General features: G+C 42.5%; 1 protein-coding gene across 1 annotated transcript; it reads right to left on the minus strand.

Moving 5' to 3' along the window:
• Positions 1-4427: 4427 nt before the first annotated feature.
• Positions 4428-32674, minus strand: LOC139571173 (protein FAM83B-like). The gene is made up of 5 exons (XM_071393790.1): positions 32553-32674; positions 25940-26442; positions 14360-14524; positions 8863-8987; positions 4428-8204 (listed from the first exon to the last, which is right to left on the minus strand). The coding sequence occupies exons 2-5, from the start codon at positions 26402-26404 to the stop codon at positions 6071-6073; spliced, it is 2889 nt and encodes a 962-aa protein (XP_071249891.1). The 5' UTR covers positions 26405-26442; positions 32553-32674; the 3' UTR covers positions 4428-6070.
• Between the last annotated feature and the right edge of the window lie 39415 nt (positions 32675-72089).

Here is a 72089-nt window from a genome sequence, read left to right on the forward strand (position 1 = left end):
TTCTATGTTTGGTGTTCTATGTTGTCCTTGTGTTGTATTTATATGTGTGTTGGCCTGGTATGTTTCCCAATCAGAGGCAGCTGTCTATCGTTGTCTCTGATTGAGAACCATACTTAGGTAGCCTGTTCCCACCTGTGTTGGTGGGTGGTTGTTTTCTGTTTTGTGTGTCGTCACCTTACAGAACTGTTCGTTTGTCGTTTTTTGTTGTTTTGTTCAGTGTTCAGTTGATTGATTAAAATATGAACACTTACCACGCTGCTCCTTGGTCCTATTCTCGTTCTCCCGACGACGTTCGTTACAAGGTGGGGCTTAGCACCACATTTTTTGGAAAAAAAACAAAACAAAAAAACATATTTTGGGGGGGCTTGCTTGTTTTGCATGTTATTTTGGCATTAGTACATGTCACATATCAGTTTGCAAACAATGTAAAAAAAGAGATATATATCATTGTGTTAATAAAGTTGCATACAAACATGGTCTCTTTTTTGTTTCCTTGAGTAAGGCATCTCCAAAATGCAGGTGTTTCAGCCTAGTTTAGTGCTATTTGTGGTGGTGGGGCAAGCCAGCAGAAAATACAGAGCGTTGCGCCGTGATAGGCTCAGTGTTCTGTCACTCATGGAGACACTACGTCCCCGCAAAGTCTAAGGGTAGACCTCGAAAATTGTAGCCCCTTGGGTGCTTCCATAGAGTTAGATTATAAGTGCCCATCCAAGAAGGCTCAAGGTCATTGGCCACAGATAAAATTATGTCATATCACGTAATATGTACAGTAGCTTTGATTAGACTGATCATGTCAACATCATTGAGTTTTTGTAATAAAATTGTAATACAAATCCTGACAGGAAGCGTTATGATTGGATATAGGCCTATAACAGTCATTGATGAATATCGAATGTACATACATGTATTGGTTTGAATTATTCTTGGATACCATTTATGTTTCCATATAGTATATGAGGTATCTGTGTGTATTATTTAATCATTAAGGGTGGGGTGTGTTGATGGAATTTATAGGTTTAAATGAATGATTAGAATACTCCACCCTGAAACCATATAATTATATGAAATTGATTATAATCATAATTAATTAATGATGGGTGTGGTTTTAGTCAGTAGAATTATATATCCGTGAGTGTAGTTTTTAGTCAGAATTAGGGTATAACAATATATCTGTACAATATGTCTATTATAGTATCTTAAAAACAGACTGTCTGAGCAAGATTCGGTGCCGACCTTGGCTGGGGGCCACTGAGAGTACTTCCCAGGTTCTCCCTATCTTGAGGGAGGACGGGTAGTGATTCTCACGAACTCCCCTAATCTTTGTCGGCAGGGTAGCAGGACAGTGTGTGCGTAGGATACCTAATGTTTGTGTGCAAATGTATGTGCGTATGAATTCTGTTTGTGTGTGTAAGTATGTGCGTAAGGAGTCTGTTTGTGTGTGAAAGTATGTGCGTAAGAAGCCAGTATAAAATGAATGGTTTTGTACAACTAACCAGCGCTCTCGTAAATAAACTTTCTGACTATCGTAGCTGGGCCTCTGTCTGTTCTCATTTCAACCAGTATCTTACAGATTCTAGGTTACAGACTGAGTATTATAAATTCTGGGGTGCAGACTGAGTATTATAAATTCTGGGGTGCAGACTGAGTATTATAAATTCTGGGGTGCAGACTGAGTATTATAAATTCTGGGGTGCAGACTGAGTATTATAAATGAATTGGGTTATGAACCTTGAGAACATAATTCTCGTGACAATCATACTTTCAAAATCTTAGCTAGTAGTCATCATCATGAATCAGGTCGACAATCTACTGGCAAATCCTTTTTAATCCTTGTTGTATGAAGATAAATAATGAAGAGAAATTCATAAACATTACACAACAAGATGGAAATCGCAAATTCAACAATGGGTGGTTTGGAATCAGTGACAGTGGCTGTGTGGTCCCAAATTTGTGATTAAGGGGTTCTTTTCCTAGTTTAAAATGATAAACATTCAACATTGGCCATGCTGTCAATGAAGCATGATTTGTGCCGTGCTCAAAACAACTAACTCGGAACAGCGGAAACTTGACTTCAGTGAGTTCAAGACAACTGGGAAGTCGGGAATAAACACGCTCCGACTGGGAAAATACGTTTTGAATGGTCATCCAACTCGGAATTGTAAATCGGGCCTTTTTCTAGAGCTCCTACCTGAAGATCAATGACGTCATCATGATTTGATAATGCTGCCTACATACAGACTCAAAATCATTGGCCACTTTAATAAATGGATCACTAGTCAACTTAATAATGTTTACATATCTTACATTACTCATCTCATATGTATATACTGTGTTTTATACCATCTATTGCATCTTGCCTATGACGCTCGGTCATTGCTCATTCATATATTAATATGTACATATTCTTATCCCATCCCTTTAGATTTGTGTGTATTAGGTAGTTGTTGTGGAATTGTTATATTACTTGTTAGATATTATTGCACTGTCAGGACTAGAAGCACAAGCATTTTGCGACACTCACATTAACATCTGCTAACCATGTGTATGTGACCAATAAAATGTGATTTGATTTGAAATTTGATTTGATTCGAGGTGTGCGTAATAATGAGCAGCCTGGTGACCTTGAGCGCCAGAGAGGGAGTATACGTGACAACGTCAGTGAACTTCAGGTTGGAAAGTCGGAGCTCTCGATTTGGAGGTGCAGGGTCCGTCATGGTCTGGGGCGGTGTGTCACAGCATCATCGGACTGAGCTTGTCAGTGCAGGCAATCTCAATGCTGTGTGTTACAGGGAAGACATCCTCCTCCCTCATGTGGTACCCTTCCTGCAGGCTCATCCTGACATGACCCTCTAGCATGACAATGCCACCAGCCATACTGCTCGTTCTGTGCATGATTTCATGCAAGACAGGAATGTCAGTGTTCTGCCATGGCCAGCGAAGAGCCCGAATCTCAATCTCATTGAGCACGTCTGGGACCTGTTGGATCGGAGGGTTAGGGCTAGGGCCATTCCCCCCAGAAATGTCTGGGAACCTGCAGGTGCCATGGTGGAAGAGTGGGGTAACATCTCACAGCAAGAACCGGCAAATCTGGTGCAGTCCATGAGGAGGAGATGCACTGCAGTACTTAATGCAACTTGTGGCCATACCAGATATTGACTGTTACTTTTGATTTTGACCCAACCTTTGTTCAGGAACACATTATTCCATTTCTGTTAGTCACATGTCTGTGGAACTTGTACAGTTTATGTCTCAGTTGTTGAATCTTGTTATGTTCATACAAATATTTACACACGTTAAGTTTGCTGAAAATAAATGCAGTTGACAGTGAGAGGATGTTTTTTTGTTGTTGCTGAGTTTATGTACATATTCTCATTCACCCCTTTAGATTTGTGTGTATTAGGGAGTTGTTGGGGAATTGTTAGAATCCTTGTTATATATTACTGCACTGTCGGAACTAGAAGCACAAGCATTTCGCTACACTCGCATTAACATCTGCTAACGATGTGTATGTGACCAATAACATTTGATTTGATTTGACATGAACACACACAAAAATAGCAGCTCTTTGCTGTATTCTTTGACAGTCTCTCTCTGGTCATGGTTTTAAAAGTTATTAAATCTCACGCAGGCTAGTATCAAACTTTGCTGTGGCTGGGGTCATGGCAGCTGTAGGGAGGCACAGTGATTTGAGCTATCCGATTGGCCAGGGCAGTAGGCACACTCATTTAGCCACAGATCTCCCAGTCTGCCGGGTAAGCAGTTTGTCTTTTCAGACAAATTAAGTGGTTAAAAATGGGATCTCTTTGCCTACCCGGTGCGCAGGGCTTCTGAATCAAATGTGCCTACCGCCAAAAGCGCAACACAAGGGGAAAAAAGGAACGCAATCCTGTATGTCTTTATCATTGGCTTTTCTACAGAAATGTTTGGTGATCGACTAGGAATGCCTTGAAGATCGCGATCGACCGGTTGGTGACCACTGATCTACCTCATCTCACTTAGTTTACCTTTAAACCTAACTTAACCTATGACCTGACCCATCACCTTATGCATTACTACCCCACAGTGGCAAGAAGAGACAAAAACACAAAAACTAAACAACACAAATGTCTCCCAGCCTCCCACACATAGGTTACTTTCTGTCCCTAACACTAAAACTTCAACTTAAGCTTATAAAAATTATATTTAAATGTTTTGATGAAACTTAAACTCAATAAAAACTAGTAAAGATGATCTGTAAGCAGAATTTCTAATAAAAATCTTAAAACTACTAGAAGTAAAACCTAATATAAAAAAACAATAATAATAATAATAATAATAATAATAATAATATAATAATAATAATAATAATAATAATAATAATATAATAACCTTGCTGCCCAGTAGGTCTATATCACATACAGCAACAGATCAAAGGAAACACAATGACATTTGTTTGGAAAAAGCAACTATATTTACAAAGACATACAATGTACATTTCCCTAAAATTGTCCCATCATAATACCATTGCATTTCCCACAACACCTGTATCCACAACACGTGCAGCCACAGTAGAACAAAATAGAACTTCATTTTCAAGCATATTTGCCAAAGCATTTTACCAAGAAAGATATTCATCAAAACACTCCAGACGCTGCGATCGTGCCAAAAACTGCAAGCAGGTTTTGACAAATGAACTCATTCACCCAATCATGCAATGGACGCACTGTAAATCCTATACCCTGGATATGTTTGTCTAATATTGTGACAAAATATTTTCCGCTGTCTGTGATCACAGCTTTATTGTGATCTTTTAAAATTGAATGATGACATTTAATGTGTTTCATATGGAAATTAAGCTACTGTAACATAAATCCTAATAGATGAATCGATCCTATCTAACACAGTTAACTTTTAGTCTCTCATCACAGCCATCGAGTAGCTGATTTAGTTTTGGGTTTGAAAAAATAAATATCTGATAACACTTTCTATGAGGCTCATTCATTTGATGTAACAGATTAAATGCATGAGCTTCATAGAAAATAATGGACTCGAGGAGCAAATAAGATTTAACAAATTGTGTTCAGTGTTTTCCTCACTGCAGTGTACACACACACACACACACACACACACACACACACACACACACACACACACACACACACACACACACACACACACACACACACACACACACACACACACACACACACACACACACACACACACACACACACACACTCTTTTAGCTTTTCTCTTTTAGTCTTAGACTGAAAACTGGTTGAATCAATCTTGTTTCCACGTCATAAAATATATATATATATATACTGTATGTGATGATGTTGAATCAACGTGGAAAACTGATTGGATTTGAAAAAAGTCATCAACGTAATGGATTTCGTATTTTATTCACCCAACTTTTCACCTAAATCCAATGACACGGTGAAATGTTTTGTTGATTTCACGTTAGTTGACAACTCAACCAAATGTAAATTAAAGCTAGACATTGAACTGACGTCTGTGCCCAGTGGGTTATCTCTTCAGTCAGTCCTATGATTGAGCGTAGTCTGGCAGTGGCACCGCTTGTGGTCTCTGCTTGGTCGGCTCCCCACTCGGATTCCCTGCATCTGACCTCTTATTGACCTCTATTTCTCTCGCTATGTCTCACCTACCACAGGACCGGAGCCCTATGACTGTGCCTCAGGACAACCTGGTCTGACAATACCTGGCTGTCCCTGTCACCTGTTCACCTGACTGTGCTGCTGACCCAGTTCTGCTGGTCTGACCTCAGCTGCGGTCCTCTGACTTGAGTTCACTGTCCGTGATACCTTGTCCCGAACCCTGCTTGTATGTTTGTGCCTCGTAGAAAGTGTTACTAATAATCAAAACATTGATATTTAATTGAAGTAATGATCAGTTTTCCATTGCTCTAAATAGACCTGAAAGGATGTCAGCTCTTCATGTGAACAGTTTTCAAGTTAAATGGTGCAGTACACTGTTTCCAATCTGACAACAATTTGATTGCTTTTTTGAATGTCATCATTCAACCAGTAATCCATGTTGGATTGGTTCCCTATGCTAACTTTCTTTTCTACTACTTATTTTTGTGAATGAAATTCCCTACTCTTTGTATAAATTTTCCCAGTTTGTTTTCATGGTGGCTAGTTGTCTGCTGGCCAGTGTGGTTGTGTTGTTCATTGTTGGAGTTACTTTTAGCAGAGTGCATGCTCTTGGTTTTCTCTGGGGCATGTATGGGTGCAGGGCCTGTTGCAGATTGTAAGGAGTGGGGTTGATTCTTCTCAAATGAGCAGAAAGGCTCAAATCTGCTATACAAACGACTACTGCCCCCCTGATCGCTACGCCAGTTTCCTGATGCAAGGCTTGCCCTTTCATGTCTTTCATCAATGGCAGTAGGCTGCCCCTGTGTCCTAATGGATGTAGCTCTGGCAGGAGGGTTTTGCTGCAGCTCGTCAGTGCTGAAACGAGGGGCTGATGATTTTCCTATATCATCTGCAAAGTGGTTCTTGTCCATCTTTAGCCTGGTAGGGGATCTGGTTGGATTTGCGGTGCCACTCTGCGATGCAACCTTCCTCTCTCTGTTTGGTCTTTGTTCTTCTTCCTCAGTCACTATGGTGTCTGAGCTACCACCCCTTTTTGGAATTACATTTTCCTTGGTTAGAGGGGAACCCTCTTTTTTCTCTGGTATGTTGAGCAATGATCTGATTTTCTTGGAGCTCTTCTTGAGGAAACGAGGTGAGCCCATTGCTGTACTGGTGGACTTGTAAGTGGGCTCTTTGCTGTTCATATCAAGGGCTGCTGCAGACACAGTTCTGGAGGGAGGCTCTTTCCAAATGGAAACAGGGGGTCTCTTTATGTCCACTGTGTTTTTGACATCATATTGAGAGACAGATCTCTGATCCTCATTCAGATTTGAAGAATATCCTCCATTCTGTGCACCCACTCTTATTCCACCACCATCTGCCTGTTTCCTCACAAAGGCCCCACCATACATGTGACTGGAGGACTCTTTATTGTCTCTGTAGTCTATGTTGGACTTTGGGTCTGCCACACTGTGCCTTTTGTGCCAGTTGTCTTGGAGGAGCTCAGGGTTTTTGATTACCAGTCCCCCTTTGGTTCTGCCCAGGCTGGCATAGACAGACTGATGTGGGTCTCTTCCTGGGCCATAGCCAATGTTATTCCTAGGATCATCCAAAATCTGCAGACCTTGCTTCTTCATTATAAACTCATCCTGTCTCATTCTGTTTTCCATTGATGTTGCTGGATTCCATTGCATTGATGAGTAATACGGTGCATTGTTTTGCCTTGCAGAGGGATCAACCTGACGTATGGAAGAGTTTTTTGAGTAACTGTTTGTCTCCGGTTGCTCTGGAATAGTGGACTTGAAAACAAGGGATGACCTAACTCTGGAGGGAATGAATGAGCTAGATTTGTTTTCCAGAGCTTCATACTGGTCCAGATAATCACATGGTTCCCCAATAGGAGTGTCAGTGTTATTGAGGTAAGACTCTATCCTATATGTGCGCAAGAAGGACTTAGCGGTGTACTCCAAAGTTGGTATGTTCTGCTGCATGGAGCGGGTGTGTTTGTCATTCCCGTGGTAGGACTGCCGAATATTGTGACCTCTGTACATCTGTGCCCCCTGAGAATTGTCGTCCATAGCATTGGAAAAGTGGCTTCTTCCAGGGGCGCAGTGATAACCTCCATCTCCAGCCACATTCCAATTGCTTGCCCCATACCTTGTGTTGTGTGGAACATGCAAGACTTCTTGTCTCTCCCCAGCATAACTGTGTCTTTTCAGGAAGTTTGCAGTCTCTGCAGACTGGAACTGATGGATGTGTTTTTGAACACTCACACCATGATTGATCATGGGTCTGTGTTGAAATGGCTCCTCCTCATAAAGTCTCTCCTCCATCTCTCTGATAGGGCTCGTCATGCCCATCTGTCTTTCACAGGCTTTCCTGTACACTGTGTCGAGGGTATGTCTCAACTGGTCCTTCCTCTCAAAGGCTTGGCTGGATTGAGAAGCATACTTTGCCAGAGCATGCCTTCCATTCCTTTCTAGTAGCACACCCTCAGGAGGGGCGAGAACTGCTGGCATGGAGGAGCGAGCGAAGAGCGTTCGAAACTCCTCGTCATAGGACTCCACCAGCTGGCCTGTTATGACCTGCACCATACTCAGGTTGATTTTCTCATAGGACCACATGAAGCTGGGTGGAGAACAAGAAACGTAGAGCAGCAATTACTTCAGTGTCAAATGTCAACTCTAACAGACATGTTCAGCTCAGTCTATGCACGAGGTCAACTAAGGTAAACAGTTTTGCATTATCAATAAATTGTCTGCTGTCAACCCTTAGCATCTCTAATTCATCTCTAAGTTATGGCAAATTTTTCTATCAAAGATAAGCCTTTGGCTGTCTAAAGTAAAATATTAATATTTCTTTATCTGTTATTCTTTTTGAAAAGTCAACCCTTTCAGACACAAATCCCCAATCTTAAATGTTTTCATATCTCAAGAGAAGTTCCGTGTTCTACTTAGAAATCAAATACAGTCTCTACAGAAAGCCCTGTAAAGTAACATTGAACAGAATGTTTTTATACTTATATAATACTTATATACTTTTATACTTATATTCCATGCATTATTTATATCACAGAGGTAAAAAAAAAAAAAAACACATGAGATTGGGGTCAAAAGCCAGAAAATGTTCTCTTTAAGCCTTAGCCTGTTCAAATAGTCACAATTGCAATACAAAGAAAGAACATCATAATGACTCAATACAGTAGATTGTATTTATAGCCAAAGAACAGTTGAATCAATATTGAGAAATCCTTATTCTGAACCACTGGCCTCCTAGTTCCATTTACCTGTATGATCCGTACACCACTGTCTGGCAGTCCACCAATAGAAACTTCTGCTCCATTGCTCCATGAAATGTAGCTCCTGAACGACAGAGGTAATCCTGACCCTTCACTGTGCGTACCCTCATGTTCTGTAGACCAAGACAGTCAAAGTGGCATCTTAGCAAGACCATTTTACGGTAATACACCGCTTTATGCAAAGCCTGATTATTATCAGTATCCTCGCATGAAAGATATATTGACTCTCTGAAATAGCGAGAGAGCTTTATTGCAGCCTTGTAAAATGCTATGACAAGAAAGCATAACTCTTTTGGCTGTGTCCTAAATACCTCTGGTAATAACCACCTCAACCTGTAAACTACCTCGCCCTGTAAGATAGAGTGAGAACTAAGTTTTCAGTGGTTCAGGTTAATTCTGAAATCCATCTACAGTATATAACACAAGACACTGCAATAACCTTCACCCTCCCCACTGCTGCACCTCACATATTCAATTCAATTCAATTTTATTTTATATAGCCCTTCGTACATCAGCTAATATCTCGAAGTGCTGTACAGACACCCAGCCTAAAACCCCAAACAGCTAGTAATGCAGGTGTAGAAGCACGGTGGCTAGGAAAAACTCCCTAGAAAGGCCAAAACCTAGGAAGAAACCTAGAGAGGAACCAGGCTATGAGGGGTGGCCAGTCCTCTTCTGGCTGTGCCGGGTGGAGATTATAACAGAACTATGCCAAGATGTTCAAAAATGTTCATAAGTGACAAGCATGGTCAAATAATAATCATGAATAATTTTCAGTTGGCTTTTCATAGCCGATCATCAAGAGTTGAAAAACAACAGGTCTGGGACAGGTGGCGGTTCCATAACCGCAGGCAGAACAGCTGAAACTGGAATAGCAGCAAGGCCAGGCGGACTGGGGACAGCAAGGAGTCACCACGGGCGGCAGTCCCGACGCATGGTCCTAGGGCCCAGGTCCTCCGAGAGAAAGAAAGAGAGAAGGAGAAAATTAGAGAGAGCCAAGATTTTCAAAATGTTCATAAATGACAAGCATGGTCAAATAATAATCAGGAATAAATCTCAGTTGGCTTTTCATAGCCGATCATTAAGAGTTGAAAACAGCAGGTCTGGGACAGGTAGGGGTTCCATAACCGCAGGCAGAACAGTTGAAACTGGAATAGCAGCAAGGCCAGGCGGACTGGGGACAGCAAGGAGTCACCACGGCCGGTAGTCCCGACGTATGGTCCTAGGGCTCAGGTCCTCCGAGAGAAAGAAAGAGAGAAGGAGAAAATTAGAGAGCGCCAAGATTTTCAAAATGTTCATAAATGACAAGCATGGTCAAATAATAATCAGGAATAAATCTCAGTTGGCTTTTCATAGCCGATCATTAAGAGTTGAAAACAGCAGGTCTGGGACAGGTAGGGGTTCCGTAACCGCAGGCAGAACAGTTGAAACTGGAATAGCAGCAAGGCCAGGCGGACTGGGGACAGCAAGGTGTCATCATGCCCGGTAGTCCTGACATATGGTCCTAGGGCTCAGGTTCTCAGAGAGAAAGAGAGAACGAAAGAATTAGAGAGAGCATACTTAAATTCACACAGGACACTGGATAAGACAGGAGAAGTACTCCAGGTAACCAACTGACCCTAGCCCCCCGACACATAAACTACTGCAGCATAAATACTGGAGGCTGAGACAGGAGCGGTCAGGAGACACTGTGGCCCCATCCGAAGAAACCCCCGGACAGGGCCAAACAGGAAGGATATAACCCCACCCACTTTGCCAAAGCACAGCCCCCGCACCACTAGAGGGAAATCCTCAACCACCAACATTACAATCCGGAGACAAGGCCGAGTATAACCCACAAAGGTCTCCACCACAGCACAAACCAAGGGGGGGGCGCCAACCCAGACAGGAAGATCACGTCAGTAACTCAACCCACTCAAGTGACGCACCCCTCCTAGGGACGGCATGAAAGAGCACCAGCAAGCCAGTGACTCAGCCCCTGTAACAGGGTTAGAGGCAGAGAATCCCAGTGGAGAGAGGGGAACCGGCCTGGCAGAGACAGCAAGGGCGGTTCGTTGCTCCAGAGCCTTTCCGTTCACCTTCACACTCCTGGGCCAGACTACACTCAACCATATGACCTACTGAAGAGATAAGTCTTCAGTAAAGACTTAAAGGTTGAGACCGAGTCTGCGTCTCTCACATGGGTAGGCAGACTGTTCCATAAAAATGGAGATCTATAGGAGAAAGCCCTGCCTCCCGCTGTTTGCTTAGAAATTCTAGGGACAATTAGGAGGCCTGCGTCTTGTGACCGTAGCGTACGTATTGGTATGTACGGCAGGACCAACTCGGAAAGATAGGTAGGAGCAAGCCCATGTAACGCTTTATAGGTTAACAGTAAAACCTTGAAATCAGCCCTTGCCTTAACAGGAAGCCAGTGTAGGGAAGCTAGCACTGGAGTAATGTGATCAAATTTCTTGGTTCTAGTCAGGATTCTAGCAGCCGTATTTAGCACTAACTGAAGTTTATTTAGTGCTTTATCCGGGTAGCCGGAAAGTAGAGGATTGCAGTAGTCTAACCTAGAAGTAACAAATGCATGGATTAATTTTTCTGCATCATTTTTGGACAGAAAATTTCTGATTTTTGCAATGTTACGTAGATGGAAAAAAGCTGTCCTTGAAACAGTCTTGATGTGTTCGTCAAAAGAGAGATCAGGGTCAAGAGTAACGCCGAGGTCCTTCACAGTTTTATTTGAGACGACTTTACAACCATCAAGATGAATTGTCAGATTTAACAGAAGATCTCTTTGTTTCTTGGGACCTAGAACAAGCATCTCTGTTTTGTCCGAGTTTAAAAGTAGAAAGTTGTCAGCCATCCACTTCCTTATGTCTGAAACACAGGCTTCTAGCGAGGGCAATTTTGGGGCTTCACCATGTTTCATTGAAATGTACAGCTATGTGTCATCCGCATAGCAGTGAAAGTTAACATTATGTTTTCGAATAACATCCCCAAGAGGTAAAATATATAGTGAAAACAATAGTGGTCCTAAAACGGAACCTTGAGGAACACCGAAATGTACAGTTGATTTGTCAGAGGACAGACCATTCACAGAGACAAACTGATATCTTTCCGACAGGTAAGATCTAAACCAGGCCAGAACTTGTCCGTGTAGACCAATTTGGGTTTCCAGTCTCTCCAAAAGAATATGGTGATCGATGGTGTCAAAGGCAGCACTAAGGTCTAGTAGCACGAGGACAGATGCAGAGCCTCGGTCTGACGCCATTAAAAGGTCATTTACCACCTTCACAAGTGCAGTCTCAGTGCTATGATGGGGTCTAAAACCAGACTGAAGCATTTCGTATACATTGTTTGTCTTCAGAAAGGCAGTGAGTTGCTGCGCAACAGCTTTTTCTAAAATTTTTGAGAGGAATGGAAGATTCGATATAGGCCGATAGTTTTTTATATTTTCCGGGTCAAGGTTTGGCTTTTTCAAGAGAGGCTTTATCACTGCCACTTTTAGTGAGTCTGGTACACATCCGGTGGATAGAGAGCTGTTTATTATGTTCAACATAGGAGGGCCAAGCACAGGAAGCAGCTCCTTCAGCAGTTTAGTAGGAATAGGATCCAGTATGCAGCTTGAAGGTTTAGAGGCCATGATTATTTTCATCATTGTGTCAAGAGATATAGTACTAAAACACTTAAGTGTCTCTCCCGATCCCAGGCCCTCGCAGAGCTGTGCGGATCCAGGACAGCTAAGCCCTGGAGGAATACGCAGATTCAAAGAGGAGTCCGTAATTTGCTTTCTAATGGTCATGATCTTTTCCTCAAAGAAGTTCATGAATTTATTACTGCTGAAGTGAAAGCCATCCTCTCTTGGGGAATGCTGCTTTTTAGTTAGTTTCGCAACAGTATCAAAAAGAAATTTTGGATTGTTCTTATTTTCCTCGATTAAGTTGGAAAAGTAGGATGATCGAGCAGCAGTGAGGGCTCTTCGGTACTGCACGGTACTGTCTTTCCAAGCTAGTCGGAAGACTTCCAGTTTGGTGTGGCGCCATTTCCGTTCCAATTTCCTGGAAGCTTGCTTCAAAGCTCGGGTATTTTCTGTATACCAGGGAGCTAGTTTCTTATGACAAATGTTTTTCGTTTTTAGGGGTGCAACTGCATCTAGGGTATTGCGCAAGGTTAAATTGAGTTCCTCAGTTAGGTGGTTAACTGATTTTTGTCCTCTGATGTCCTTGGGTAGGCAGAAGGAGTCTGGAAGGGCATCAAGGAATTTTTGTGTTGTCTGAGAATTTATAGCACGACTTTTGATGCTCCTTGGTTGGGGTCTGAGCAGATTATTTGTTGCGATTGCAAACGTAATAAAATGGTGGTCCGATAGTCCAGGATTATGTGGAAAAACATTAAGATCTACAACATTTATTCCATGGGACAAAACTAGGTCCAGAGTATGACTGTGGCAGTGAGTAGGTCCAGAGACATGTTGGACAAAACCCACTGAGTCGATGATGGCTCCGAAAGACTTTTGGAGTGGGTCTGTGGACTTCTCCATGTGAATATTAAAATCACCAAAAATTAGAATATGATCTGCTATGACTACAAGGTCTGATAGGAATTCAGGAAACTCAGAGAGGAACGCTGTATATGGCCCAGGAGGCCTGTAAACAGTAGCTATAAAAAGTGATTGAGTAGGCTGCATAGATTTCATGACTAGAAGCTCAAAAGACGAAAACGCCATTTTTTTTTTTGTAAATTGAAATTTGCTATCGTAAATGTTAGCAACACCTCCGCCTTTGCGGGATGCACGGGGGATATGGTCACTAGTGTAACCAGGAGGTGAGGCCTCATTTAACACAGTAAATTCATCAGGCTTAAGCCATGTTTCAGTCAGGCCAATCACATCAAGATTATGATCAGTGATTAGTTCATTGACTATGACTGCCTTTGAAGTGAGGGATCTAACATTAAGTAACCCTATTTTGAGATGTGAGGTATCACGATCTCTTTCAATAATGGCAGGAATGGAGGAGGTCTTTATCCTAATAAGATTGCTAAGGCGAACACCGCCATGTTTAGTTTTGCCCAACCTAGGTCGAGGCACAGACACAGTCTCAATGGGTATGGCTGAGCTGACTACACTGACTGTGCTATTGGCAGACTCCACTAAGCTGGCAGGTTGGCTAACAGCCTGCTGCCTGGCCTGCACCCTATTTCATTGTGGGGCTAGAGGAGTTAGAGCCCTATCTATGTTGGTAGATAAGATGAGAGCACCCATAGTAAATGATTTATCAGATAGAGAGGTACAATACGCTGGAATTCTTATTTTCACATTGCCGAAACATCATCATCCCTCAATAACTTCAAGATAGTCACTTGTTTTCTTTGGTGAAGATAAACTAAAAATGACAAATCAATACTGTATATACGATGAGAGGAGGATCAGTCAATACTTTTGATTATCAACCTCTAAGTAGATTAATCAACGTTGTAACAGAGTATGTGAACGTACCCTAAGTTTTGGGATTTGGATGTCTTGATTCTCAGCCATTGAGAGAAAGCTTTGCAGATGAAATTCATCCAGAAGCACATAAACTGGAGTTCCTCTGATGGAGGCATCAACCGCTTCTTTGAATATATCCACATCTGTAAAAATGTCCATTACAATTGCAATAACCTATAAGGAAAGAAGGGAAAATAACAAAAAAGGTTATGGTTAACATGATGATTTATTAAAAATAATTAGCATACCATTGTAACACCTTAGTGTTGATGGCTCCACCTTTTGGATCTTTTGGGAATTAAAGTATGAAGGATTGTGTAGAGCTGTGGTGCAGTGGTAACACTCCCAAGCACATGTCACTTATGACACCCCAACTGTTGCTCCCACCTACATTACCGGTCAAAAGTATTAGAACATCTACTCATTCAAGGGTTTTTCTTTATTTTTACTATTTTCTACATTGTAGAATAATAGTGAAGACATCAAAACTATGAAATAACACATATGGAATCATGTAGTAACCAAAAAAGTGTTAAACAAATCTAAATATATTTTATATTTGAGATTCTTCAAATAGCCACCTTTTGCCCTGATGACAGCTTGGCACATTCTTGGCATTCTCTCAAACAACTTCACCTGGAATGCTTTTCCAACAGTCTTGAAGGAGTTCCCACATATACTGAGCACTTGTTGGCTGCTTTTCCTTCACTCTGCAGTCCGACTCATCCCAAACCATCTCAATTTAGTTGAGGTTGGGGAATTGTGGATGCCAGGTCATCTGATGCAGCATTCCATCACTCTCCTTCTTGGTAAAATAGCCCTTACATAGCCTGGAGGTGTGTTGGGTCATTGTCCTGTTGAAAACGAAATTATACTGCAGTCCCACTAAGCACAAACCAGATGGGATGGCATATTGCTGCAGAATGCTGTGGTAGCCATGCTGGTTAAGTGTGCCTTGAATTCTAAATAAATCAGAGACAGTGTCACCAGCAAAGCACCCCCACACCATAACACCTCCTCCTCCTTGCTTTACGGTGGGAAATACAGATGCGGAGATCCTCCATTCACCCACAACGCGTATCACAAAGACACGGCAGTTAGAACCAAAAATCTCCAATTTGGACTCCAGACCAAAGGACACATTTCCACCGGTCTAATGTCCATTGCTCGTGTTTCTTGGCCCAAGCAAGTGTCTTCTTCTTATTGATGTCCTTTAGTAGTGGTTTCTTTGCAGAAATTCGACCATGAAGGCCTGATTCATAGAGTCTCCTCTGAGCAGTTGATGTTGAGATGTGTCTGTTACTTGAACTCCGTAAAGCATTTATTTGGGCTGCAATTTCTGAGGCTGGTAACTCTAATGAACTCATCCTCTGCAGCAGAGGTAACTCTGGGTCTTCCATTCCTGTGGCTGTCCTCATGAAAGCCAGTTTCATCATAGCTCTTGATGGTTTTTGCGACTGCACTTGAAGAAACTTTCAAAGTTCTTAAAATGTTCCGTATTGACTGACCTTCATGTCTTAAAGTAATGATGGACTGTCGTTTCTCTTTGCTTATTTGACCTGTTCTTGCCATAATATGAACTTGGTATTTTACCAAATAGGATTATCTTCTGTATACCCCATCTACCAGGTCAAAACACAACTGATTCGCTCAAATGCATTAAGAAGGAATGAAATGCCATTAATTAACTTTTAAGAAGGCAAACCTGTTAATTGAAATGCATTCCAGGTGACTACCCCATGAAGCTGGTTGAGAGAATGCCATGAGTGTGCCAAAGCTGTCATCAAGGCAAAGGGTGGCTATTTGAAGAATCTCAAATATAAAATAAATTTTGATTTGTTTAACACTTTTTTGGTTACTACATGATTCTATATGTGTTATGTCATAGTTTTGATGTCTTCACTATTGCTCTACAATGTAGAAAATAGTAAAAAAATAAAGAAAAACCCTTGAATGAGTAGGTGTTCTAAAACTTTTGACCAGTAGTGTACCTGTATCCCCCTCTCAATAAAAGTGTCAAATAAAATGTCAAAATATTTTTGTGAGACATTACTGTAAGCTCAGGAACTCCATGTGATTACTGTGACTGTGATTACCATGACCCTGCATGCTCTTATAAAGTGTAAAAATGTTTATTAATTGTTGTTTTAGAGTTCAAATAATTTTCATGTTATACCCCTATGGTACATATTATACCCTGGCCATCAGATGCACAGTACCATGACATAGACCCACCAGGTAAATCCAGGTGAAAGCTTGGATCCCTTTTTGGTGTCACTTGTTAAATTACTCAGTATATCAAAGTAAATGTCCACCAGAAAAAAACACACAGAACATTACAATATATGTGCCCGAGTCCTATCATTATTAGACCTGGTTGAAAGATTTTCATAATATACACAATATGTCGCATTGTGCTGACTCTTCCTTTTTTTAAATAAAATCTATACTGTATAGTATCTCAAGGAGTGACTTAGTGTGTGATCACAAGGCTATGGCCACTCTGTGTTTACCATATTCCCTGTGACAGGTTTGACTTGGTTTGACATATGGATGGGAGTATTACCTATATACAGTACACACCCACCTCATCTGGCTAATACTTGGAATACTTGTAACTAGTACTGTCTAGACAATGTAGACTAAATCACGTGAGAAACCACAGTAAAGCTATAGCTTATGCCTGCACATGTACATATCCATTTTGCTGACCTCATTTCTCAATAAAATCAGACTGATCTGTAGACTTCCTAAATTCTAGGACAGTGAGCTAACCACACCAGCACTACTACCTGCAATCACAGTACTAGTATTGCTAGTACTTTTCTCTCATCTGGTTCAAACCTGCATTTACTCGTTCATGTTAACTAGACCGACTGGTTAGCCTCACAGCTCTACGGTCGTGGGAGAATATTTACCCGAAGTCTAACTGGCCACACGCGGTTTCCTCCGGCCAGCACTGTGCTAGCTACAGCGCACCTTAGCAAAGGTAGCTGTTAGCTAGCGAACGCAACACTAACCTCGCGGCTGTAGTGTGCCCACGTTGCACAACCTAGGTAGTATTAGCCGCAAGGCTTCTACTAGCTAGCTTACGGCTACTAAAGCCGAAGAGCTTACACGTTGTTTTTACAACAGGAATCTTAGCATAGCCCTGTTCTGCATAATGGCCACTGCTTCTCCATCCCAAAATTAGCCTAGAAAAGCACTCAAACCCCATGTTCTTGTGCTTGCGGCTCCATGATTGCAGGGAAGGATTTTCACCTTCAATGCATACATTGCCTGGGAAGGTAACATGCTCAGGAAGAACTCGAGAACCACAACTCCTGTAAGCATTGTAAATTTCTCTAGAGTGGGTTTGAGAAGGAGGTTAAAATGCTTTGCTGTCTCTAACCCCTCCCCTTTCAGCCACCGGCCGAGGTGGAGGCTCAACCCCTCCATAACCTTGCCCAGCTGGGGCGAGGCTATGGAGAGCCTCGATTCCCTCCCCTCACTGTCTGACGACATAGTGTTGGGGGAAGGTGAGCTAGGGGATGATGAGGAGGACGAGCCTGAATCCAGATGCTTGGGATTACGTATCAAAACCTCTGTGCCTCCTGTAATGCCATCCAAGGCTGTGGTCATACCATGAGTCTGGCGGTGGTGGGAGAAAGGGCTCTTAGCAGACAAAGAAAAAGTGAACCTCCTGGATGACCCTGTGACACCCAAGGAGTTGTTTAACCCCGCTGTCGACACCAAGCGGCAGAAGTGTGACATGCGTAAGAAAGAAATCAAAGCCTTCAACTTCTGCCTGCCCCACAAACCCAGGCCCTGTGGCAGCCCGTTGGTCACTGCAACTCACCCCAGCCTCACAGCATGGCGGGGGCACCAAGTTGGCCCAAGACCCCCGGCAACACAGCAGACTGACAATACCCAGGCTAAGCTCTTAAACCAGGGCAACCTGGCCGCAGCAAAGTTCCACTCTCTTAACCACCCTAAGGGGGGCAGGATGGGTCAGCCAACCTAGGGCACAGCCCTAATCAGCAGAGGAGGATAGTTTGCAAAGCCTACGGCTTCCTTGCCCTACCCGTCTCTCTCGGGTTTAACGTAAGCCACCCGTCCCCATCTCTGCCTCGCCCGACAGTGGGGTGGAACATCTGCATTGGGTAAAAAACAACATTCCCTTTGTAACAGCACACTTGCATGACATTGCTCACATGGGATGATGGAGGATGTGCATTCTTACCCCCAAGTGCTCTTACCCCCCTTGGACTTTCCCCTCAGCACCTTCTCAGGTTCTAGCCAGGGACGGAAGTCAGCATGTCCACTCTCCCTCGGGTCTCTTCAGACATACAAGCTGGATGACAGATTGCCATTTGCCCTTTTACTATGGCCAACCATTTCCTTTGCCTTATGGCATTTTCACCTCTAACCGTCTAGTGCACGAACAACACAGTAACGCACCTTCTCTTTACTACCAGGTGCCATTACTCTAAGTGAGCGAGGCAGGGAAGAGACCTAACACAGGCCCTGGTTAGCAGAGATCACTCTCCTGCTTTATAAGCAGTCCTGATAGCCACTGTTACGCAGGGATCTGCAGACCCAAACATACGTAAAGACTTGCCACCCTCACCCAGTAGCCATGGTACTCTGGGGATGGCCAGTGGGAGGATAAATCTGAATGCGACAAGCCGGCAACTCAAAATCTTTCACGATCTAGAGTTCCAGTGCCCCTCCTATACGTCCACTTTTTGGAAAAAGAGACAATGCATTTTTTGGAGAAATGGTGTAACGTACACAGATCATTCATAAGGCATATGGCCAACACCCGTAATGCAGACATGCTCTCCAGGGTAGTTCCAATAGCATCACCCCTCAGAGGCTTCGACACTGAGGGAGAATGCCCCAGGAAGATGCAATGACATCCAGTCGGTAAAGACTTCAGAAACGTATGAGGGCTGGCTCAACATGCAAATCTCCCATAAGGAGATGTTTTACAACATTGCCTAAGAGGTAGCCATACCTCTGGTGGAACGACCCATTCTGGGCTGTTACCCTTGCTACTATATTTTCCAATGGAATAGCCTCCACTATCTCAAGATAGCTGTTGGAGGTGCCCAAAAAACACAGAAGTCATTGTCACTCTAGAGCAATACTCTCGCTTTAATCCAATCAAATGCACCAGGCACATTCTGGACACAAACGGTGGAGAAGCTCTACTTCCGTAAACTGGGTGAGAGGTGGGTGTAACCACAAGCTCCAGGGCACGACAACACAGTTGTCACTCACCCAAGGCCTGCAGGTGGGATTTTGGGTACCAAAATCCAGGAGGACCCCGGGCAAACTGAAGGCATGAACGGTGGGTTGACAGTGATTGCAGCCCACTCACTCGCTTTGCAGGCACAGGGCAGACAGTAAAGGGGGTTAGAAAGAGAAGTATTACATCTCCCCGCTTTCCAGCGCCTCAAGAGGCCTCAAGCACAATAGAAGGGTCCCAGTGACGGAGCTAAAAGCTTGGAGACTGGTTTTGTGTTAGCGACACACACCCAAAAAATGACATAACAGAGGCTGTTTGTCATGTTTTGTCTTTGATCATGTCTTGTCCCTGTGCTTCCCTCTGCTGGTCTTATTAGGTTCTTTCTCTTTCTCTCTCTCTATCGTTCCGTTCATGCTCCCAGCTGTTTCTCATTCTCCCTACGACCTCATTTACTCTTTCACACCTGTCCCCTATTTTGCCCTCTGATTAGAGTCCCTATTTCTCCCTCTGTTTTCCGCTCCTGTCCTTGTCGGATTCTTGTTTGATGTTTGCAGTTCCTGTGTCTTGTTCCGCCCTGTCGTGTTCTTTTGCCTTCTTCAGATGCTGCGTGTGAGCAGGTGTCTATGTCAGCTACGGCCTGTGCCTTCCTGTAGCGACCTGCAGTCTGTGGTCGCGTCTCCAGTCGTTCCTCTCTATTGACGAGAGGATTTCAGTTTCCTGTTTTGGATTTCCATTGATTTATATCCAGGAGTATCATTATTTGTTTTATACTGGAATAAAGACTCTGTTACTATTACGTCGCTTTTGGGTCCTCATTCATCTGCATAACAGAAGAATCCGACCAAGAATGGACCCAGCGACTACGGATTCTCTCAACACTGCCGTCGAGTTCCAGGGAGCTATGCTCGGCAGACACGAGCAGGAATTGTTTGCTGCTCGTCATGCCGTTGAGACCCTGGCCGCTCAGGTCTCCGATCTCTCTGGACAGTTTCAGAGTCTTCGTCTCGTGCCACCAGCTACTTCCTGGTCTTCCGAGTCTCCGGAACCTAGGGTTAATAACCCACCATGTTACTCTGGGCAGCCCACTGAGTGTCGCTCCTTTCTCACCCAGTGTGATATTGTGTTCTCTCTCCAGCCCAACACGTACTCAAGAGAGAGAGCTCGGATCGCTTACGTCATATCACTCCTTACTGGTCGGGCTCGGGAGTGGGGCACAGCTATCTGGGAGGCAAGGGCTGAGTGTTCTAACGATTATCAGAACTTTAAAGAGGAGATGATACGGGTTTTTGATCGTTCAGTTTTTGGGAAGGAGGCTTCCAGGGCCCTGGCTTCCCTATGTCAAGGTGATCGATCCATAACGGATTACTCTATAGAGTTTCGCACTCTTGCTGCCTCCAGTGACTGGAACGAGCCGGCGTTGCTCGCTCGTTTTCTGGAGGGACTTCACGCTGAGGTTAAGGATGAGATTCTCTCCCGGGAGGTTCCTTCCAGCGTGGACTCTTTGATTGCACTCGCCATCCGCATAGAACGACGGATAGATCTTCGTCATCGAGCTCGTGGAAGAGAGCTCGCGTTAACGGTGCTTCCCCTCTCCGCATCTCAACCATCTCCTCCCACCGGCTCAGAGACTGAGCCCATGCAGCTGGGAGGTATTCGCATCTCGACTAAGGAGAGGGAACGGAGAATCACCAACCGCCTTTGCCTCTATTGCGGTTCTGCTGGACATTTTGTCATGTCATGTCCAGTAAAAGCCAGAGCTCATCAGTAAGCGGAGGGCTACTGGTGAGCGCTACTACTCAGGTCTCTCCATCAAGATCCTGTACTACCTTGTCGGTCCATCTACGCTGGACCGGTTCGGCTGCTTCCTGCAGTGCCCTGATAGACTCAGGGGCTGAGGGTTGTTTTATGGACGAAGCATGGGCTCGGAAACATGACATTCCTCTCAGACAGTTAGGGAAGCCCACGCCCATGTTCGCCTTAGATGGTAGTCTTCTCCCCAGTATCAGATGTGAGACACTACCTTTAACCCTCACAGTATCTGGTAACCACAGTGAGACCATTTCCTTTTTGATTTTTCGTTCACCTTTTACACCTGTTGTTTTGGGTCATCCCTGGCTAGTATGTCATAATCCTTCTATTAATTGGTCTAGTAATTCTATTCTATCCTGGAACGTTTCTTGTCATGTGAAGTGTTTAATGTCTGCTATCCCTCCTGTGTCTTCTGTCCCCTCTACTCAGGAGGAACCTGGTGATTTGACAGGAGTGCCGGAGGAATATCATGATCTGCGCACGGTCTTCAGTCGGTCCAGAGCCAGCTCCCTTCCTCCTCACCGGTCGTATGATTGTTGTATTGATCTCCTTCCGGGGACCACTCCCCCTCGGGGTAGACTATACTCTCTGTCGGCTCCCGAACGTAAGGCTCTCGAGGATTATCTGTCTGTTTCTCTCGACGCCGGTACCGTGGTGCCTTCTTCCTCTCCCGCCGGAGCGGGATTTTTCTTTGTTAAGAAGAAGGACGGTTCTCTGCGCCCTTGCGTGGATTATCGAGGGCTGAATGACATAACGGTTAAGAATCGTTATCCGCTTCCCCTTATGTCGTCAGCCTTCGAGATTTTGCAGGGAGCCAGGTGCTTTACTAAGTTGGACCTTCGTAACGCTTACCATCTCGTACGCATCAGAGAGGGGGACGAGTGGAAAACGGCGTTTAACACTCCGTTAGGGCATTTTGAATACCGGGTTCTGCCGTTCGGTCTCGCTAATGCTCCAGCTGTCTTTCAGGCATTAGTTAATGATGTACTGAGAGACATGCTGAACATTTTTGTTTTCGTTTACCTTGACGATATCCTGATTTTTTCACCGTCACTCGAGATTCATGTTCAGCACGTTCGACGTGTACTCCAGCGCCTTTTAGAGAATTGTCTCTACGTGAAGGCTGAGAAGTGCGCCTTTCATGTCTCCTCTGTCACTTTTCTCGGTTCTGTTATTTCCGCTGAAGGCATTCAGATGGATCCCGCTAAGGTCCAGGCTGTCAGCGATTGGCCCGTCCCTAAGTCACGTGTCGAGTTGCAGCGTTTTCTCGGTTTCGCTAATTTCTATCGGCGTTTCATTCGTAATTTCGGTCAAGTGGCTGCCCCTCTCACCGCTCTGACTTCTGTCAAGACTTGCTTTAAGTGGTCCGGTTCCGCCCAGGGAGCTTTTGATCTCCTCAAGAAGCGTTTTACATCCGCTCCTATCCTTGTTACTCCTGACGTCACTAAACAATTCATTGTCGAGGTTGACGCTTCAGAGGTGGGCGTGGGAGCCATTCTGTCTCAGCGCTTCCAGTCTGACGATAAGGTCCATCCTTGCGCTTACTTTTCTCATCGCCTGTCGCCATCGGAACGCAACTATGATGTGGGTAACCGCGAACTGCTCGCCATCCGCTTAGCCATAGGCGAATGGCGACAGTGGTTGGAGGGGGCGACCGTCCCTTTTGTCGTTTGGACTGACCATAAGAACCTTGAGTACATCCGTTCGGCCAAACGACTTAATGCACGTCAAGCTCGTTGGGCGTTGTTTTTCGCTCGTTTCGAGTTCGTGATTTCCTATCGTCCGGGAAATAAGAACACCAAGCCTGATGCCTTATCCCGTCTCTTTAGTTCTTCTGTGGCTTCTACCGACCCCGAGGGGATTCTCCCTGAAGGGCGTGTTGTCGGGTTGACTGTCTGGGGAATTGAGAGACAGGTAAAGCAAGCACTCACTCACACTGCGTCGCCGCGCGCTTGTCCTAGTAACCTTCTGTTCGTTCCTGTCTCTACTCGTCTGGCTGTTCTTCAGTGGGCTCACTCTGCCAAGTTAGCTGGCCACCCCGGCGTTCGGGGTACGCTTGCTTCTATTCGCCAGCGGTTTTGGTGGCCTACTCAGGAGCGGGACACGCGTCGTTTCGTGGCTGCTTGTTCGGACTGCGCGCAGACTAAGTCAGGTAACTCTCCTCCTGCCGGTCGTCTCAGACCGCTTCCCATTCCTTCTCGACCATGGTCTCACATCGCCTTAGACTTTATTACCGGTCTGCCTTCGTCTGCGGGGAAGACTGTGATTCTTACGGTTATCGATAGGTTCTCTAAGGCGGCACATTTCATTCCCCTCGCTAAGCTTCCTTCCGCTAAGGAGACGGCACAAATCATCATTGAGAATGTGTTCAGAATTCATGGCCTCCCGTTAGACGCCGTTTCAGACAGAGGTCCGCAATTCACGTCACAGTTTTGGAGGGAGTTCTGTCGTTTGATTGGTGCTTCCGTCAGTCTCTCTTCCGGGTTTCATCCCCAGTCTAACGGTCAAGCAGAAAGGGCCAATCAGTCGATTGGTCGCATTTTACGCAGCCTTTCGTTTCGAAACCCTGCGTCTTGGGCAGAACAGCTCCCCTGGGCTGAGTACGCTCACAACTCGCTTCCTTCGTCTGCTACCGGGCTGTCCCCGTTTCAGAGTAGTCTTGGCTACCAGCCTCCTCTGTTTTCGTCCCAGCTCGCCGAGTCCAGCGTTCCCTCCGCTCAGGCTTTTGTCCAACGTTGTGAGCGCACCTGGAGGAGGGTCAGGTCTGCACTTTGCCGTTACAGGGCGCAGACTGTGAGAGCCGCCAATAAGCGTAGGATTAAGAGTCCTAGGTATTGTCGCGGTCAGAGAGTGTGGCTTTCCACTCGTAACCTTCCCCTTACGACAGCTTCTCGCAAGTTGACTCCGCGGTTCATTGGTCCGTTCCGTGTCTCTCAGGTCGTCAATCCTGTCGCTGTGCGACTGCTTCTTCCGCAACATCTTCGTCGCGTCCACCCTGTCTTCCATGTCTCCTGTGTCAAGCCTTTTCTTCGCGCCCCCGTTCGTCTTCCCTCCCCCCCCCCCGTCCTTGTCGAGGGCGCTCCTATTTACAAGGTACGGAGGATCATGGACATGCGTTCTCGGGGACGTGGTCACCAGTACTTAGTGGATTGGGAGGGTTACGGTCCTGAGGAGAGGAGTTGGGTTCCATCTCGGGACGTGCTGGACCGTTCGTTGATCGATGATTTCCTTCGTTGCCGCCAGGGTTCCTCCTCGAGTGCGCCAGGAGGCGCTCGGTGAGTGGGGGGGTACTGTCATGTTTTGTCTTTGATCATGTCTTGTCCCTGTGCTTCCCTCTGCTGGTCTTATTAGGTTCTTTCTCTTTCTCTCTCTCTATCGTTCCGTTCATGCTCCCAGCTGTTTCTCATTCTCCCTACGACCTCATTTACTCTTTCACACCTGTCCCCTATTTTGCCCTCTGATTAGAGTCCCTATTTCTCCCTCTGTTTTCCGCTCCTGTCCTTGTCGGATTCTTGTTTGATGTTTGCAGTTCCTGTGTCTTGTTCCGCCCTGTCGTGTTCTTTTGCCTTCTTCAGATGCTGCGTGTGAGCAGGTGTCTATGTCAGCTACGGCCTGTGCCTTCCTGTAGCGACCTGCAGTCTGTGGTCGCGTCTCCAGTCGTTCCTCTCTATTGACGAGAGGATTTCAGTTTCCTGTTTTGGATTTCCATTGATTTATATCCAGGAGTATCATTATTTGTTTTATACTGGAATAAAGACTCTGTTACTATTACGTCGCTTTTGGGTCCTCATTCATCTGCATAACACTGTTACCCTACTGTGCAACTGTCGAGGCCTGTGTGACAGGTGAGATAGCAGTCAACTGTTCCTTTAGAGATCTTCACTCTGTCCAAAAAGGTCCTGCAATGAAGCATAGAAACCTTGCAAACAGAGGGTTGGGGTTAGAAAGGGTTATTAAGTGACACATTGAAAGGAAACGTAACCCCGGTTCTATGAGAATACGAATGATATGTGTCACCACCTTTCCCTGCTTGCAAGAGCACAAGGAAGAGAGACATGGTCGAGAATGTTGGTGGGCTTGTTAACAACCCTTAAGCATTTCCCATAAGTGACACATCCCACTCGCATTTTCATCAAATTGAGGTTACGCAAGTAACCTAAAGTTTCCTTTGCAGGGGCACCTATATTTTTACTCATGAAGGTAAGTTGCAAAACCTGATTTTATAGACACACCCTGACCTCCTCAGACACTACTGACTAGTGAAAAGGAAACGTGTATAATTTTTCTCTGGGAGGAAAGGGAGTTGTGCTGTAAATAAAATGGGGCCAGGAATCTGGTTATTGAATTTGTCACTTTGTCTTGTAATAGTTTACATTTGTGATTCTTGAGCTATCACATTCACACACAAAGAGACAGTCACAGTTGGGGAGCAGGCAATATTAGCTAAACATGCAGCTTTAAAAAATACAATATTGTGATTTGCATTCCATAAACAACCATTAGCATTACCATTGTTGTGGATACAATGCATTGCAGGATTAAAGTACCTGTCTGGCATCCTGAATCTGTTTACGGATCACCTCTTTGATGGTGGGGCTGTTAAGTCTGGGTGGATGGAAAAGCAGATCTATATTGGTTTGGAGTTTATCATGCATGACCATCGGCCATCCTAACTCCAGGTCGGGTGTCACTATGTCTGAGTGCACAGGCCAGTACGTCCCAGTTGAGGACTTGCTGGCCGGAGTGTCCAGTGCTGGGCCGTTGATTTCTTCTGTGTGGCTGCTAGGCAATGGCTGTGAGGCATTTGTAGTGATGAAGTGGAGTTCATCTTCTGAGAGAAAGCTCCCTATCCGCTCGGCCTTGAGGAACTCCTGGTAGCTCTCTCTGCCACCATTCACCAGGGAATCGATAGCAAGGCGATAGGCCTCCTTATAGTGGGGATGAATGTAATCCTCAGACTGCAACTCTCCTTTCAAGGATGACAGCAGGGAGAGTTGTTCGGATTCCATCATCACAGTGGCTAAGCGAGCCCTGTTACAGATGGTGGACGCTGGAAGTCAAATGGACAAGAAGCAACGTGTTAGAAAAACAATGCGATAGTGAGTGTTTTCATTGAAATAAATTATGTGTTTTCACTGAAAATCCCCATTTAAGTATTTTCCCGGTTCATGTTTGTCTAACTTCTAGGAAGATTATATCCCACTTAACCCCAAGATTTCCCTGAGTTTTCACCATCATTGTAAAGCTGTAGATGTTTTGTTGTTTTGGGGAATTCATTTCTGGGTACTTTTTAAAAATATTTGATTAGTGGTCAATCCTGTTATGTGAACCAAACTTTTGTTTTAATATGGTAAAAATATTTATTTTTAAATTATGTTTTCAAACTAAACATTGAACATCTAATACTCAAATCATACTGTAAAATCAGGTGAGTTGGTTCTAATATTTTTGGCAATTTTCAGATGTTTCGTGGGCACAACACGTCAACCCTGTTATCCATAGATAGATAGGCTAATCATGTTTTACCAAGTTAAGCATGCATTCAATTGCCCCTCCCTGTTGCACACTACATGCTTCCATTCCCCTATCACCAGGGGAGTTGTGACTGATTTAAGAGGAAATTGCGACCCAGTTTCCGTCAACCATATACCTTTAATAGTCAGAATGTTTTATGACAGAATGTTTAAATTAGGTGAAATATATATATTTTTTTTACATAGTTTAACTACCCAAAAGGGACTCAATTCGTGGAATGACATGTGTAGTGTTATGTTGTAATAGTTTCCCTTAGTTTGTTTTTTGGTTAATCAATAACTATGTAATTAGCTCATTTCAATACATAGACATTCTAGCTGTCAGAATGTACACATCAGAAATAGGTGTTCATGTTGTCAGAAGCACACTGTGTTCTAAACTACTAACTGCAGCTGGCCCAGCTTGTACAGACTTGTTGATTAATATGTCTCGTGTCTGAGCCGTTGAATTGCGATTCCACTTTGTCTCTATGCTGATGTTTTACCTGTTTGATTGACTTGCGGAGCGAATAACTACACTTTGTATTCGGCCATATTCCCAGTCACCTTGCCATGGTTAAATGCGATGGTTTGCGCTTTCAGTTTTGTGCAAATGCTGCCATCTATCCACGGTTTCTGGTTAGGGTAGGTTTAGTCACAGTAGTCACAGTGGGTACAACATCTCCTATTCACTTCCTGATAAACTCAGTCACCGTATCAGTATATTCATCTATGTTGTTCTCGGAGGCTACCCGGGAACATATCACAGTCCACGTGATCAAAACAATCTTGAAGCATGGATTCTGATTGATCAGACCAGCATTGAATAGTCCTTAGCACGGGAACTTCCTGTTTGAGTTTCTGCCTACAGGAAGGTAGGAGCAAAATTGAGTCGCAATCAGATTTGCCGAAGGGAGGGCGGGGGAGGGCCTTGTAGGCATCCCGGAAGTTGGAGTAGCATTGTTCGAGTGTTCTTGCAGCGCGAGTACTACAGTAAATATGTTGATAAAACTTTGGTAACGTTTTCCACAAATTTGCTTTGATAAAATCCCCAGCTACAATAAATGAGGCCTCAGGATATGTGGTTTTCAGTTTGCATAAAGTCCAGTTAAGTTCCTTGAGGGCCGTCGTGGTATCGGCTTGAGGGGGAATATACACGGCTGTGACTATAACCGTAGAGAAGTCTCCTGGGAGGTAATACGGTCGGCATTTTATTGTGAGGTATTCTAGGTCGGGTGAACAAATGGTCTTGAGTTCCTGTATGTTATCACAATCACACCATGAGTAGTTAATCATGAAACACACACCCCCGCCCTTCTTCTTCCCGGAGAGATATTTATTCCTGTCTGCGCGATGAACTGAGAACCCAACTGGCTGAATGGACTCAGACAGTGTATCCTGAGAGAGCCATGTTTCCGTGAAACAAAGTATGTTACAATCCCTGATGTCTCTCTGGAAGGAAATCCTTGCCCTGAGGTCGTCAGCTTTATTATCCAGAGACTGAACATTAGCGAGTAATATAGTCGGAAGCAGTGGGTGGTGTGCGCGCCTCCTGAGTTGGACTAAAAGTCCGCTCCGAGTGTCTCTTTTCTCTTTTCTGCTGGAAGAGTTGTCTTAGGTCAGTTAGGATCACCACTTTATTTTAAGAATGTGAAATGTCAGAATAATAGTAGAGAGAGGATTTATTTCAGCTTTTATTTATTTCATCACATTCCCAGTGGGTCAGAAGTGTACATACACTCAATTAGTATTTGGTAGCATTGCCTTTAACTTGTTTAACTTGGGTCAAACGTTTCGGGTAGGCTTCCACAAGCTTCCCACAATAAGTTGGGTGAATTTTGGCCCATTCCTCCTGACAGAGCTGGTGTAACTGATTCAGGTTGGTAGGCCTCCTTGCTCGCACACGCTTTTTCAGTTCTGCCAACAAATTTTCCATAGGATTGAGGTCAGGGCTTTGTGATGGCCACTCCAATACCTTGACTTTGTTGTCCTTGAGCCATTTTGCCACAACTTTGGAAGTATGCTTGGGGTCATTGTTCATTTGGAAGATCCATTTGCAACCAAGCTTTAACTTCCTGACTGATATCTTGAGATGTTGCTTCAATATATCCACATAATATTCCTGCCTCATGATGCATCTATTTTGTGAAATGCACCAGTCCCTCCTGCAGCAAAGCACCCCCACAACACGATGCTGCCACCAACGTGCTTCATGGTTGGGATGGTGTTCTTCGGCTTGCAAGCAAGCCCCATTTTCCTCCAAACATAACGATGGTCATTATGGCCAAACAGTTCTATTTTTGTTTCATCAGACCAGAGGACATTTCTCCAAAAAGTATGATTTTGGTCCTCATGTGCAGTTGCAAACCGTAGTCTGTTTTTTTATGGCGGTTTTGGGGCAGTGGCTTCTTCCTTGCTAAGCAGCCTTTCAGGTTATGTCGATATAGGACTCGTTTTACTGTGTATATAGATGCTGTTGTACCTGTTTCCTCCAGCATCTTCACATGGTCCTTTGCTGTTGTTCTGTGATTGATATGCACTTTTCACACCACAGTACGTTCATCTCTAGGAGACAGAATGCGTCCCCTTCCTGAGCGGTATGACAACTGCGTCGTCCCATGGTGTTTATACTTTTGTACTGTCTGTTTGTACAGATGAACGTGGTACCTTCAGGCGTTTGGAAATTGGTCCCAAGGATGAACCAGACTTGTGGAGGTCTACAATTTCTTTGCAGAGATCTTTGCTGATTGCTTTTGATTGTCCCATGATGTCAAGCAAAGAGGCACTGAGTTTGAATGTAGGCCTTGAAATACATCCACAGGTACACCTCCAATTGACTCAAATGATATACATTAGCCTATCAGAAGCTTATAAAGCCATAACGTCATTTTCTGGAATTTTTCAAGATATTTAAAGGCACAGTCAACTTAGTGTATGTAAACTTCTGACCCACTGGAATTGTGATACAGTGAAATATAAGTGAAATAATCTGTCTGTAAACAACAGTTGGAATAATTACTTGTGTAATGCACAAAGTTGATTTTCTAACCAACTTGCCAAAACTATAGTTTGCTAACAAAAAAATATGTGGAGTGGTTGAAAAACAAGTTTTAATGACTCCAACCTAATTGTATGTCAACTTCCGACTTCAGCTGTACATGTAGTTAGAGTTATTAAAGTGACTATGCATAGATGACAACAGAGAGTGGTAGTGGTGCGTGCGGATAGGGGGGGGGGGGGGGGGGCAATGCAAATAGTCTGGGTAGCCATTTGACTAGATGTTCAGGGGACTTATGGCTTGGTGGTAGAAGCTGTTTAGAAGCCTCTTGGACCTAGACTTAGCGCTCCGCTTGCCGTGCGGTAGCAGAGACAACCGTCTATGACTAGGGTGGCTGAAGTCTTTGACAATTTTTAGGGCCTTCCTCTGACACCGCCTGTTATAGAGGTCCTGGATGGCAGGAAGCTTGGACCCAGTGAAGTACTGGGCTGCTCGCACTACCCTCTGTAGTGCCTTGCGGTCGGAGGCTGAGCAGTTGCCATACCAGGCAGTGTTACAACCAGTCAGGATGCTCTCAATGGTGCAACTGTAGAACCTTTTGAGGATCTGAGGACCCATGCCAAATCTTTTCAGTCTCCTGAGGGGGAATAGGTTTTGTCACGCCAGCTTCACGACTGTCTTGGTGTGCTTGAACCATGTTAGTTTGTTGGTGATGTGGACACCAAGGAACTTGAAGCTCTCAACCAGCTCCACTGCAGCCCCGTCGATGAGAATGGGGGTGTGCTCGGTCCTCCTTTTTCCTGTAGTCCACAATAATCTCCTTTGTCTTGATCACGTTGAGGGAGAGGTTGTTGTCCTTGCACCACACGGCCAGGTCTCTGACCTCCTCCCTATAGGCCGTCTCTTTGTTGTCGGTGATCAGGCCTACCACTGTGTGTCATCTGCAAATTTAATGATGGTGTTGGAGTCGTGCCTGGCCGTGCAGTCATGAGTGAACAGGGAGTACAGGAGGGGGCTGAGCACGCACCCCTGAGGGGCCTGGCGGATGGGTTGTTACCTACCCTTACCACCTCGGGGCGACCCGCCAGGAAGTCCAGGATCCAGTTGCGGAGGGAGGTGTTTATTCCCAGGGTCCTTAGCTTATTGATGAGCTTTGAGCGCACTATGGTGTTGAACGCTGAGCTGTAGTCAATGACAGCATTCTCACGTAGGTGTTCCTTTTGTCCAGGTGGGAAAGGGAAATGTGGTGTGCAATAGAGATTGTATCATCTGTGGATCTGTTGGGGTGGTATGCGAATTGGAGTGGGTATAGGGTTTCTGGGATGATGCTGTTGATGTGCCTCATGACACTCACCTGGACTCCGTCACCTCCTTGATTGTCTTCCTTATATCTGTCACTCCCCTTGCTTCTTTCCTCAGGTGTTGTTGACTCTGTTTCATGTCGGTGTGTTTCTTATTTCTTATTTTGTTTATTTATTAAAACACTCACTCTGTCACGCCCTGACCTTAGAGAGCCTTTTTATTTCTCTATTTGGTTAGGTCAGGGTGTGATTTGGGTGGGCATTCTAGTTTGTCTATTTCTGTGTTGGCCGGGTATGGTTCCCAATCAGAGGCAGCTGTCTATCGTTGTCTCTGATTGGGGATCATACTTAGGCAGCCTTTTTTCCCACCTTAATTTGTGGGATCTTGTTTTTGTACAGTTACTGTGTAGCCTGCAGAACGTTACGTTCGTTTATCTTAATTTTTTTTGGTGTTCATCAAAATAAAGAAAGATGTACGCTTACCACGCTGCACCTTGGTCTCCTTCTATCAACGAGCGTAACACACTCCAAATCAAATCCAAATTATTTATATTGCCCTTCGTATATCAGCTGATATCTCGAAGTGCTGTACAGAAACCCAGCCTAAAACCCCAAACAGCAAGCAATGCAGGTGTAGAAGCACGGTGGCTAGGAAAAACTCACTAGAAAGGCCAAAACCTAGGAAGAAACCTAGAGAGGAACCAGGCTATGAGGGGTGGCCAGTCCTCTTCTGGCTGTGCCGGGTGGAGATTATAACAGAACATGGCCAAGATGTTCAAATGTTCATAAATGACCAGCATGGTCAAAAAATAATAATCACAGTAGTTATTGAGGGTGTAGCAAGTCAGCACCTCAGGAGTAAATGTCAGTTGGCTTTTCATAACCGATCATTAAGAGTATCTCTACCGCTCCTGCGGTCTCTAGAGAGTTGAAAACAGCAGGTCTGGGACAGGTAGCACGTCCGGTGGACTCCCTGTACTTGCTTCCCGACTCTCAGCGCACTCGTTACAACGAAGCATGTGACAAACAAAATTGTATTGTATTCATAGTTTTAGTAAAGTTTTCCCTATTGTGCTTTTAAACCAATGTTTTGGAATCTGCCTTTCACTGCTACTGTGTGATGATGCAATGTGTCAAGTTGAATGTATATTAACTTAAACAGTTTCCTCAACAACATACATGACTTTTTATGAGAAAATATTTAAATTAATAAAGATTATGCACATTATTATGCTTCTTAGCTCATATGCCTATCGTTATTTGTTCATAGTCCACTGAATTATTTGAAAGCATATTCTACATTCCATGTCACAACAGTCTAATGTTAAACTCTATAGCAGTTACTTACATTAAAAGTATGAGTTATAGAAAATGTATCTTGTAGTTTCCCAGTCTGGCATCTTTCAATGTATTCTGTTGACTGTTTAGCCGTATTGGAGGAAAAGCTTATATCTGCCAACTGAAAGTAACAAAGACAAGGAGGTGTCTCAACATGAGAAGCACTTTGTGGATGGAGGGTGTGGATTCCAGTTCACATGCAAATAGCTCAGGCTTTAAACTTGCTCACAGCACAGGGGCTGCCATAAACCTGTTTCAGATAGGTAGCCACACCCACCTCTTCTTCTTTGAGAGTTCAAAGTTCAATTGTGTGACGTAGACAATGGAGGTTTTGATAGTCTTTTCTATCAAATTTAAAGGAGCCTTTACACGTTTTATAATATGGCAATATGTACGTAAGCTTTAACAGTGCATGCTAACTAATTTGATTACATTTATACTGAGTGTACAAAACATTAGGAACACCTTCCTAATATTGAGTTGCAACCCCTTTTGCCCTCAGAACAGCCACAATTCGTCGGGGCATGGACTACAAGGTGTCAAAAGCCTTCCACAGGGATGATGGCCCATGTTGACTGCAATGCTTCTCACAGTTGTTTCAAGTTGTCTGGTTGTCCTTTGGGTGGTGGACCATTCTTGACACACATGGGCAGTGCTTCATTTTAACCGGATTCTGCCAGAACAGGATCTGGCACCTCTCAAGTTAAGGGCTGTTTGGTTTCGGAACCCATTTGCCAGGATCCAGTACCTCTCATGGCATGAAAAATGATTTTCACTGTTTGCAATGTAAAAATTATTATAAAAGCAACCAGAGTTAATTCAAGTTGACTCCTCTGTAATGCTCCTGCCCCCTAAAAAATGTAATGTAAAAATGTGTCGGATATTCTAAGAATTGATTTCTGTTGTGCCGGCCGGGTTTAGCTTATATGTTTTGCGCAACATTGTAGCCTGGCCATTGCTCTGGTGAGAGAGAGAAGCCTGTCTGTAGGCCTATCTCTCACAGAACTAGAATGAGATTCACTTTATATGATCTCTCTTCTTCTCTCTGCTCTGATAGACATGAGTCTGCAACCTTCATCTCTCTAGGGTTGCACTTCATAATTGATTTCCTTATAGAATTATAGCCGCAGGAAGGGTGCTGGAGATGTCGCAGCACCCCTGATAAATTGAAATACATTTGCCAAAGTTATAGAATTACTGCTGTCTGTTCAGAAAGAAATGAACTTATTCAAAATACTAGGCTACACCAAGAGTAGGCTTATAACCTAGCCACAGAGGATCAATAGCTGACAAATCACTGACAAACTGAAATTGTCCACCCACATAGACAGTGTGGTGAAGAAGGCGCAACAGCACCTCTTCAACCTCAGGAGGCTGAAGAACTTTGGCTTGGCACCTAAAACCCTAACAAAATTTTGCTGATGCACAATTGAAAGCATTCTGTCGGACTGCACCGCCCGCAACCGCAGGGCTCTCCAGAGGTTGGTGCGGTCTGCCCAACGCATCACTGTGGGCAAGCTACCTGCCCTCTAGGACACCAACAGCACCCGATGTCACAGGAAGGCCAAAAAGATCATCAAGGACAACAACCACCCGAGCCACTGCCTGTTCACCACGCTATCATCCAGAAGGTGAGTTCAGTACAGGAGCATCAAAGCTGGAACCGAGAGACTGAAAAACAGCTTTTATCTCAAGGCCATCAGACTAACCTGTTGGGGACCAGGGGTGCTATTTTCACTTTTGGTGAAAATCGTATGATTTTTAAACGGCCTCGTACTCAATTCTTGCTAGTACAATATGCACATGTTTATTACTATTGGATAGAAAACAACCTCTAGTTTCTAAAAACGTTTGAATTTTTTCTCTGAGTGGAACAGAAGTCATTTGGCAGCACTTTCCCTGAACAGGAAGTAGAATGCAAGATGTCTATGCTCGCTTCAACGCTCTGCCTATACATGGTCATGCCACCTATGACCCGAAACACACCTCATACGCCTTCCTCTGGGTGTCAAGAGGACGTCAGAGGAGAAATTTTGTGTTTATCTTGTTCTGACGTGAAATAAGACCTATTTCTTTGACGTGACCGTCCATTTCCGGAAGTCTGAAGCGCGCGACTTGGAAGAGAGATTGTGTTTTGTTTTGCTGCCGTTTCGGATGTCAACTATCTCCGGCTCGGATTTGATTTGATAAATGAGACCATATCATCGTAATGTATGTTTTTTCAATATAGTTTAATCAGATTATTTGAATTTTTTCGGGAGTTTTGCCGTGTTCCGTTCTGTGACTTTGCTTACGTTGGAGAGATCCGTGCCACTCGACTAGTACCCATGCTAAATGAAGTGGGAAAGGTACCATTCTGAATGGAATGAACGACTCATCTGGACTAAGGACACCTTGATCAACATTCTGATGAAAGATCAGCAAAAGTAAGACCCAATTTATAATGTTATTTCATATATCTGTCGTGCATGTGAACTGGTCGTGGGCGCCCAGCTGGTTCTGGCTGGCGTGGCTATGCTAATTTAGCGCTACATTTTGTTTTCGCTATAAAACATTTAATAAATCTGAAATATTGTCTGGAATCACAAGAATCCTGTTTTTCAATTGCTGCACAGTATGTATTTCTCAGAAATGTTTTATGAGGAGTAATTAGGTATTTGACGTTGGTGTCTGTCAATGTTATGGCTGCTTTCGGTGCAATTTCTGATTGTAGCTGAAATGTAATTTATGATTTATACCATAAATATGCACATTTTTCAAAAAAAATATATGCTATACAATAAATATGTTATCAGACTGTCATCTTATGAAGTTGTTTCTTGGTTAGTGGCTATATATATATCTTTATTTGGTCGAATTAGTGATAGCTGGTGATGGAGTAAAAACCTGATGGAGGTAGAAAAGTGGTGTAATAGATTTACATATTTTGTCTTCCCTGTAAAACATTTAAAAAATCGGACATGTTGGCTTGATTCACAAGATGTGTACCTTTCATATGCTGTATTGGACTTGTTAATGTGTGAAAGTTAAATATTTAAAAAAATATGTTTTTTTTTAATTTGCCGCTCTGCCTTTTCAGTGGAATGTGGGAGGAGTGCCGCTAGCGGCACCCGTGGCCTCAACTTAAACAGCCATCACTAACATTGAGTGGCTGCTGCCAACATACTGACTCAAATCTCTATCCACTTTAATAATTAAAAACTTGATGTAATAAATGTATCACTAGTCACTTTAAACAATGCCACTTTATATAATGTTTACATACCCTACATTACTCATCTCATATGTATATACTGTACTCTATACCATCCATCGCTCATCCATATATTTATATGTACATATTCTTATTCATTCCTTTACACTTGTGTGTATAAGGTAGTTGTTGTGAAATTTCCGAATGCGCTGTATTTCATTTAAACAATCAACCTACACTATTAGGTCCAAAATAATTCTCAAGTAACAGATATATTTAGTTGTTAGTATGTGCAATATGTGTACTGTACACATTGTTAACGTCCCAAAACCATTTATTTGATCTCTCACAAGGAATTAAAATCACTCTTTCTATATCCAGGGTAACACATGGACATCACATAGTCTTATCATACAGTCACACATTGCTAGAATATCCTTCATAAAACTTCAGAGTGAAATCCATGTGTCTTCTTTTCTCATTACCGTACAGTTTTTGGCAAGGGATTTCTGAAGGCCCCACTAGGAACCGATGAAGCAGGACTTGCGTCGAGGAAATGGACATTGGAAGCCTGAATCTCAAATCAATGTCTAGCCCCTATATCCCTTAAAGCACTTGAGTAGAAATGAGAGGACAATAGTAAATGATAATGTCAAAGATGTGACTACAGTAATTGTCAGCGTGAGCTCGTGCGCGAGCTACATGACAAATTCTTGAAACATGAACCAGAGAGTAATTTTACGCTTTAGACCCACCCTGCTAACGCAGCCATTGACAACAATGAGAGCGTGTCAATTGCTGATCATGCTCAGCCTAAGTAGCATATCCAGTGTAGCAGGTCTGTTAGGCCAATACATAGGCTTCATTCTAAGCAGTATGCTAATGGTTATTGGAAAGTAACCTATGTTTCTGGGTACACAGTCAGTAAGCCCTTTGTCCTTGTATGTTTAAATGCCAACCACAGCATTTTACATGGGATGATGATTCAGATTCTACATAAATTGGTAAATAGTACCTTCTCTTAAATCAGCTGATTCAGTGTTTTTACATTTGTTATCCCAATTAGTTTTTTAAACCAAATAAAAACATATCTATTGCTAGGTATTGAACATTAGTTAACAGAGAGCTGCTCTGCAGCGGCTTTGGATTACTTGAGGAGTGGAGATGCAAAAAGGTTTCCTGTAATTGTCAGCCAAAAGCTCCCATTGAACTTGTGATGTCACCGGAGAGGATGGCTGCTGTTGTATTGGCTCTTAACCAACCGTGCTATTTTGTTTGTTTTTTGCATTGTTTGTAACTTATTTTGTACATAATGTTGCTGCTACCGTCTCTTATGACCGAAAAGAGTTTCTGGACATCAGAACAGCGATTATTCATCTCATTTTCATAATAATTTTTCTTTAATGAGTCGGACGGGAAGGATATACTCCAAACACCCGAACAGGCCCTTATCCCAGTCATTCGCAGGGGAACGAAAATGAGATTTTGCGGAAGGAGATCGGGGTGCCTTGTGAGGATCAGGCGATGAGTGGCTAATCTGCCTTTGCCATCGGTACTGTTAGCCAATGTTCAATTGCTAGAAAATAAACAGGACGAACTATGAGCATGTACTGTATATCCTTCCAACGGGACATTAAAAACTGTAATATTTTATGTTTCACCGAGTCGTGGCTGAACGACGACATTCATAACATACAGCTGATGGGTTATACACTCTATCGGCAGGATAAATCAGCAGCCTCTGGTAAGACACGGGGTGGCGGCCTATGTATATTTGTAAACAACAGCTGGTGCACGACATCTAAGGAAGATGTCTCTACCTAGAGAGTTTTCTACTCTCTACCTAGAGAGTTTTCATCTGTATTTTTCGTAGCTGTCTACATACCACTACAGACCAATGCTGTATAAGCAAACAGGGAAACGCTCATCCAGAGGCGACGCTCCTAGTGGCCGGGGACTTTAATGCAGGTAAACTTAAATCAGTTTTACCTCATTTCTATCAGCATGTAAAATGTGCAACAAGAGGGAAAAAAACTCTAGACCACCTTTACTCCACACACATTGACGTGCACAAAGCTCTCCCTCGCCCTCCATTTCACAAATCTGACCATAATTATATCCTCCTGACTCATGCTTACAAGCAAAAATTAAAGCAGGAAGCACTGAAGACAAACAAACTTCCTGAAGACAAACAATGTATACGAAATGCTTCAGTCTGGGTTTAGACCCCATCATAGCACTGAGACTGCACTTGTGAAGGTGGTAAATGACCTTTTAATGGTGTCAGACCGAGGCTCTGCATCTGTCCTCGTGCTCCTAGACCTTAGTGCTGCTTTTGATACCATCGATCACCACATTCTTTTGGAGAGATTGGAAACCCAAATTGGTCTACACGGACCAGTTCTGGCCTGGTTTAGATCTTATCTGTCGGAAAGATATCAGTTTGTCTCTGTGGATGGTTTGTCCTCTGACAAATCAACTGTAAATGTCGGTGTTCCTCAAGGTTCCATTTTAGGACCACTGTTGTTTTCAATATATATTTCACCTCTTGGGGATGTCATTTGAAAACATAATGTTAACTTTCACTGCTATGCGGATGACACACAACTGTACATTTCAATGAAACATGGTGAAGCCCCAAATTGCCCTCGCTGGAAGCCTGTGTTTCAGACATAAGGAAGTGGATGGCTGCAAACTTTCTACTTTTAAACTCGGACAAAACAGAGATGCTTGTTCTAGGTCCCAAGAAACAAAGAGATCTTCTGTTGAATCTGACAATTAATCTTGATGGTTGTACAGTCGTCTCAAATAAAACTGTGAAGGACCTCGGCGTTACTCTGGACCCTGATCTCTCTTTTGACGAACATATCAAGACTGTTTCAAGGACAGCTTTTTTCCATCTACGTAACATTGCAAAAATCAGAAACTTTCTGTCCAAAAATGATGCAGAAAAATGTATCCATGCTTTTGTTACTTCTAGGTTAGACTACTGCAATGCTCTACTTTCCGGCCACCCGGATAAAGCACTAAATAAACTTCAGTTAGTGCTAAATACGGCTGCTAGAATCCTGACTAGAACCCAAAAAATGTATCATATTACTCCAGTGCTAGCCTCCCTACGCTGGATTCTTGTTAAGGCAAGGGCTGATTTCAAGGTTTTACTGCTAACCTACAAAGCATTACATGGGCTTGCTCCTACTTATCTTTCCGATTTGGTCCTGCCGTACATACCTACACGTACGCTACAGTCACAAGACGCAGGCCTCCTAATTGTCCCTAGAATTTCGAAGCAAACAGCTGGAGGCAGGGCTTTCTCCTATAGAGCTCCATTTTTATGGAATGGTCTGCCTATCCATGTGAGAGACGCAGACTCGGTCTCAACCTTTAAGTCTTTATTAAAGACTCATCTCTTCAGTAGGTCCTATGATTGAGTGTAGTCTGGCCCAGGAGTGTGAAGGTGACCAGAAAGGCACTGTAGCAATGAACCGCCCTTGCTGTCTCTGCCTGGCCGGTTCCCCTCTCTCCACTGGGATTCTCTGCCTCTAACCCTATTACAGGGGCTGAGTCACTGGCTTACTGGTGCTCTTCCATGCCGTCCCTAGGAGGGGTGCGTCACTTGAATGGGTTGAGTCACTGACGGGGTCTTCCTGTCTGGGTTGGCGCCCCCCCTTGGGTTGTGCCGTGGCGGAGATCTTTGTGGGCTATACTCGGCCTTGTCTCAGGATGGTAAGTTGGTGGTTGAAGATATCCCTCTAGTGGTGTGGGGCTGTGCTTTGGCAAAGTGGGTGGGGTTATATCCTGCCTGTTTGGCCCTTTCTCTCTCTCGGAGGACCTGAGCCCTAGGACCATGCCTCAGGACTACCTGGCATGATGACTCCTTGCTGTCCCCAGTCCACCTGGCCGTGCTGTTGCTCCAGTTTCAACTGTTCTGTGGAACCCTGACCTGTTCACCGGACGTGCTACCTGTCCCAGACCTGCTGTTTTCAACTCTCTAGAGACAGTAGGAGTGGTAGAGATACTCTTAAGGCACGACTCCAACACCATCATTAAGTTTACCGATGACACAACAGTCATTGTCGGCCTGATCACCGACAATGATGAGACAGCCTATAGGGAGGTCAGAGACCTGCAATGACAACAACCTCTCCCTCAACGTGATCAAGACAAAGGAGATGATTGTGGACTACATCACCAACAAACTAACATAATCCAAGCACAACAAGACAGTCTTGAAGAGGGCACGACAAAACCTATTCCCCCTCAGGAGACTGAAAAGATTTGGCATGGGTCCTCAGATCCTCAAAAGGTTTTACAGCTGCACCATCGAGAGCATCCTGACCAGTTGCATCACAGCCTGGTATGGCAACTGGTCGGCCTCCGACCACAAGGCACTACAGAGGGTAGTGCGTACGGCTCAGGACATCACTGGGGCCAAGCTTCCTGCCATCCAGGACCTCTATATTTGGCGGTGTCAGAGGAAGGCCCTAAAAATGTCAAAGACTCCAGCCAACCTAGTCATAGACAGTTCTCTCTGCTACCGCACGGCAAACGGTACCGGAGAGCCAAGTCTAGGTCCAAGAGGCTTCTCAACAGCTTCTACCCCCAAGCCATAAGACTCCTGGACATCTAATCATATGGCTACCCAGACTATTTGCATCCCCCCCCCCCCCCCCTCTTCTACGCTGCTGCTCTCTGTTATTATCTATGCATAGTCACTTTAATAACTCTACTTACATGTACATATTACTTCAATTGTACCGGTACCCCCTGTATATAGCCTCGCTATTGTTATTTTACTGCTGCTCTTATTTTTTGTTACTTTTATCTCTTCCTTTTTTTCGGTATTTTCTTAAAACTGCATTTTTGGTTAAGGGCTTGTAAGTAAGAATTTCACTGTAAGGTCTACACCGGTTGTATTCGGCGCATGTGACAAATAACATTTGATTTGATTCAGTAAGTTATGTACCATGTGATTTCAGATGTGTGTATTGATGTCTTCACATGCTATCATAGTTATCGTAAATTCCTAGTTCTGACTGAGAAGTTTCATTTGAAAGACCCTCCATGTCGGAAAGTGGGAATCCCAGAGAAAATGTTTTTTTCATGAGTTGCCAAGTTGTGAAGTTTCACCATTGATCTTTTACCTTTTCAACCACATCCTGTGCCCCTATTGTTTTTGATTTGGTTTGTATGTTTATGATTTTATTTAGCATGGTAGAAGATAAATGGAAAATAGAACAACTGATAAGTTGATAGCAAAGTATGCCGAACTCAGCTATGAATATGGATTTATGTTTGGAACTCGATTGCGATGTTTTATGGAGATAACCATACCTTAAGAATAAATATTTTTGTGTTTGCCTCTAACTCACTTTGCCTGCTCATCCCCGATCCAAAAGAACCTGTACATTTTCCACCATTTCTGTGGTGCATGTGGTGTCTGAAGCATACATTTCTAGTCATTTCTGTGTGGTTGTGAACAAGCCAATAGGGCCCGAGCAGCCTTTATTACAAATTAATTGAACAGAGTATTATTTTACAATCCTTAATATTTTACATTATTAATCAAATGGGCATTACAGTACATTCCTTATATCTTTGAGACCACTTATAATTCTCTGTGCATCAATGATTATTCTAGTTGACTAATAATCACTGCAATTATATGCTCCACTGAACAGGTCTTACTTGGCAACCACATGAAATACCTACTGTGTTCCTTACTATGTTAACTATTATTACTCTACAAAAGTGGACAGTTCAGCTATTTAACCTGCTGTGCATTTGACACGTGTATGCAGTCACACACTTTGAGACCTCATGAAAACCTCAGTATTTTTGTTATGATTAGTAGTAATGGAAATAATACTAATGTTATTTGTAGTCCGATGCTATTTGTAAGAGTTTATTTTGTACTAAAGCTATACCTGCAGTATATCCCATAGTTAAGGGATTGGGTTTCTGTTGACCCAACAATTCAAAGCATTTCAAAAATGTGTTCCCATCCCAAGCAGATAAAATCAAGTAAACATGACTGTCATTCTTGTGTAACCAGAAACACTGTGATAAGGCTAGTATTGACATGATCTCTTTATGGTCCGAAGTTGCCTCTCCAGATTCAGTAAGGGGAGCGTGGAAGGGGAAAATACATTTTAAACATTGCACTCCAATCAGATTCACAGGGTTTTCCTACAGGGCTGCCCCACTTCCTGTGCCCCTTTTGTTTTCTGTTTGGTTTGTAATTTTAGCATGGTAAAAGATAAATGGAAATAGAACAACTGCCAGCTCTTCTACCATTTACATAAGTGTAGCTGGAGCTAACTGAAAAGCTGTTGAATACAGCAAGCAGCCACAGTCTTTTTTTAACTCTGTGCACTGAGAGTCGGGAAGCAAGTTCAGGGAGTGAATGAACAAAACAAGAAAACACGAACAGCGCACCCACATGAAACAGGAACAGAAACAATGACACCTGGGGAAGGAACCAAAGGGAATGACATATATAGGGCAGATAATCAAGGAGATGATGGAGTCCAGGTGAGTGTCATAATGCGCGTAACGATGGTGAAAGGTGTGCACCATAATGAGCAGCCTGGTGACCTAGAGGCCAGACAGGGAGCACACGTGACAGTACCCCCTCCCTGACGTGCGACTCCAGCCGCAGGACACTGACCAAGATGACGATCCCGGGGATCAGGAGCGGACCAGTCACCTCTGCTATGGAGCGGGAACCTGTCAATCCAGCTGAGGCGTGGGAGCATGGCGACCTAGAGCGCCGGAGAGAGAGCATACGTGACAGTAGCCCCTCCCCCCCCGGCACATTCGGCTCCAGCAGCAGGACGGCAACCACAGGTACGATCCCGGGGATCAGGAGCGGACCGGTCACCTCTGCTGAGGCGCGAGAGCCCACCGAACCGGCCGAGGCGAGAGAGCCCGCCGAACCGGCTGAGGCGCGAGAGCCCGCCAAGCTCGCCGAGGCGCGAGAGCCCGCCGAGCCCGCCAAGCCCGCCGAGGCGTGGGAGCCCATCGAGGCGCAGGAGCCCGTCGAGGCTCAGGAGCCAGTCAAACTCGCCGAGGCATGGGAATCCGACAAACCGGCTGAGGCCTCCCAGGTAGCTCCGGTTTTGACACCCGGACCGGACTTCACCTCCAAAACAAGAAAAAAACACTCCCTGATGCTTCCCTTTGGTGAGGCGTCATTCTGTAACACTGTGCGCTGAGAGTCGGGAAGCAAGTTCAGGGAGTGAGTTTTTTATTAAATAAATGAAAACATAATGAACAAAACAAGAACCACGAACAGCGCACCGACATGGAACAGAAACAATGACGCCTGGGGAAGGAACCAAAGGGAGTGACATATATAGGGCAGGTAATCAAGGAAATGATGGAGTCCAGGTGAGTGTCATAATGCGCGTAACGATGGTGACAGGTGTGCACCATAACGAGCAGCCTGATGACCTAGAGGCCGGAGAGGGAGCACACATGACACTTTCATCACTGGTGCCTGGTCAGAAATAGAAAATATCTGAGGGGGGTCTTTATTCCATTCATTATATTAACCTAGCTAATAGAGCATTTTATAAATAACTAAGGTAAATAGTTTAATTATTAACGCTGCATGAAATGTGTACTAATATCTGAGAAATATTAAAACCTTATCTTTTAAATGATGCCTAAAACTAAAAACGCTTCCTGAGGTCATTTCAAACAATTATAAAATTGAATGTATTTTAAACATATTTCAAATAATTAAATGATCCGATCTCTCTGAGAAACAGAGCAGTTTCGTCAGCATTCTAAACTCATTAGACAGCTTGAGCTCCAGGGATAAATGCCTACGTGGGCTGTGTGATCAAATCAAATCAAATTTTATTACTCACATTACTCACATACTTACGAGCCCCTAACCAACAATGCAGTTAAAAAATATATGGATAAGAATAAGAAATAAAAGCAACAAGTAATTAAAGAGCAGCAGTAAAATAACAAAAGCGAGACTATATACGGGGGGGGGGGGTACCAGTAAAGAGTCAATGTGTGGGGGCACCGGTTACTTGAGGTAATATGTACATGTAGGAAGAGTTATTAAAGTGACTATGCATAGATGATAACAATAGATTAGCAGCGGTGTAAAAGAGGGGCGGGGGGCAATGCAAATAGTCTGGGTAGCCATATGATTAGGTGTTCCTGAGTCTTATGGCTTGAGGGTAGAAGCTGTTTAGGAGCCTCTTGGACCTAGACTTGGTGCTCCTGAACCGCTTGCCGTGCGGTAGCAGAGGGAACAGTCTTTGACTAGGGTGGCTGAAGTCTGACAATTTTTAGGGCCTTCCTCTGACACCGCCTGGTATAGAGGTCCTGGATGGCAGGAAGCTTGCCCCAGTGATGTACTGGCCCGTTCGCAGTACCCTCTGTAGTGCCTTATGGTCGGAGGCTGAGCAGTTGCCATACCAGGCAGTGATGCAACCGGTCAGGATGCTCTCGATGGTGCAGCTGTAGAACCTTTTGAGGAGCTGAGGACCCATGCCAAGTCTTTTCAGCCTCCTGATGGGGAATAGGTTTTGTTGTGCCCTCTTCTCGACTGTCTTGATGTGCTTGGACCATGTTAGTTTGTTGGTGATGTGAACGCCAAGGAACTTCAAGCTCTCAACCTGCTCCACTGCAGCACCGTCGATGAGAATGGGGGTGTGCTCGCGCAGTAGCAGGACTATGGGCAATAGACCACTATTCCTTTACTCAATAAATGTTTTGCAGAGACGGGGCCTTGGCGTCATTCAGAGTTGGTTAAATTAACTCATCTGGGAAGGCCAAATGTTTTTTCTGTTGGTGACAAAATAAAATATAGTGCAACACATTGACTCCTGACAATGACACTCAGTGAGCTCGATAGGCTGCTGTTTCAGTAAATTGGCCCACTGGCTGGATTTCAGTGACTCGCCTTAATTCCATTTTACTGAGGTACTTATGTAGAACACATATATTTAATGAATAACAGCTTGCTTTGTCTTTTGACTGTCTGCCTATCTACAGTGCATTCGGAAAGCATTCAGACCCCTTGACTTTTTCCACATTTTGTTGAGTTACAGCTATTCTCAATCTACACACAATACCCCATAATGACAAAGCGAAAACAGGTTTTAAGAAATGTTTGTACATTTATTAACAATTAAAAACAGAAATGGCTTATTTACATAAGTATTCAGACCCTTTGCTATGAGACTCGAAAATGAGTTCAGGTGCCTCCTGTTTCCATTGATCATCCTTGAGATGTTTCTACAACTTGATTGGAGTCCACCTGTGGTAAATTCAATTGATTGGAAATTATTTGGAAAGGCACACACCTGTCTATATAGAATGTTATTGCCGCCGAAAGTGCTTCAACTGAGTTTTGATATGTTATGGGCTATTGTATGTAGATTGACGAGGGAAGAAAACAATATAATCCATTTTAGAATAAGGCTGTAACGTAGAAAAAGTCAAGGTGTATGAATACTTTCGAATGCACTGTACAATGATCCTGCTCGTTATTTCTTTTAAACATCTATTCATAATTAATCATGACACTACTAATAGAACAGACTATCTATTATTTTATATCTATTATCAGATAAGGATTGTGTTGATGCCTGGGGCATTAGTTGTTTGATAGCATGGTTGTAGTGGATTTTCTGAAGTATTACATTTCTGGCACAGTTGGATGTTTTGTTTGGGCTAAAACAATAGGAGGCTTATAATTGATACATTTTGTAGAATAAATACACTTTTTTCAACTGAAACAATTGTTGACTGATTATACGTTGTTGTTTTTTCCCCATTATCTATGACATGAATACATTGAGATAAAGCTAGAAAGAAATGTGCTAAGAAAAAACAAAGATGCCACTGTACATGGCAAAGATATAATTACTACCGTCACCTTGAATCTTGTCAGTCAAAAGGTTCCAATGAATATCATGTATTATCATCGAATGCATGTGTAAAATTTAAAGCATAACACCCTGACTTCTTCAGAAATTCATGTTCAATCCTAGGAACGTGAATCAGACAAGATCTGCATTTTCGTCCACAAACCCATGTCTTTGTGTCGTGACATATACATAACAGGTTACATACAGTACATGAACCCTCATAATGTGTCTGAAATGCCTCTGGTAGTAAGTTCCCCAATGCTGAACAGGAAAGGACTCAGGGAGGACAAAATATGATCTTGCATTGTTCAGACATAGTCTGGAAGTGGTTGTAGTCTTAATTAGGCCATGTAAGGTGCATCTTTTTTTATTAACTCTGAGTTTTTGCCCTGAAGCTGCCCTGAGTCCCCCTGGGAAAATCAAGCCCTGCTATGATGTTATCCTTATCTCTGACTGGCAGGGAATCTCTTACTGGCAGTCTGACTCTTGCTTGAGCATGCCCCGACAGGTGTTGTCATTACCAACTCTGATGTAAGCACAATAGAGCTGTGGGACTCCACACCAGAATGTGTGTATCCCTATTGTGACATTTAGGTATGGGACAAACACAGACGGTCTGTATGTTACCTGGAAATAATGGACGACGTGGTAGGGACGATTATTATAATTTAAAAAAAATACTAATAGTCTCTCCTAACATCCGTAATAAAATGTTATGTCTGTCAGGAAGCTGTGGGATAAGAGGATTATGAGGAAAAATATTACCGGTGTGCTGGTTTTTGCGTCACTGATTATTTGGATGAATCACGATTTCGAGGGGGTGCACCTACACCTGTCATCTTTAGAATTTTGGAAGGGGAAGGGCTCGTTTCAACCATAGACTTGGTTGAGAGGATTTTAGAGGGGGGGGGGGGGGGGTGGACTACCAAAGAGGATCCTCCCTGGATACATCAGTTGCACTAGGCCAAACATCTCACCAAATGGAACATGTCTAAGCACGTACAGGTAACCAACAAAATAAAGGAAACACAAACATAAAGTGTCTTAATAGGGAGTTGAGCCACCACAAGCCAGAACAGCTTCAACGTACCTTGGCATAGATTCTATAAGTGTATTGGAGGGATGCGACATTTGGTGTTTTGTTGGTGGTGGTAGAAAACACTGTTTCAGGCAACGCTCCAGAATCTCCTATAAGTGTTCATTTGGGTTGAGATCTGGTGACAGATGCATGGTATATTGTTTACATAGTTTTCAAGCTCATCAAACCATACAGTGACCACTCATGCCCTGTGGATGGTGTCATTGTCATCCTATGGAGCATAGCCATGGTAGCCAAAATAATGGCCAAAATAATGTCCTGCCCAGCATTTTTTAAACATGACCCTAAGCATGATAGGATGTTAATTGTTTAAATAACTCAGGTACTTGCTTTCAATATACAATACTTTGTATCCCTCATACTCAAGCCGTTCCATTATTTTGGCAGTCACCTGTGTATACATCATTAAACGTGTCTAGCATATACGGCAGGTAGTCTAGCGGTTAAGAGAGCGTTGTGCCAGGTTGCTGGTTTGGTAAGTGACAAAAATGGTTATGTACTATATATGTATATGTTTTATAAATTGACACTACTGCTAAATTGACCGAATACATTAGGTTGGCATTTCACTAACACAAGATCAGTGACTCATATGGCACAGTGAGTATTTATTGCCATTGCTAACCTAAAATAAATTACAAGAACAGATTATACATTATATATACAATCAGTGTGTATCTGATTGGTAGTGATGTTGAAGAGTATTACATTTACTAAAAAGTCTAGACTAAAATGTATTAGGGGCCTATTCAGAAGGGATGTGCTCAGGGTTCCCAAACACGATCTTTCTGCATCAAAGGAGGTTAATGAATTGTTAGTGAACTAAAGCTCTCCAGAGGGATAGTTTGAGACATGTGTTGCCAGTGTTATGGAAGAAGTAAGGTAGTTTAGTTCTTATGAGTACAATCATGCTGCGTTCATGATATCTCGTAAATTTGTATATACGAGCATACGACTTAAACCCCCCTCCAACCCGTAATTACTAGTGGTAATGTTGTCTATCATCCCTGTTCTCTGACTTCTCCCACATGTTGAACTCTGAGAGACCTAATAAGGAAATTACCTGCATTTTCAGCAGTTAAATGCAATGACAAAATATTATTAATATAAACCAATCTATTCATATGGTTTATGAACACTATAATTTCTGCAGCTTGTTTTCCATTAGGAAATCGGCGCTCTCACCGATTTCGAAGCATGTGAATGCACCCTTGTTGCTCCCAGTTTACAGTATTTTCCAAGTTTCCCACTTGTCATGAACACAGCCAGAGATCTGTATATAATGACGAGATGCTCATGTCTCCACCCTAACAATGGGAGTTGTTGTCCCAAAGGCAACAAGCTTAGGTCCAAAATAAGCCCATGGAAACACATTGGGCTTATTTTGGACGAGAGTGAAGCCTCGCACTCCGCCTCTTCCTCTCTGATGGACCATAATACGCTACACTTCCACACTCCATACTGAGGTGGCAGCAGCAACTGGGTCAGGTGCTGTGCTGTGTCAGGAAGTTTTGTTAAGTGTGTACACAGGTATGGGCAATCAGAGTGTGGCAGCTTGCAGAGCCGTAAGGCTGATGGAGTTTGATGTCCATGTGTGCTTTAGGTTTTGTTTGAATTTTTTGTTTTGGGTATGTCTTTTTGTAGTTCAAATCAATGTTTATTTGTCACGTGCACAGGATACGACAGATGTAAACAGTAGTTTCCTTTTTGAATATTGTAGCAACCAAACACCTAACAACCTCTTGGCGTAATGGTTAAGGTGTTGGCTTGAGAGTTGCTGGACCTGTGTTTGAGTCCCAGCTGGGGCAATCCCCTGAAATAACTACAATATGTTTATTATCATCACCAGAAACTGAACAAACAATAATCCACTTGGGCTGAGGGACCAAGGAATCAAGACTGAGCCGCCCCTGGACCGAGGTAAGGTTGCTGTCTCCAGGGACACATGCATATAACACAGTCCGCATATGGTCCATCTGTTCCAGATGACTGTGTATTCACGCTCTCCGTAGCCGACGTGAATAAGACCTTTCAACAGTGGAGTGGAGGCTGCTGAGGGGAAGACGGCTCATAGTAATGGCTGGGAATGAGTGCATGGAATGGCATCAAACACATGGAACCCATGCGTTTGACGTATTGTATTTGATACCATTCCACTCATTCCTCTCCAGTCATTACCACAAGCCTGTACTCCCCAATTAAGGTGCCACCAACCTCCTGTGGTTAACATTCACAAGGCCGCAGGGCCAGACGGATTACCAGGACGCGTACTCAGAGCGTGCTCTGACCAGTTGGCAAGTGTCTAAACTGACATTTTCAACCTCTCCCTGGCCCAATCTGTAATACCGCCATAGTCACAGTGCCCAAGAACGCCAAGGTAACCTGTCTAAATGACTATCACCCCATAGCACTCACATCTGTAGCCATGAAATGGCTTTGAAAGACTGGTCGTGGCTCACATCAACACCCTCATCGTAGACCTACTCCAATTTGACTACCGCCCCAACAGATCTCTATTACACTCCAGTGCCCTCTCCCACGTGGACAAGAGGAACAGCTATGTGAGAATACTGTTCATTGACTACAGCTCAGCATTCAACACCATAATTCCCTCCAAGCTCATCACTAAGCTATGGACCCTGAGACTGAAAACCTCCTTCTGCAACTGGATCCTGGACTTCCTAATGGGCCACCACCCAGGTGGTGAGGGTAGGCAAAACATCTGCCACGCTGACCCTCAACACGGGACCCCTCAGGTGTGCGTGCTTAATCCACTCCTGTACTCCCTGTTCACCCATGACTGTGTGGCCGTGCACGACTCCAACACCATCATTAAGTTTGTTAAGGAAACAACAGTGGTAGGCCTGATCACAGATGACAATGAGACAGCCTATAAGGAGGAGGTCAAAGACCTGGCAGTGTGGTGCCAGGAAAAAGACCTCTCCCTCAACATCAGCAAGACAAAGGAGCTGATCATGGACAACAGGAAACGGAGGGCTGAGCACGCCCCATTCACATTGATGGAGCTGTAGTGTTCCTCGGTGTCCACATCACAAAAGTTCTATCATGGTCTATACACACCAACACAGTTGTGAAGAGGGTCTCCCCCTTAGTAGACTGAAATGATTTTGCACTGGCCCTCAGACCCTCAAAAAGTCCTATAACTACACTACTGAGGGCATCTTGACTGGCTGCATCACCGCCTGGTATGGCAACTGCTTGGCATCCGACCACAAGGTGCTACAGAGTGTAGGGAGTACGGCCCAGTACATCACTGGGGCGAAGCTCCCTGCCATTCAGGTTCTCTATACCAGGCAGTGTCAGAGGAAGGCCCTAAAAATGGTAAAAGACTCCAGTCACCCAAGTAATAGACTGTTCTCTCTGATACCACACATCAAGCGATACTGATGCACCAGGTCTGGAACCAACAGGATCTTGAACAGCTTCTACCTCCAAGCCATAAAACTGCTAAACAGTTAGTCCAGGTAGCAATTTGGTTAACTATTTAACTATCTGCATTGACCATTTTTGTACTAACTTTTTGACTCATCACATACGCTGCTGTTACTGTTTATGATCTATTTTGTTGCCTAACTTTATCCCTACCTACATCCATATCTACTGTGCTTTTGGAAAGAATTCAGACCCCTTGATTTTTTCCTTATTCCAAAATTGATTAAATAAAACATTTTCCTCAGCAATCTACACACAATACCACATAATGACAAAGCGAAAACAGGTTTTTGACATTTGTATTTATTTACATAAAGTATTCAAATCCTTTCTATGAGACTAGAAATTGAGCACAGGTGCATCCTGTTTCCATTGAGCATCCTTGAGATGTTTCTAAAACTTGATTGGAGTCCACCTGTGGTAAATTAAATTAATTTGACATGATTTGGAAAGGCACACACCTGTCCACATAAGGTCCCACAGTTGACAGTGCATGTCAGAGCAAAACCTAAGCCATGAGGTCGAGCCGGGTTTGTGTCTAGGTACAGATCACTAAAACATTTCTGAAGCATTGAAGGTCCCCAAGAACACAGTGGTCTCCATCATTCTTAAATGAAAGAAGTTTGGAACCACCAAGACTCTTCCTAGAGTTGGCCGCCCGACCAAACTAAGCAATCGGGGGCGAAGGGCCTTGGTCAGGGAGGTGACCAAGAACCTGATAGTCACTGACAGAGCACCAGAGTTCCTCTGTGAAGATGGGCGAACCTTCCAGAAGGACAACCATCTCTGCAGCACTCCACCAATCATGCCTTTATGATAGAGTGGCAAGCCATTCCTCAGTAAAAGGCACATTACATCTAAAGGACTCTCAGACCATGAGAAACAAGATTATCTGGTCTGATGAAACCAAGATTGAACTCTTTGACCTGAATTCCAAGCCTCACTTCTGGAGGCAACCTGTCAGCATCATGCTGTGGGGATGATTTTCAGCGGCATGGACTGGGAGACTAGTCAGGATCGAGAGAAAGAGGAACGGAGAAAAGTACAGAGAGATCCTTGATGAAAACCTGCTCAGGACCTCAGACTGGGGCAAAGGTTCACCTTCCAACAGGACAACGGCCATAAGCACACAGCCAAGACAACGCAGGAGTGGCTTTTGGAACAAGTTTCTGAATGTCCTTGAGTGGCCCAGCCAGAGACCGTACTTGAACCCGATCAAACATCTCTGGAGAGACCTGAAAATAGCTGTGCAGCGGCGCTCCCCATCCAACCTGACAGAGGTTGAGAGGATCTGCAGAGAAGAATGGGAGAAACTACCCAAATACAGGTGTGTTAAGCTTGTAGTATCATACACACGAAGACTCAAGGCTTTAATCGCTGCCAAAGGTACTTCAACAAAGTAGTGAGGAAAGGGTCTGAATAAAATGTGATACTTCAGTTTTTTATCTGTTATAACATTTCCAAACATTTTTAAAAACCTGTTTTTGCCTTTTCCTTGTGGGGTATTGTGTGTAGATGTATGAGGGGGGGAAACTATTTAATCAATTTTAGAATAAGGCTGTGACATAACAAAATGTGGAAAAAGTCAAGGGGTCTGAATACTTTCCGAATGCACTGTATGTTTACCCACAAGTTGACCTATGAACATCAATCGCAGAAGCAGGTGTAATAAGCTGAGTTTGCTGTAAAACCTTAGTGCATATGTCATTTTTAGAGAAAGGCTGCTTATAAAAATGTCTAGTCTTTTTTTGTCTCTTGCCTACACTAAATATGTCACTTAAAATGTGTGTACTTAATTTTCAGGGTTTTTTTCACCAGAAGGATTTTTCTAAGTAATATTGATTAGTCAGTTCTAAGCTTGGGTTGTTGGGGGACACTTGTACATTAGAGTAAGGGAAAAGTCGGAGAAACACATTTCTTTATGGAGATATTTTAAATGCACAACCAAAGCTTTATTTTATGAGGGCCGAAAGAAAATGTTGATGTATGAAAAATTTATTTTCTGCAATTCTACATAATTTAACATCTATTGTTAGGTAGGCTATTTCATGATGATGATAATAATTGAAGGCAAAGTTTTGTCCAGATTGTATGCTATTTTCCTGACAGAAATACTGTATGTTTTAATATCGTATTATGAACAATCAATTATTATATTTATGATTTTTTTTTTACTGCCTATGAATTGTGTAGTTTTCAGAAAGTTAATAGCTCAATTAATTGATTGCATCCGACTCCCAAGTGATTCGTTTCAGTAAATTAGGCATATGTCGCTGGTCACTACTTCACAGGAGAGTCCTTTGAATGTAAACTGTTTGTTTTTTAATCTAAATGCATTTTTTGGCAGAAATGCTTTCTGGAACATGTGCCTTAATAATAAACTTGAATGCCATCTGTAAGTACAATTCAATACATAATATGGTATACTTGTCATAATTAAGTTTTAGTCCAGAGAGGCAAGAACAGTGATCTTCAATGAGACTGTGCAGGGATCCAGATTGCAGACTTAAGAAAAAACTTGAATCACCAGCATACATTGACACTTTTGTTTTTATCCCCTGGATTTCTAGTCCCTTGATGTTCTTGTTGGATCTAATTTTACTAGCTAGCATTTCAATAGCCATAATAAATAGATATGGAGACAACGGACAGTCTTGTTTTACTACTCTTAAATGCTCAATACTTTCTGAGAAGTAACCATTGTTTGCTATTTTACATCTGGGGTTGCTGTACATAACTTTAACACGTTGTATAAGAGATTTACCGAAATTAAAGTAATCCAGGATTTTTCATATAAATTCTAGTTGTACTTTATCAAACACCTTTTCAAAATATGCTTTGAAGACCAGGCCAGGTATCTTTGATGTTTCATAATGTTCAATTGTTTCAAGTAATTATCGTATATTATCTCCAATATATTGTCCATGTAAACAATTTTTTTTAAACGTGTCTGATAAGGATGAACAATATCTGGTGAAACCTTTTTTATTCTTCGAGCTATGCATTACCAGGATTTTTGCATCACAATATTGAAGTGTAAGAGGCCTCCAGTTTTTTTTAAATGGACTGGATCTTTATACTTACCACCTGGGTCCTGTTTTAGTAGTAATGAAATCAGACATTCTTGTTGAGTACCTAAGTCTACCATTTTTATAGGAGTAATTAAAACATGCTAATAATGGATCTTTGAGTACATTAAAAAAGTCTGTGAGCCGTTTCAGGAAACTAGGCATATATCGCGGGTCACTACTTCACAGGAGAGCCATTTGAATGTGAAATAATACAAAAATCTAAAGGGTTTTTTGGGCAGAAATGCCTTCTCGAAGGTTCATGTGCCTTAACAACAAACTTGTATGCCATCTGTAAATATGAATAAAATTGTTAAATTATGAGACTAGTTGGTTAAACCACAGAAAAAGTGAGCAACCTTCCCGCTACCCATGATTGGCTGAGATAATGAGTGGGCTGGACATGCCGAGAGATGTTTGGATTGGTCTGCCATATAGCCCGCTTCTGTCTATTTGAGCTGGTCAGTTTGTGTAGGTAATCCTGTCTAACGCGGCTTTTAACATTTTTTATTGCATAGTAAAACTAAAACAGAAGACTCAACTATTCAAGTATCCATTTCAATAGAATGTCCCTGCAAAAACTGTTTCAGAGCACTCTCATCTGAGTGTGCCAGAGTGCAGAATAACTGATGAATTTACGAATGCTCAACACCGGTTGAATTTGGCCGGTGTCAGTAAACGTCTGCAAAAAAAGCTTAATTAAATTGTTGCCAGGAGCACAGTTATAGTCACCAATGCTCTGGATAACATGAAAACAGCCTAACCAGCTCTGCTAGGGCGATTAAAATGGTCAGAGTTTGGGTGGAGGTTAAAGCTTAAGATGATTCTTATGGCATTGCACACAGTCAGTGTGAACCAGAGTGAGTTGACACAACGGGCCAAGCAAGCTGTACAAACATAACAGAAACAACACAGGACATCTTATTTAATGAAAGGGGTTGCAGTCTGCCGTGAAGCATTCATCCATGTTATACGTTTTTAATTGAACCTACTTGGTTAACTATAGCTAGCTATGACAATCGGTTTGTATTTCTAGTACTCTGTGGATTGGGATTATGGTTCATTGTTTAGCTATCTAGATAAATGTCTAAACAAAAGACCCCAAGTTAAATCTTACTTAAAAATAAAAAAAGTTACATCTTACTGTTAGCTAACGTAAACTCACCCCATTCCGTACAAATGTGCGCAACCGCGACATTCAAACGAGGCTGCAAAGAAAACTAATGGGACTGTTGACTTCAAAATCTGGGGTATGAACTACGTTTCTATTCAAGCGTTGATCGACATGGTAATGGGTCTATAGTATTGGAGAAAAGTTGAAAAAACAGACCCTCCGTTACATCATGACGTGTCATGCCGTAACGTACAGCACGCATAAAGCTACTATTTCTGTCTTACAATCTCTCTCCACCAGGTGTAGCACTTCTCTCATCCTTTAAAAACAAGAAATGGACAGTGACGGGGGTAAGGGGGGGATACCTAGTCATATTTTGCATCATCACTGCAAGCGATAACGACTCTCAAAAAAACTGTTTACTTCTGAAGATCACTTTAGCACCGTCCTAAAAACCCGATTCAAATTCGACACAAACCTTCAAATAGGTATGTAATCACACATTATATAAACTCTTTATAGTGTTTTATTTACATTTTAGAGACGATAAGGTGATAAATTGGACAGATCGAGTGAAAAAATGTAATTTTGCCACACAACATCTCTCCTTCTCACTATCACGCATTAGTTTCGCTTCCCCACGTGCCATTTTTAAAAAGACCCAATGGGGCTCATTGCCTTCTTGAATCATGCAGAAACGAGCAGTGTTTAGGTTATGTCATTTATTTTGTTGGAAAGGGGAGAAAGTGTGCTTTACAATGGTATTGACATTACAGTTGATCTGGAAGTATTACGTTTTTGGGGCGCTAAAATAAGGTAAATTGTACGGACCAAGGCGATGTACAAAAGTGAGTGAGTTTACATTAGCTAGCTGACGTTAGATGGCTGGCTCGCTAGCTAACATTACGTTTATGATCTGTGTGTAGTAATTTAATCTCAGAATGCCATTTCACGTTGCCAGTTATAGCCTAATGTTAGCTAGCTAACATTGAACCTATTTGGTTAACTTTAGCTATGACAATCTGTTTGTATTGCTAGTACTCTATGGATTAGGATTATGGTTCATTGTTTAGATAGCATGTCTTAACAAAAGACTCCACCTCGCCAGATGATTACTTGACCCATCAAGTTAGCCAGGTATGTCTGACGGTGATTATGGCTATCTATTGTATAATAATGGCAACATATTTGTATCTGGAATTTATCTTTCAGCATCAGTAGAACAGGCCTATCTCTCCTCCACCAGTCATACAAGGAGAATGGTCTAATGCCTCCCATCAAAAAGAGAGCTGGCCCAAGCAAGCCAGGTTACACCTGAAGCATGAGGACTTGTAGCAAATTGTGAACTTCATCAATAACTACGCAGAGGATAACGCAATAGTATTACCAGGACGCCACCCAGGACACAAACACTTTGGTGGAAAGCTGCTGCCATCCCATGTGACAAAAGCAGCAGTGTGGCGTCTCTACAAGGAATCGATGACAACACTTGGAATGTAAAGCATATACAACACACTTTCATTATTTAATAATTGACCTCCATGATAGGCACTATTGATCTCACATTATTTCTGTATTTTCCAGAGGTATGTGTAGTCGGGCTGTGTTTTCATTTTAACTTCCAGTTTCCAAGATGATGTTTCTGTATGCAGTGCTGATGCTCTGCACATTTGTAGGTAAGTGAAACTTACCTGATAATGATCCATAAAAAAAATATGTTTTCCATTACATTTTCTTTTCATTAACTTAATGTTATTTTGTTGTTTGCAGGTGCACTATCCTTCTGACTCTATGCAGCCAGGTCCCAACTACTTTTTAACTCCTCGCAAGTGTGGCTTGTTTGGTGTCTGCTGTGAAGCAACTACTTAATTGATGAAGGCATGTCATCCAGCAAAGGCAGAAGCTCAGTCATGAAGATACATGCACCATTTCTTCACCAACTATGGAGTTGGGGAAACACGTGTGGACCTTAATTGTGATAACTGCAGTGGCCAAAACAAGAACAAGTTTGTGCTCTGGTATTGTGCCTGACGGACCATGCTCAAGCTCCACTACAGTCTGGACCTTCACTTACCTGGTGCTTCGGCCTCATCAAGCAGCGCTTCAGAAAGACCAGCGTGAACACTTTGTCTGAGATTGCTGGTGTTGTGAAGGACAGCACTGTAACAGGGTTCAACATCCCACAGCTGGTTGGACTGGAGGATGGTACGGTGCTAGTGGAAAACTATGGCTGGCAACAACACCTGACTCCTTACTTCAGGCCGCTGCCACTGTTCAAGCAGTACCAGCACATCAGGTGAATATAATTTTCATTGCATTATATGAGGTTATTCTTCTTATCTAAACTTGGGAGGTGAATTGATGTTGTGCAAGGTTGTAATGTCTTCTAATTTTTTGTTGTTATTTCCTGTTTTACAGCTTCAATGCTCTGGAGCCTGGTGTTGTTGTCGCCAAGGAGCATTCTGACTCAGTCAGGACAAGGTTTCAGCTGCTGCGCAACGCTGACATCCTTCGTCCCATAGATAGTCTGCCTGTACAAGCACCAGCTGGACTGGACACAGCTAGACAAACTTATGTTTTTGAGAAGATCATGGACTTCTCAAAAAGATCATGGACATCACATGCCCTGCACCAAAGTCAAGGACAGGACAGAAACAGGCTCTCCGAATATAGATTCCCTTGTTCGTGCATGGTTCAGATGGACCAGTCATCAGCACAATCTACAGTGCCTCTATTCAAGTGACTTTCTCCTGATATTGATTAAATAAAAAAATAAAATAAAATTGATTGATACTATTTTTTTTGTTTATCCTGCTGCTCAGCCACTTTACCCCTGATTGTATGCATATAACTAACTCATCTATCGCTGATATTGATATTGTTCTTGTACATACTGTATATTTTATTCATATTGACACTATCTATTTCTGATATTGCTACTACGCAAGTAACCATTTGGCTGTACTGTCTACACCTTCTGTAGAGACCCATCCACTTGGCAATATGTGGCTGGGGCTTATAGCATTTCACATGAGCCATCAATTAAGACAAGTGTGTCTGGTTAATCGTAATCTAAATATTTTTATCTGGACACTTTTTGTTTACCTGGAATTTTAACTTATTGTAGGCTACTACTTTTACTACTTTTAGTCTTAATCTTTACTACACTACTCACTGTTTAGCACATGACCTCACATGTGAATCCTTAAAGAGATGGGTGGGGCTGGCTTAAGAGGGTGTGAACAATGCTGAATGGGTGTAGACAAAGAAGAGCTCTCCAGTAGGTACCAAAACATTCAAAGGCCATTTTATCAAAAGTGAGTTGAACAAGTTTATCAACTTTCTAAGCAGAATAACTTTCCCATTGTTCCTCATGCAGTGTATGATATACCATGTTGTAGCTCTGAGTCTCTACTTTTATCCAATGTAAAAAACACAATTTCAAATTTTGCTACATATGACCGATTTGAGCCGGTCGGTCACATATACCTCTACTGGTATACCATTAAGCCACATGTCTTAACAAAAGACTCCACTATGCAAGTAACCATTTCAATAGAATGTCACTGCGACAACTGTTGATAGACGTAGCTGGTAAATTTGCTCTGGCGATCTACTCCGATTTCAGGACACTCTCGTCTGAGTGTGCCAGCGTGCAGAATAACTGATGAATTTATGAACGCTCAATACCCATTGAATATGACCGGTGTCAGTAAACATTGGCAAAAAAACGTCAATTGTTGCCAGCAGCACAGTTGCAGTCACCAACACTCTGGATAACATAACAGCCTAACTGGCTCTGCTAGGATGAGTAAAATGTTCAAATCAAACTTTCAGTGAGGTGTTCTCTCATTTGTGTCTAAGTAGCTAGTCAATGTTAGCCAGTTAGCTTGTATGCTTGACTGCTGCTGTTAAGAGAGATTGCTCAGATCAAACCTTAAAGAGATGGGTGGGCTAAAGTTTAAGAGGGTGTGAACGATGCTTAATGGGTGTAGACAAAGAAGAGCTCTCCAGTAGGTACCAAAACATTTTAAGACCATTTTCTCAAAAGCGAGGTTCTAAGTTTATCTACTTTCAAAGCTGAATTAATTTCCCATTGTTCCTTAAATGCAGTGTATGCTATACCATTTTGTAGCTCTGTGTATGTGCTTTAATCCAATGTAAAACAAATACAATTTCAAATTTTGTATCATAAGACCAACTCAATGCGGTCGGTCACACATGGTACAGGATGACTTCTAATTCCCATTCAAAGCAAACAGTTAAACGTCATAGCTCAGCCTATGAATGTCATAGAGACAAAAAATACCTCCATGTACAGTTGAAGTCAGAAGTTTACATACACCTTAGCCAAATACATTTAAACTCATTTTTACACAATTCCTGAGATTTAATCCTAATAAAAATTCCCTGTCTTAGGTCAGTTAGGATCACCACTTTATTTTAAGAATGTGAAATGTCAGAAAAATAGCAGAGATAATGATTTATTTCAGTTTTTATTTCTTACATCACATTTCCAGTGGGTCAGAAGTTTACATACACTCAATTAGTATTTGGTAGCATTGCATTTAAATTGTTTAACTTGGGTCAAACCTTTCGGGTAGCCTTCCACAAGCTTCCCACAATAAATGGGTTGAATTTAGGCACATTCCTCCTGACATAGCTGGTGTAATTGAGTCAGGTTTGTAGGCCTCCTTGCTCGCAAACACTTTTTCAGTTCTGCCAACATTTGCGACCAAGCTTTAACTTCCTGACTGATGTCTTGAGATGTTGTTTCAATATATACACATAATTTTCCATCCTCATGATGCCATCTATTTTGTGAAGTGCACCAGTCCCTTGTGCAGAAAAGCACCCCCCAAGCACCCCCTTTGTCCCCATGTGCAGTTGCAAACCGTAGTCTGGCTTTTTTATGGCGGTTTTGGAGCAGTGGCTTCATCCTTGCTGAGCGGCCTTTCAGGTTATGTCGATATAGGCCTCGTTTTATTGTGAATATTGATACTTTTGTGCCTGTTTCCTCCAGCATCTTCACAAGGTCCTTTGCTGTTGTTCTGGGATTGATTTGTATTTATCGCACCAAAGTAAGTTAATCTCTAGGAGACAGAACACATCTCCTTCCTGATGGTATGACGGCTGCTTGATCCCATGGTGTTTATACTTGCATACTACTGTTTGTACAGATGAACGTGGTACCTTCAGGCGTTTGAAAATTGCTCCCAAGGATGAACCAGACAATTTTTTTTCTGAGGTCTTGGTTGATTTCATTTGATTTTTTGATGATGTCAAGCAAAGAGGCACTGAGTTTGAAGGTAGGCCTTGAAATACATCCACAGGTACAAGGGAATATTAGTGAACCAGCAGTGTATTGTATAGTACTGTACACAGCAAATGGGCCAGTTTAACCTAGTGTTGGTTTTCAGTGTAACATTTCTAGTGTTGATTCAGGAGTAACTTAACACTTTGTGGTGTAAAATAACCCCGGTGTTGCTGTTAATACCCAAAGTTGAGTGTGATTGTGTAATTTTTGCTTTGTGTAGAGTAAAACACTCAAACCACACCAATCATTATCATATTTCCCAGCATGCTGTAGCATGTTTATTTTCAGAATTGTTTGTTCAATATCTGATTGTTCAATCAATGTACATTGATTGGTTGATTAATGTTATGCTATACAAAGATAAATAACATACATTTTAGTAGTTGGTCTAATAGCAACTGTTATTGAGATGATTTCTCCAGTTAAGATGATTTAGGTAGTCTCATCTATCAATCTTCCCTACCCTGGCAGTCATTCTGAATGCAGGTCGTGTGTGATTAAATGTTCTAATTGTTGGATATCCTCACTCTCGCTTGATTCCAATAGTGTCATGTAGAGTAGGCCAGAAGGCTAAACTGAAAAACCTAACCTCTATCAAATAAAAAGTTGGTGGAGCAGCAAAAGTACTTCGGTGCAAGGGTGTTTATATACATAGTGAATCCGGAAGAAAAACAACAGTACTGCCATCAAAAGTATACATTATGGGACAGCTAAAAACAATGCTGCCCCATCAACAGCTCAATCCAAAAGGGCACCCCCTTTGAACTGAAAGAGAGGCTCCTTTTGTAGGGGAAGCCATTCCCATCAGAACATACTAAACACTAATTAATTAAGTAATTATCATCATCAAAGCCTACATTTTACACTCAGCTAAACATCATGAATGATGTACATTGCACCTTTGCAATCCGTTTCTCATGATACATTATAACACATTTACAAAATTCCAATCCCTACTGACATGGTATCTTCCAATATGCCCATTCACATGAACGAGCCATTCGGGACAGGCACTACAAAGCCAGCTTGATTGCCGTAGCTCTGGTCCTCATACCAGCATACCCGGAAGCTACAGAAACGAAGAGAGAGGAACAGAACCAAACAAACAGCGCGCTCATCCATAACATTGATAAGTACAATAAACGTTGCTTAACATTAACGCTTGTCTGTATATCATAACAAACTGTTGCTGACGGGAGGTAAGAATAAAGTGTGTAATGTATGTAAGATAGCGAAGTTAACTTGTGTGTCTACCCACATTGCTAACGTAATTGACAACGGAGCAGACTCTCTCTCTCTCTGTGCCTGTGTGTGTCAGTCAAACGCGGCCAGTGACGGACTTCTCAAATAGGAATTACATTTCACTTTGCAAGCCAGCATAATCAGGCCTGTAAGTCACACCACCGTGTTAAGGTCTAACTAGGCCCTCAAGGAAAGGCCTTGTGATATACAAGTATGTAATGATTGTCATAAAGAGTTTAATTTAAAGCATAATAAGGCTGGAGGAACTGTTCAGAGAGTTCTAGGAAGAACCTTTAGATGACGAGTTCTTGGTAGAACCATTTACAGAGGATTATATGAAGAACCCTATAGAATGTTATAGGTAGAACCCTCTGCAAAGGGTTCAACCTAGCACCAAAAAATGGTTCCCCTGTGGGGACAAACCGAAGAAACCTATATGGTTCTACTCAGCACCTTTTTGTCTAAGAGCGTACATGATCCATGAGTATGTTGGAAACACCTGTCTGTGACCTAGAAATGTGATCCATACCCTTTGCATCTTGAGTCCATAACTTTATTCTCACTAATGATTCTTCTGCTTTGGGGGGATTAGGACAGTGGACACCACGCAAAATAGAACACCACTACGAATTGGGGAATTCCTAATAGTACAAATACCCTTCAAGAGGCGTTCGCCGTATCAAAACATTGGCCTCCAGTTGACTATTCTGTTTACCTGTGCCTCTACTTAGTGTATAATTACCTTAAGAGTTCATGTACCTGCAGCATGACTGTAATGATTTAATGCTCGCTAGTGTAATGAATAAGTGGTTATTTTGCTGCATGACGTATGATCAGATGAATAAAACTAGATTTATTCAATAGATTAAAAGAAAATCGTGCCGCAAATAACAATTAAGCTGTTGTGAGGGAGCGAATGAGGACCCATGGTTTAAGGATCTCCGTGTGACTTATTTGTTTTATAATAAAGGCCCAAATGATTACCAGACCCAGTGGACAGAATTTGGAAACCAATACTTTAATTGATATCAAACATGAAAAATGTACACGGAGTATACAAAACACTAAGAACAGGTGAGTCCAGGTGAAAGCTATGATCCGTTATTGTCACTTGTTAAATCCACTTCAATCAGTGTAGCTGAAGGGGAGGCAACAGGTTAAAGTACAATTTTTAAACCTTAAGAATATTGAGACATGGATTGTGTATGTGTGCCATTCAGAGGGTGAAGGGGCAAGACAAACTATTTAAGTGCCTTTAAATGGGGTATGGTAGTAGGTGCCAGGCACACTGGTTTGTCAAGAACTGCAATGCTGCTGTTTTTCACACTCAACAGTTTACCGTTTGCATCAAGAACGGTCCACCACCCAAAGGACATTCAGCCAACTTGACACGACTGTGGGAAGCATTGGAGTCAACATGGGCCAGCATCCCTGTGGAACGCTTTTGACAGTGGGGAACTCAGGGGTAGCTCAATATTAGTAAGGTGTTCCTAATGTTTGGTATATACAGTGCATCCCAGACGAGACCCCAAATGTTACTAAACCACCTAGCCTATTGATATTGCTACTCATGCTAAGTCTAGTGTTCCTAAATGGTCTGTAACCAAGGTGTACATTTAAGTGAGAAGTCTGAGTATGCAGACCTTGTTGTATGCATGGGGGAAAGTTATGTCAAAACCATAAGTGAATGCCTTGGAATGTCAAATACCATGAAATGTCAAATCAGAGATTTGTGGCAGAACCCACTCAATGTCTAAGTGTATGTAGAAATACTTTAAACTTCATACTGTGTTTCATGTTCAGTGTTACACTACATTCTCCGAAATGATCCTCTCTGTTTAGACTTTGTTTGTTGTTGGCATTTCTTGATGACTTTTACAGCCTTGCTTTGTGTCCGAGCCGCTTCGATTGAAAATTGTCAGTCATTGACATTTCAAAAACCATCCCTGATGTTTTTCAAAAGCATGTTTTCACCTAGACACCATATACTTGGAAGTGCTCAGTGATATTGCCCTCATATATTTGTGATGGTGTTTTCATGCTGACTCTGATACTACGTTATTAGGGATAAACTCTATTCAGATCAAAACAAATATCTAGGACAGACATTTTAGTCAGCATTATACAATCTTTGGTTATTTTATTTTGAACAGTATCGTTTTAGATACATGGTAGGATTCATTTATAAGGCTTAGTTGTATTTGTGGCTTCTGCCAGTGCAAAATATATCCATTAGGAAATTAAATTATTACTTTTAATTGCTAATGACTATAATGTATGGTCCTTCCTTCTGCACATACACTGTACCCTTATGTTCTCACCTCCATCTCATTGTGCTGTGTTGTCACCAAAGGATGTGTCAAATAAGAACATGTTCACCATGGTAACCTTTTAGAACCACGAGTTGAAAGTTTGAGAGCTTTTAGCACTTTGAATTAGATTGGTTGGACACGCTGGGGATTAGAAATTGAATGTGAGACAGGAATTCAAGGTAACTGTCTGAGAACTAAACAAGAGGGTTCAGATGGGGGGGACATATGTAAGTTATTAAGATGGAATGATGCAGACTCTGACCCATTTATTTATTAGCTGACAAGTGTTCCAGAACGTTTCCAGTTTCCTCAATTAAAAAATCTTTATGTATTTGCCAAAATGACTTAAAGAGATATTTAGTTCTGTGGAGGAAAGGCCTAGTTTTCTCTGTATTGTTCACTCAGTCAACCGGGGGCATACCGCCAAGCCCAAACATATTTCCCATGCACGTGGTTGAAGAAAAGCCCTGAGGTGAGTGTGGAATTGCTTTTGTCTAGCTACTGCACCCACTTGCGTTCCTGTTTCTGAAGCATTCATCTAATTTTGGCACTGCCCCAGTTTCGTCTGAAAGCTGCGTACATTGATTACATTAGGTGCGGTTTTCCCAATGACTGGCAGATAGTGTTTGGTCCCATCGCCATCCATTCACTCCTGTGATAAATCTCCTTCCTTATGGTTTCATCCCTCTTCTCCAAGATTGTAATAGACTGACACCAACCGTTTTCCTGATGACTAAATGAGAAGCTCCATTACAGGAGGAGTGCTTCGCCTGAATATGGTTTGATTTGAAACTGGAAATTACGCTAAAACGTTGCACCATAACAATACAAATACATACTGTTTATTTTGGGAGTGTGAAATTCTTTCATTTCCCCAAGCAGATGCCTGTAGTTTCACAGCAGCTCTACCTAACGTCACCCAAGGGGAGTGCTATACATAATCAGACAGTAAACAGAAAGCTTCCTGACTTTGCTGTCAGTAAGTCATGATTGGAAGAGATTTAAGAAAGGTTGTGAATAAAGGACTTAAATCCATCAGAATAACTTGGATTGGCATTATAGAAATTGATTACCTTTTCACATTTAGTGACTGTGTTTTGAGACACCATCTAAAGTGTAAGGGTAGGCAACAACACATTTGCCATGCTGATTCTCAACACGGGCCCCCTCATGGGTGTGTACTTAGTCCCTTCCTGTACTCCCTGTTCACCCACGACTGTGTGGCCATGCACGACTCCAACACCATTACTAAGTTTGCTGACGACACAACAGTGGTAGGCTTGATCACTGACAACAATGAGACTGCCTATAGGGAGAAGGTCAGAGACCTGGCAATGTGGTGCCAGGACAACAACCTCTCCCTCAACGTGAGTAAGACAATGGAGCTGATCGTGGACTACAGGATGGGGCTGTAGTGGAGTGGGTCGAGAGCTTCAAGTTCCTTGGTGTCCACATCACCAACAAACTATCATGGTCCAAACACACCAAGACAGTCGTGAAGGGGGCACGATAACGCCTATTTCCCCTCAGGAGACAGAAGAGATTTGGCACGGGTCCCCAGATCCTCAAAGTTCTACAGCTGCACCATCGAGAGCATCCTGACCGGTTGCATCACCGCCTGGTATGGCAACTGTTCAGCACCGACTGTAAGCGCTACAGAGGGTAGTGCGTATGGCCCAGTACATCACTGGGGCCAAGCTTTCTGCCATCCAGGACCTCTATACTAGGTGGTGTCAGAGGAAGGCCCCTAAAATGTTCAGACTCCGGTCACCCAAGTCATAGACTGGTCATACCGGAGCGCCAAGTCTAGGTCCAAAAGGCTCCTTTACAGCTTCTACCCTCAAGCAGTAAGACTGCTGAACAATCAAATGGCATCCAGCATTGTAAAAACCCATATCTACATGTACAAATTACCTTGAGGAACCTGTACCCCCACACATTGACTTGGTACCCCCTGTACATAGCCTCATTTTTGTGTATTTCAAAAAAAAAACTTTAGTTCAAATATTTTCTTAACTCCAATTTTCATAAGTGCACTGTTGGTTAAGGGCTAAGGGCTTGTAAGTAAGCATTTCACAGTAAGGTTGTATTCAGCGCATGTGACAAATGACATTTTATTCGATAACCACCATGCTATGCTCAAAGGGATATTCAACATCTACCAATATGTGCCCTTTGTGGATGAATCTGTGTTTGAAATTCACTGCTCAACTGAGGGACCTTACAATTATCTGTATGTGTGGGGTACAAAGATTAGGTAGTCATACATACAAAAATCATGTTAACCAGTATTATTGCACACAGTGAGTCCATGTAACTTATTATGTGACTTAAGTATATTTGTACTCCTGAACTTATTTAGGCTTGTCATAACAAGGGGGTTGAATACTTAAATACTTTCTGAATGCACAGGGTATGTCTAAAACTATCCTAGAACAATCTGTCAGGATATTTTGCATATGAGAAATGAAAACATCACAACAAAGAACACCTCATTACAGTATCAGAAGGAGTGAATAATACATTGTTTAGTCATTCAATTACAGACACAGTAATTAGTCATCAGCAAAGTTATGGTGCTTTCCAATGTGGCCACCAGATTTATCTTTTTGAAGCGCCTGGAACGTTTTTTTTCTTTCTTCCAGATTCACAATAGCAAGCATTCTCAATTATTTGGGGATATGTGTAGTTTATTACTAAGGGAACAAAACAAAAATGTATACTCACATATTTAGTTTCACGTCCCAATGACCTTGGCAATGATGTGTACTGCTACATGTGGGAGAAAGCAAGCAGAGAAACCCAAATAATGATAACTTTATGAGAAGACTATTCCTGGTAAAGTCAGTTCATCTAATTACTGTGCTGTTTATTTGTGGTAATTGTAGTGTTAAATGTGTAAGTAGACTATCCTGACCCTTTAATATATCTGGACTATCTTGGTCTTTTTAATCCACTGTGTGTGACATCCTTTGTAGCCATATTGACCAGATAGAGGACCATCTCATTTCCGGTTGTATATGTCCACTCGCGCATGCCATGCATGAGGTCACGCTTGCACACACGCAAACCCACACCCCCATGGATCGAATCCCCAAGCCGACAGGGTAAAAATCTGTCGTTCTGCCCCTGAGCAAGGCAGTTAACCCACTGCTCCCCGGGCACCGAAGACGTGGATGTCGGTTAAGGCAGCCCCCCGCACCTCTATGATTCAGAGGGAGTGGGTTAAATGCGGAAGACACATTTCAGTTGGACAACTGACTAGGTATCCCGCTTTCCACCCCACAGACACACTTCCACATACAAAGAAAGTTGGAATAATGGATACAGACTTAAAGGGAGATTATGTTACTGTACCTGTATGCAATGTAATGATTAATTTGCTATTGTAGATAAATGAAAACATTTCACAGTAAATATACACTTTCAATTAGTATTACAGAGTTTAAATAGATTTGACAAATTTGCAATAGAATACATACCTTATATGGATCTGGAGGTTCTCTCTCAACAGTGGCAGATGGTTGTAGGTTGTAAGTTGCCTGTAAAACATGTTTTATATCAGCACAAAATGTACTTCAGTTTTTTCATATCATCCAAGTGTCAACTTGCTGCACAGAGAACTAATCTTCCTTTAGCTAGAGTCTTCCTGTGGCTTTGATGACAAAGGCCTCTAAGACTTCTGTAAAGTGCTGAAGACATTTCAAGGGGCAGACAAAATCTTGAAAATAATGATTTGTCTCTTGATGTAAGATTCATAAAGTTCAGTGCATGTAAATGTAACTTTATGAAACATTCATGACTGGGTTTTTTTCTGAATCCTGATAGATACTGTCTTATGCAGTCCCATTCCCCAGACAAAGCTGTGATGTTGTTTGCATGCTGAGATACTTCAATAAGATGTTGTAATAATCCACTTTTTCCAGACATAGTCTATTACCTATAACATATTACATTCATCATAGCTTATTAAAGGTCCAGCTTCAGACAGGAAGAGGCATTGACAGGGATGGCCTGCCCATTAGGCAGGATTATGCAGCCGCCTATAGCATCAGATTGAGGGCATTTTCAACGATAAACTGATCAAGATGCACCTCCAACAATACTTAAAACCTCACATAATTCTGCCCAAAAACAATGACCATTTCTCTCAACCAGTGTCACATGGGCTTTTTAGGTGAGCTCTGATGCCACCCTGTAATAAGCAGTGTCCACTTTGTCAAAAGCAGGGGTGCAAAATATTTTGCGCCTCCATTCCCAACATGCCTCTCCGGGGTGCTGTTGAAGAGATGCATCGCTGCAGTGCTCCACCAACGTTCCATCAAAAAATCTTCTAAAATTAATAATTTAGCAGATATCCTATATGGTAGAAAGAGTATGTGGGCTTTTTTGTAGCCTACAGGCTGGAGATAAAATGTATGATAATGTAATGAGACGGACACTTTTTACATCATGCATTTTTCTCCGATCAAACCTAAATCTAACCTAAAATGCGTCCAATCAAATTTGCTGACATGTTAGCGAACACCATATCCTAAACACAGGGCGGGTCAAAGTAAAATGGACAATATGGAATGGGCAATCAAGCTACTCACAGCTGCTGTCCAGGAGTTTCACCCTGGGGGCTAAATTGTCATGATCAGTGGTTTCAAGTTTGTATCCATACATTTTCAATGAGCTTATCATAGTGAAAAAGAAAATACTTCTGCATGTCAGGACGTGTAAACACATTGATTATCATTGCAAATAGGCTCAGGATAACTCCTGATAAAGTTGGGTAGTAGATAGTCAGAGCTTTAATAGCCAAATTGATTAGTCACAGGAATCATTACTAATAAAGCCAATGCAACTGCCTGCTTTACAAACGGTAGGCCTACCACATGGATGGGCATTGATTAAATACCATTGCGGGATTACACTGTAGGCTACACTCCAGTAAGCATGGACTGACGCTGACATCTTCTTTCGGTCCTGTCCAGACCAGATGCCTTTTTCTTGTGAGGTCGGGACCGGCTTGAACCAGTCATAGACGTCTGTGTTTGGTTCAGATTTGGTCTGGTCTGAACCAGCCTTGATTTGGCCCAAACATATACTTCTATATTTGGTTCAGATTTGGTGCAGTCAGAACCAGTCTTGATTTCAATGTCGCTGGACTAGATTTTTGATGAACGTCTATATTTGGTTCAGATTTGGTCTGGATCGGCCTTGATTTGGTAAAAAAGAGACTTCTATAAATGACATCTATTTAAACTTTCATTCAGAACCAAAAATGAACCTATTTCAACATCAGGAAAATGCATATTTTCATTCAGAACCAAAAATAAACCTGATTTCAATGTCCGGAAAACACTTTTTTTCACCTTTCATCCAGAACGTAAAATGAACCTAAATTCAACGTTTGGAAAATACATATTTTAGATGTCTTTTCAATGTAATTTTGCTTACTGGGACTAGATTTGTGGGGGTATAGCAGGAGGGAATTTTTTGGTCTCGCTTAGGGCAGCAGAACGGCCAGGCCTTGGCCTGGGCATTAAGACTCAGAGGGGGTGGAACATCCCCACCGTGAGGGTATCATAAAAGCCAAAATCCTCCACAGGTCTCCACCCAGAAAGCTTGACTAAATCCCCTTCTCAAAAATACCTCCTACCCTAAGTGCATGTGTTTTGCAACAAAATATAGTTGTTATTGTTTACTTTCAACTGGTTTTCATATACATACAGGTTATCTCAAACTCATGAGGACAATCTTTGTCCGGATATTTCTATTCATTTATTTTCTACAAACGCATATGAGAAATGAAAAAATCACAACAAAGAAACGTATTACAGTATCAGAAGGAGTGAATAATACATTGTTCAGTCATTCAATTACAGACACAGTAAATAGTCATCAGCAAAGATATGGTGTATTCCCATGTGGCCAACAGATTTATTTATTCTTTCTTTAGGGAGCAAGTTTGGATTTCCAGATGCACAATAACAAGTATTCTCATTTATTTTGGGATATGTGTAGTTTATTACTAAGGGAACAAAACAAAAATGTATACTCACATATTTAGTTTTACGTCCCAATGACTTTGACAATGAACCCAAATAGTGATAACTTTATGAGAAGTATACTCCTGGTAAAGTAAGTTAATCTAATTACTGTGCAGTTTATTTGTAGTAATTGTGTAAGTAGACTGTCATGACCCTGCATGTTACCTTTTAATATCTGGACTATCTTGGTCTTTTTAATCCACCTTTTGTTTCATCCTTTGTAGCCATATGGAAGGGGACATTACCAGCATAATTATCGGCCAGTTAGAGGACCATCTCATTTCACTTTATCTGAATCTGAGTACTCTCACATGCCACGCATGTATGCACACACACACTTGAATAATGGATGCAGCCTTAAAGGGATATTATGTTACTGTACCTGCATCCAATGAAATTCGATTATTTGAGCTTTGAGATCATTCACAGAGATTTACAGACATGTACAGTGATGAATGTTTTCCATTGTGCTTTAGATTGCCAATATGAGAACACATGTATTTTTGCTATCCCATTATTGCTTTCCAATAACGTATCCATGATAAATTGAACAAAGCCTGAGATAAGAGATGAAATACATGCGTACGAGACATTTACATGTAAGACGGATAAAGAAATAATTTTGGATAACACATCCACTGAACAGTAAATATGCAGTTGTGCCATCAGGGTGCAGGCTCTCCTATAACCAAGAGAGCCACCAACAGTTTTGTACCCGCATTAGCACTGTGTTTAAATGAAATGTATTTGTGTGACATATTTATTTTGTATATATACCTTGTAAGCATTTGTATCTGTGAATGTTGCTGTTTATATGTTTACTACGTACCGTGTCTTTATCTTTATCTAATCCCACTTACCACAACTGAAGTTCCTTTTGGAAAAATAAACTTCTATTCTACTTATTGCTGTGAGTTCTTCTTACATACCTTTGGTGCACCTTTTCCTTTGATTCCCTGGGATATGCGATAGCAGGGGATGTTTTGCGCTGAAAGATGGCAAAATAAATCATAAAAGAGAACACTTTTTGATCTCTGCCGTTTTGGTTCGAGTGAGTGCAGATCAGTACAAAACTCACCATTGGAATGGGGTCCTCTAACACTTTGTCTATGACAGCGTACAGATCTTCTGACTGCTGTCGCAACTGTGCAGGGGAACCACACCTGTGGAGAGAACCAGCAGTTAAATCTGCATTCTTGCGGCATATAGGCAAGGCTATAATAACTTTGCACTAAAACTATGACATTTATCATCAAGTTACTATAGATAGTCCTGCAAGATATGCTTTGGAGGACCACTTAAAAAAGAAATTAGTACTTTAGAACTGACAATTGTTTTCCGCTAATCATCTGAGGGACTGCTCAGCAACATCCATTCAGAACACTTCAGAGAAAGCAATGGACTTTAAGTACAGATGCTCAGTTTCCTCAAAGGGAAATGCATTTAAATGTGAATCAATAAAATGTGTAAATTTTTCTGGTATTCTTCTGTGGTAGTTCAAAGTATACAATACTTTAAGGTTCATAGAATATATTTACAAAATGACTTATGCTACAAGTACACAGTGTCTTAGGAATCAGATTCCTCCATGTGTGTCCTCTTTCATACACCTGTCCAATGGGCCCTGTGAATCTCCAATATCCACTTGATCATCAATTGCCTGTGAAAGCAATATAGATTGAGATGGAAACATCGACTGACACAACATACAGTACATAATGCAGAGATTAGCCTTTGTTCCCTATTGATTTGGGAAATGTTCTGGTTTAATGCAGGTGAATGACAGCGCATTCACATACCGTATTAAACAAAATCTGCGTAGTTCTATTCCTTTGTCAAGTGGGCCTCAAGTGGTTCTGTATGGCTCAGTTTGTAGAGTATGGCGCTTGCACTGCCAGGATTGTGGGTTCGATTCCCCGAGCCACCCATACATAAAATGTATGCACGTGTGACTAAGTCGCATTGGATAAAAGTGTCTGCTACATGGCATATACAGTGAGCTAGAAAAGTATTGGGACAGTGACACATTTGAAATTATACAATGACTGAGGTTAAAGTGCAGACTGTCAGATTTAATTCGAGTGTATTTACTGTACATAGATATTGGATAAACTGTTTTGTAATTACTGCACTTTTTATACATAGTCCCCACATTTTAGGGGACCAAAACTACTGGGACAAATTAACTTATGTGTATTAAATTAGTCAAAAGTTAAGTATTTGGTCCCATATTTTTATTTTTTATTTTATTTCACCTGTACTTAACCAGGTAGGCCAGTTGAGACAAGTTCTCATTTACAACTGCGACCTGGCCAAGATAAAGCAAAGCAGTGCGACTAAAACAACACAGAATTACACATGGGATAAACATACGTGCAGTCAATAACGCAATAGAAAAATATATGTACAGTGTGTGCAAATGTAGAAGATTAGGGAGGTAAGGCAATAAATAGGCCATAGAGGTGAAATAATTACAATTTAGCATTAACACTGGAGTGATAGATGTGCAGATGATGATGTGCAAGTAGATATACTGGTGTGAAAAAGAGCAAAAAGATAAATAATATGGGGATGAGGTAGTTGGGTGTACTATTTACAGATTGGCTGTGTACAGGTACAGTGATCGGTAAACTGCTCTGACAGCTGATGCTTAAAGTTAGTGAGGGAGATTTAAGTCTCCAGCTTCAGTGATTTTTGCAATTCGTTCCAGTCATTGGCAGCAGAGAACTGGAAGGAAAGGCGGCCAAAGGAAGTGTTGGCTTTGGGGATGACCAGTGAAATATACCTGCTGGAGCGCGTGCTACGAGTG

This window comes from Salvelinus alpinus, chromosome 3 (assembly GCF_045679555.1).
Source record: "Salvelinus alpinus chromosome 3, SLU_Salpinus.1, whole genome shotgun sequence".
Classification (NCBI taxonomy): Eukaryota; Metazoa; Chordata; class Actinopteri; order Salmoniformes; family Salmonidae; genus Salvelinus; species Salvelinus alpinus.

Excerpts from the sequence above, each read along its gene's own strand:
- LOC139571173 (XM_071393790.1), bottom strand. The coding sequence starts at position 26,404 with ATGATGGAATCCGAACAACTCTCCCTGCTGTCATCCTTGAAAGGAGAG. Across the intron at positions 14,525-25,939 it reads AGATTCAGGATGCCAGACAG|GTTATTGCAATTGTAATGGA; the intron begins GTACTTTAATCC and ends CTTTCCTTATAG. Across the intron at positions 8,988-14,359 it reads TCCAAATCCCAAAACTTAGG|AACATGAGGGTACGCACAGT; the intron begins GTACGTTCACAT and ends CTTGGTCTACAG.